We start from the raw sequence: 67,941 nt of genomic DNA, 5'->3' as shown, positions 1-67,941 counted from the left end.
AACCCGGCAGAAATGAAAGCTCCTGGTCACTGGAAGTCTTGTGATAGTGGGACCATCCCCTGAGAGGTTCTCCAACTACAGATTTGGTGACAGCTCTCCTCTGCCTGCCTCCTTGCTCTTTTCTTTCCAGAATCTTACCTTGTCTGGATAATACGCTAATGAGCTGATTGAGAAGATCTGACTTATGGGCAGCGCTTCTCAAGGAAACCCACCTGCTCAGTAGAAAAGCTGCCACTGGCTAGTAGACCTGAGTGGCAGGACCATGCGTGGATGCCAAGTGGCATTGGGATAATTTTTAGTTCAAGGGGTTGTCCTGCTGCTGGGCCCACCTCCACATGCAGGACTAATTATAGTGCCAAAGTGTGTGGGTATGGCTTTCAAGGTGGTTAGAAGAAGTAGCATGCAAGGTAGGGAGGACGTTGTGGCTGCTGTCTCCATGGTGGGGACGAGGGACTGACTGCCCTCGGGCCACAGAAGGGGCAGCCCCTATCCGGGATTAAGAACAGGTGGGCTGAGTGCCAGCTCACAAACCCAGGGAAATGAGCGATGTCCTTACGGCGAGACCACTGTCAGACATCCAAGAGCTGTTTACTCTTTTCTTATTCAGCTGTAAATCAAGAGCTCCCCCCAAAGAGCAGGGATGAAGATTTGTACTTTAAGATCGCTCACATTGTCTGAAGCCAAGACAGGGACAGAAGGAGACAAAGTCACAGATACACAAAGGTCCTCATGGACTTCTGTTCTATGAGGCTCATACCTTTTTCCCTTTGTCCTGATTACAGAATAATCCCTGCCTTCAAAACCAGTTCAAACATTTCAGAAATGTATAATATGGAAGGTGAAAATATCATTTACTAAAGTGGGATTATGTGACACCAGTGACATTTTTGCCTCAAAAAAGTGAACCCGGACAGTGTTAGTTCCCATTATCAGCCTCAGCAGTTTCCTCTGTGTATCCGAAAAACCTGAGTCAAACGGTCGAGTGCTGGAGAATATTTGAATGTTTGCAACACTCCTGCTTTTCCAAGCCGTGAGCCAATGAATGTGCCAATTTTCACAGCCGCTGAATGTTTTAGAATAGACCCTTGGTGCTCATAGCGGTCTCAGAAACAAGGATTGCTCCTAAGGCTTGAACACTTTGCACCGTCGAGGTATGTCATCCTCACGACCCTCTCAGGCCTGTGTGATGGGCGACCCCACTCTACAGATGGGCAAAGGGAGGCTTGTGGTCACAGGGTTAGTCTGTGGAGGGGCTAGGATGAAACCCAGGCACCGGAAGGGGAAGGCCCGGCCAGTGAGCGCAGCAGCCACACTCGGGAGAGCGCAGAGTCCTGGGAGGGGTGGGGAGGGGTAGACAGAGCCCAAAGGGAGGTCAAGGACCCACTCAGGTCATTGGGAAGAGCACATGTGGGAAGAAAGGAGGAAAAGCACTCTGCTGGAAAAATCGATCTGTCCCTGCCAGTCAGGAAGGCACCCAGCAGCCGGTCCAGCGGGTGCACCAAGGGGACTCCGTGGCGGTGAGGATGCTAGTGGGCTTCTTGCTCCCTCCCCTACTGGGGTGGGTCGGAGGCTGTGGGTAGGTCTCCGGCCTCCACATCTGGGCGGCTGGGGCCAAAGTCCCAGCTTCCCTCCAACAAGGCAGCACCCTGCAAACACTTAGCCCTCCCTCAGTCTCCTCCTCTGCTCAGGGGGCGAATTCAAGAGCATGAATTAATCTGTGCTTCCCTAAGCCCAGTGTCCGGGGACCAATGAATGACGAGGTCATGCCATTGTGACTCTGTCTTCTACCCCCACTCCCAGGCCCCAACCCCAGACACATTGGATGCTCAGCTGCCATGCCTGGCCGTCGGGCCCCCACACCCGGGTCCTACGGGGCCTCTCAGATGTCAGGAGGTTGCCACTGCCCACTAACTCGCTATGTGACCTCTGCAAGTGTCTTGGCCTCCTCTAAGCCTCAGTTTCCATGTATGGAAAATGGGGGTCATGATAGACCTCCCTCTCCCGTGGGACTGAGGTGTGGCTATAATGAGCTCATGGGCAAAGAGCACTCTGCACAGTGCCCAGCCCCGGGAACATCCTTCATCAACAACTTCTCATACTCCTACTGATCAACTTGACTAAATGTTACTGAGGGCCTCTGGTATGCCAGGCAGTGTCCTGAGGCCCACAGTTTAGCAGCAAACAAAACCAGACAAACCCCAACTTCCTGGGGTTTAGATTTTTGGGGTGAAGAAGGCAGATCATGTAGCAACAGGTCAGGTAGAGAGTGGTGTGGCAGAGCACTACAGTGGAAGGTGGGGAGGAGGCACAGTCACGGGGAGTTTCAGGAAAGGGGTAGCCCTGGGCTATGCAGCCCCATGTCATGGTCCTCCTTTCGGACCCTTGTGACTTGCTTTGGCCAATGAAACGTGATAGGTGCCAGATCTGAGTGCAACCGCAGAATCACTGTGTGTCTTGCCATGGTCCCTTCCCACTGCCACTGGGACCGAGAAAATCCAAGGAGAGGAGCCTGGGTCAGCCTGGGCCTCTGAGAAGCCATGAGAACACCCCAGACCATGACACTGGCAATGCAGTGAGTGTGAGAGATGAACGTTCCTGGTGCCGAGACACGGAGTGTTTAGGGTTGCTGATTGCAGCATCACTAAGCCTGATCCAAAGTCCCGTGTCTTAAGGGGGCAGAAGCTTAAAGAGAGGGAGGCAGGAAGCCACAGGGCACTATGTGGGAAGAGTGTTGTTGGTGGGGGGCGGGGCAGCAGGTGCAAGGGCCCTGAGGTAAAAGATTGCACCGGCGCATTCCAGGTACAGCAAGGAGGCCTTGAGGCTGGAGTAGCTCCAGCAGTAGGACGGAGCTAGAGGGGCAGAGGGGAACCCATTGCATCCTTGTGGGCCACTGTAAGGCCAAGCACAAGGCTTAATGGTGTCTGGGGAGAGGAGGGTCACCAAACCAACTAGCACACCTGTCCTCCTGAGCTGTTTCCAAAACCACATTTAAAAAGTAACAGAAAATGCCGCTGTTGGTGCCCCCCAACACACACACACACAACCACACACGCACACACATGCACACACAGGCGGTGGGCTGGGGCATCCCGCTGGGCCGGCCCCACCCCAGGGCTCCCCTCCAGCTGGGACCTTCCAGCCGGCCTCACACTTGGCTGCAGGCCCTCATTCGTTTGGGGCTGGCACAGACTTCCCAAGCTGCTCTCGGCCTCTGTCTATGATGATGACTGTTGCAGAGCCTCCCAGGGTTGCTCCAGGGGTCCAAGCATCTGTTCTGCTAAATTTCTTTCTCTATTTATTTCTCCAGTAAACAACCGGGGCAAAGGCAGGGTTGTGTGGTGTTTCCACAGCTCCAGCTGCCTGTGCCAAGCTCTAATAGGATGCAGAGATAACGAGGGGAGGAATGAAGGCCCCACGATCGGGGTTGAACAGGGGGTAAGGCTCTGGGATCTCCATGCAGAAGCTGTATCTCCCATGGCGCCCCTGGCTCTCACGGCACCCACAGCACCCACAGCACCCAGAGACGTGGGCAGAGCTGGCTCCTAGTGGGTCTGCTGACTTTGCCCCTCACAGCATTGCTTCTCTCCTCTGCTGTTCATAGCCTCCCAGTGACCTCCTTCAGGACCCCAAGGGACCAACCCTCCCCTTTATCAGTCTAGGAGGTTTCAAGGTAGGCCTGAAGCCCCCTTGCTCCCATCCCCTGAGCCCCACATCTAGGAACAGGTCCATGGTTGAGGCCTCCCCCTAGGATTTCTCCTTCCCCGACCCTTTGTGACTGGTTCTGTAGTAGTCACGTGACCCAAGCTGGGTCATCCCAGGTCATCCCAGGATTTTTAGGGGAGCCATGTAGAAAGGTGAGGGGTCTCTCTGATTGGGTTGTGAAGATGACAGGATATGACTCACAACTTCTGGTGAATGTCTCAACCGCCACGTGGGGGAGAGCCTGCCTGAGAATGAGAGCAAGGCAGAAGAAAGCAAAGTGGAAGGATGGAAAGACACAGATTTCTGAAAGTAACACTTGAGCTCCTGGATCCAGCTACTCCTGTAGCCCCTGGGTTTGAGGGCTAAGTAATTTGTGTGGTTTCCTGTCACTCACAGTCAACAGGGTCCCAGCCAATTCACAAACACACTCAGTAGACAGAAGCAGGGTGTGGGGATGGGACAAACGCAGGACAGGATGGGAAGTGAGAAAAGCCAGGACGGTGAGGAGGTCTGAGAGTTACTCAGCTGTGGTCGTTTCCTGTGTCCTTGGCACAAAGGCATAGCCTGGCAGAATCTGGCCTGTTACTCTTGAACTTCACCGTCTCTGTCTCCCATTTGCATCCCCTGTCTAGCTACGCCACCCCACATCCGTCTTCTATGCTGTGTCATGAATGACCCCAATTTAGCGCTTGAAACAACAGCTTTTTATGAGCTCACGGTTGTGTAGGTTGGAAGGACATCACAGCATCGCTGGTTCTCCGCTCAGGCTGCAGTCAAGGTGTTAGCCAGCTGTGCTCTCTCCAGGACCTGAAGGTTCTCGTCCAAGCTCATTCCTGTAATTGGCAGGATTCCATTCCTCATGATTACAGAACTGTAGCCCCATTTCCTTGGTGGCTTTTGGCCCAGGACAGCTCTTAGGTCCCAGAGGGCCACCACGTCCTGTGGTTCCTGACCAGCAATGGCACAGCAGATCCTCTTGGCTTCCAGTCCCTCTGACCTTTCCTGTGCCACATAGGACTCACTTTCCACTCCCCAAGGGCTCCGCTGATGAAGTTCGATGCCCCTGGCTTACCTCTGCATCTTGAGGTCAACGGATTCGGGGCTCTAATCACAATTATAAAGTCCCTGCCCAGCAGCACATAGCTTTAAGTCTGGATGAATAAGCAGAGGATGGGAATCTTGGGGGAGCCAACTTGAGGCTCCTCCAGCTTCTTTGTTCCTCAAACATCCCATCTGTGCTCTCCGTCGAAGCCTGTATGTGCCGTCTGTGCCTCCAAAGAGCTCATCTGGAAAGTGCCCACGGGGCTCACCACTCACCTCCTCGTGATTGGGATGGTGATGGTGATGGCACCTCCTTGGGAAGACGCCCCCGCCCTCCCTGCAGAAACATCACCCCTCTCACTCCCCAGCCCCTTAACTCTGCTTTGTTCCTCTTCATGAAGTTTACAGGGTATCACAGATGTATTCGCTCGCCCTGCCCCCCTGGACGGCAAGCCCTGGGACAGGGACATTTACTGTGTTTGCAGAACCTGGCACAGAGTAATTGCTCAATAAGTATATGTTGACTGGAAGGATGGACATGTTTCTTGGATTTTCTTAATGGTCTTAAATAGTCACCGTGAGGTCTCTCTTGTGTTTAGCCGCCAGCCCTGGGCTCAGTGGGAGGCACAGTAAAGCCGAGGCAGAGAGCCCAGGGATCGGAGCCAGACGGCCTGTGTTCCAAACATATGGGCCAGCCCTGCACCTCGAAGAGCAGGGTTCTTCCTCTGCGACGCTAGCACCTACCTCAACATGTGTCTGTAGAAGCAAAATACCCCAGGTGAAGCGGCAGGCACCCAAAACCAAACCGTAAAAGGACACCATTTCCCACCCTTGGAAAAGCGGGGTTGTCCCAGATCGACAAGGATGGGTGTGATGGGCCCTTGCGGGGGAATACCTCTCGAGGCGGCCACTTCAGAGATTTATTTCACAATCGCTAGCCGAGGTGAGGATGTGCACATCCTGTGTCCTGCCCAGAGACAAGCCCAGGAATCTGTCCACACCATCTGCCAAGATACACTGCTTGTGTCAGTGAGATCTCACAAGACACATCCAGAGATGCTACCAGCTTCCGCTGAAGGACCGGCAGACACCGGAACAAATGCTTTCCACAAACAACCTCCCTGCATCTTATTCCCACTTTACTGATTGGAAAATCGAGGCTCGGGGAGGCGCACAGTGCTTGCTCAAGATCACGCAGCTGGGAAGTGGCAGAGTTCTGGCCTGCACCCTGGATGGTGGAGAGGGAAAGGGGTTGGGGGGCAGGGGAGGAAAATGGCAGAGTGGACACAATGGCAGCATCAATGTGTCTCAGAGAGCGCCCTCTTCTGCAAAATGCTGGCCCAGCTGTTTCATTCTGAGGTCTGGACCCAAGAGCAATGAAAACACACGTCCACACAAAAATCTGTACGAGAACGTTCATTGTTCATAAAAGTGGGAGCATTATTCATAATAATAATAAGCATCATTATTCATAAAAGTGGGAACAACCCAAGCACCCATCAGCTAATGAATGGGTAAACAAAACTGTGTTCTTTCCACCCAGTGGGAGACTGACTTGGCCATACAAAGGAATGAAGCACAGATACACACAGATAAACCTGGAGAATATGCTGATTCAATGAACCAGTCAAAAAGGCCTCATACTGTGAGACTGCGTTTATATGGATTTCCAGAACAGGCAAATGTATGAAGACAGAAGGTTGCCAGGGGGCTGCAGGAAGGCAGAATGAGAAAGGACTAAGAGGTACTGGGGGCGTTTTCCAGGGGCAGGGAGAGGGAAGAACACAAAAATCTTCTGAAAGTGGATTGCGATGGCGGTTGCAGAGTTCTGCGAATTCACTTGGAAGTAGGACTCTAAAAGAGTGAATTTTGTGATCAGTGAATTATATCTCAGTGTAGCTGTTTTTAAAGTGTGTTCTAAGGACTTCCAGTTTTCTGAGTGTCAATGAGGAAAAGTCACGAAAAAGTAAGTCTGGTAAATGAGGGTTAAACAGGTTCATGAGGTTTTTACACAGAGCCTTCAGTTTGTAGACACGCCTGCTGACGCCCCACGTGGGCCTTGCTCTAATAAAGGGCGATGCTTGCCGAGTGCCCGCCACGTGCCAGGCATATACGAGCTCATGCACACGTATTAGCAAGTTAACTCTCCGCACTGAGCCTGTGAGGTGGGTGCTCTTGTTGTCCTTACTTTAGAAATGAAGAAACTGAGGCACAGAGAGATTGCGAGTCTTACCCAAGATCACACAGTCGGTAAGCGGCAAAGCCAAGGTTTGAACCCATCGAGTCTTGCTCTGGGATTCATGCTAGACTGCTGTCTTGACGGAGTATCCAGCATTTCCAAAACATGCGTGACCCTCTCTGACTTTGATACCACGCATCCCCACCCCTGTGCCTTTTCTCCTTCCTGGAGGACAGCACCTGGTCCGGGAGCACCACTCACCTGCACGGGGGGCGGGGGAGGGGGCAGTTCTCCTCCCCAGGCTTGCTGCCTTCACCCTCCCTCCCCGTGCTCCATTCTCTTCTTATTTCAGCTTGTACCAATCTCTCGCTCTGAACCCTCTGATGACCTCCCCTGCCTTGGGACCAGGCTCTCTCAGCCTTGGCACTATTAACATTTGGGATGGACACATTCTCTTCTGAGAGGACGGCCCCGGGCACTTGGGAATGCTTAACTCGGGAATGTTTAACAGCATCCCCGACCTTGTGCTACTATATGCCAGAGCATCCACCCCCTCCCCACAACCTCCTGCAAGTTGTGGCAGCCCAAAATATGTCCCAATACCACCAGATGTCCTGTGGCGGCAAAATTGCCCCAGTTAAAATCATTGCCTTCTAGCAAAGTCCCAATTCCTCCCGCTGGCTGATAGGCCCCTGATGGTCTGACCATTGCCCACCCTCTTGCCACCACCTTCCCATCCTTCACACCATCCATTAACACTGGCTGGCTCTCCAATCCCATCTCTCCTCAGGCCCTTTGCATGTGCCATTCCTTCTAGCCTGTGGCAGGCCCTTCTTCATGATCCCGTTTTTTCTGGTCGCTTCTTTACTCTTTCCTGTCCTCACACCAGGATGTGTGTTCCCAGCAACACAACCTTATTGTATTTATGTTGTAGATTTCTTTGTTGTCTTTATAATCTGTCTTCTCCACCAAAGTACCAGTCATGTGGGTATGGCACTTGGCGATCTTGTTCTTTGTTGAGTCTTGGTGCCAAGGAGAGCCCTGGGTGCCAGGCAAGCACTTGTCTCTGCCAGATGATTCATGTCATGATGGAAACCGGGGAGGCCTTCTGGTGTGGACCTGTGCACAGGAGAGAAGGAGAAGTGAAGAGGGAATCACCTGAGGAGCGTGTTATCTCCTTGGGTTTAGCCACTAAAGATGCCTTCTGGTCTTTCGTAAAAGGTCTCTTCCTGTCCAAGCCTGTTGCCAGGAAGTCTTTAGACTGGAAGACAAACAAAAAAAGACGACAAAGAAGTGGCAGAGAAGGAGGATGAGAACTACTTAAAAGTTTTAAAGCCTCCTTAAATCAAAGCAAGTCGCTGTTTAGTGTCAACTGACTTTTCAAATAAAGCCGAGACTGGCCGTTGGAGCAGGGCTGGAAAACTGGGGTGGTAGGGTGTCTCTAAGGCCTGGATTCTGACACACGGGGTGGGTGGAGGGGAGCGATGAGCAGCCCAGCTGGGGTGTGAGGAAGAAATAAAAAGCAGAGGGGATGAGTCAGGTTGGTCCGTGGCAAGAAGACTCTGCCTGCTAGCCAGCCAAGAGGCAGCCAGGTGGAGAAAGCTTCCCTGCAAATCCACAGGCCGGCATCTGCGGCTGAGGGAAGCGGCGGCTCGAAGAGCTCTCCCTGGATTTCCTCCTCTGGGTTGGTCTTCCGTGAAGGGATTCAGGATTTCGCTGAGCATGACTTCGCCTCCGGGGGTGAGCTTCTCCTTCTGTTCATGAGAGGCTCAGGCTGGCTCTGAGCTTCTCTACCTGGAAAACCCAGCCACAGAGGTCCTGGAAGGTTCCAGTAGAGATCCTACCCAGTTCAAACCTAGGATATATTTTTTGCCAAAGGAAGGAAGGAAGGGAGGGAGGGTGGATGATCAAAGCAGGACCAGTCAAGCCCCTAGATCTAACCTCCAATTTACAGGAAATACCAGGGACAGAAAAACATGTCAAGTGATACCACAGGGGTGCAGTCCACAAGCTATTAATTGCAGGAAACTCTCTGGGGTAAATGACTCAGTGCCTTCAACAAATAAGGGCAAGGAAGGAAAAGAGGGGAACCTATGGAACTAAGGACATTTAGGAGACCTATCAACCAACAGCCATGAATGGATGGACCTTATCTGCACCTCGACAAGAACAACCTATAAAAACATTTCATGGGATAATGGGGGACATTAAGCAGTGATGGAGTATTGGGGGATATTCAAGGATGATTGTGAATGGAAGTTCTGCTATGAAAATGGAATTGTGTTGTTGTGTTTTTTAAAGAGTCCTAGTTTTTTAGAGATACCTGTTTAAATACTTAAGGTGAAATAATATGATGCCTGGAATTTGCTTCCAAATAGTCTGGAAGGAGGGTTGGGAAGGGGGTGGATGTAGGTGAAAAAGTTTGGCTGGGGTGGACAGTCATGGAAGCTGGTGTTGTGTCTATGTGACTCTCTCTGTCTCTCTTAAAACAAACAACCATGCGTGCCTGGGTGGCTCAGTAAGTTAAGCATCTGCCTTTGGCTCAGGTTATGATCCCAGGGTCCTTGCTCAGTGGGGAGTCTGCTTCTTCCTTGTCTGCTCTGCCTGCCACTCCCCGTGCTTATGCACGCTTGTTCTCTCTCTCTCTGACAAATAAATAAATAAAATCTTAAGGGGAAAAAAAAACCACCATGCCCGCATCAGTAAGATGACCCACATGCTCCCAAATGTTTTGCTGATCTTATTAAAATTTGATTTATCTTCCTTTCACTGATCTACTCCATACCACACATCCTGTTGTATAATCGCTGGTTATGAAAAATGGGCAAATTAATTCATCAGTACTAAATTGCCTTGACTTTAAGGCAACCTGGTATAGCAGCTGACAGCCGAGATGCTGTTCCTGTCAGAGTTTCTCATATGCCTCTCTAAGAAACCCAGAAGGTTTATTTATACTTCTTCAAGGCTCAACTTTCTCCCTCACACAGTGGGAAGGAGTAAATGAGATTTTGTGTGTGGAGCATTTGGCTCAGTGTCTGACCGTCAGCAAACTGCGGTTATGATTATGACCAGTGGCAGCAATCCCAGAAGAATGTTGAGTAGCGTCTTATTCATATAAAAAGTGATGCTTATTTGGGCATGCACAGAGAGATGTCGGAGCTGAAATACTTTAAGTAGATAATGGACATAATCCTACAAGGGGTCATTCGTTCATTCAACAAACACGACTGAGTGCCTTCTATGTGCCAGACACAGTGCAACTGTGGGGTACTGAGAGCTCGCCCCGTGGGGGTGACAGGGTAGAGAAGTGCAGGTATATTGAGACGGAGGAAGACAGGGGTCAAGACTTGGGAGTGGTCCAGGGAGATGTTCAGCTGAGATCTGAAGGATACAGGAGAATCAGCAAAGCTGGATTTGGGGGGAGGGAGGGCAAGGAGTAGGAGAGAAAAAGGACAAAACATCCCAAACTGTTAAAGGATGAGCAAGTGCAAAGGCCCTGGGGCAAGAAGGAGCAATTCCAGGGTTCAGAGGATGACAGAGCCCCAGGAGGACAAATGAAGGTGGTGGGTGAGTGGCTGCAAGGGGAGAGGGTTTCTTTCACTCTCACGCTGTACCTTCTAAATTATGTAAATATTTTATGAAAAGCATATATCATTCTTACATTCTTTAAAGACCTAAAAAACCCCACAGATACAGAAGAAAAACAACTGCTAAAGCCCCCAGACACAAATTTTTGTAGCATTTACTTTTTTTTTTCTCAAGAATCTATAATACGTTAAAATCCATCCACATTTGCTAAAGACACCACCTTGCTTAAAGGTAACAAGCGTGGCATCATCTCCTATCTGGTTCGCTAGAAGGGTCTCCCCATCCTTCCCTATGATAATCATGCCTAATTTAAATAATGTTCCTTGCCAACCTGCAGGGGGGCTCTGATTCCCAGACAAATTTCCGGATGTCAGGTTGGGTTTGGATGAAAGGCCCAGCCCACTAGTGGGGTTTGGGGAAAATCTTTCCATTTTCCGAAGAGCAGCTCGAGCACAGCTTTGAGACCCTTCTCTGTCCCTGTGCCGAGCGTCACGGGCCAGCAGGAGGAAAGGACCCACTAGGGAGACTACACTGCAGAGTGGCTTCCCGGTTTCATCTGCAAGTTGTGGCTGGAGGCGCGGAATCTGTTTTTCTGGTTTCGGGGCCTGGGGCTGGGATGGCGGACTTTGATGTGAAGGTGGCAGCTTACCTGAATGCGGCTAATGCCTCCTGCTTTGGTCTCCTGCGGCCAGAACACGGCGACGCCTTTCAAGTCAGCCCCTTGTGGGGTCTCCCTGCAAGGATGTCACATTGATTAGGGGTTGTTCCCTTCTCCATGTCGATCTCCTCCCTGGGCCCCTGCCCCGCTCAGGACTTTTCATTTCATGTTGAAGATCCCGAGAGGCCACTGGCTCCCTGCTGAGTGTAGCACTACGTGAGACGGAACAGCCTGTCCTCAAGAGCGGCAGAGACAACGAGACAGATGGTTCTAGTCCTTGGAGAGAGGCACCTCCCAGCAGACCAGCCCAGTTGGTGTCACTGACTCGCTCTCTCCCTTCAAAGGCCTGTTGTTTGTTCCACATGAGGATGATAAATGAGAGCCCACCTGTGGTACCGCCCTCATCTCATCATGAGGGAAACTGAGACCAGAGGGGATAATTCCACCACCAGAGAAGCCTCTGCAATATTCCTGCCCCTTCCCAAGCCAGCCCCGCCGTGGGGCCTCCTATCCCCGTGGTAGCAGCTTGAAGGTAGAGGCAAGATTTACATCTCAGCTCTATCACATACCAACGTGCAATCTTGCACAAATTGCTTAACTTCTCCAAGCCTCAGTTTCTTCATCTGTGAAATGGGGATAATAATTTTTACCTCTTAGGGTTGTCAATTTAAATGTGCTTCTCGCCCTGCCAGCTTCAAGTTTTAAGTGTTCACTTATTTACCCTCTTCTTAGATAGCGAGCAACCAAAGGGCAAGGACTCTGTCTGCCATATTCACAGCAGTGTCCTCAGTAACCACTGCTTCCTAACTCAGAGTAGGCAGAGACGAAGTATTTGTGATAATAATAACCAAGACCCTTAGCTCAGTGCCTGGCACAGGCAGCCATCATTATGAACGGGGGTGGGGGGGCTCGTTGTTACTTCTGATGGCAAAGCAGTTTTCATTTCAAAACTATCAAATAACCAGGCAGTGAGAGAACAAAATAGTTCTCTGGACAGGGCCTGTTGTCAGGTGGCTCTTCTGGGGCAAAGCCCTTGGCCTCCCATTCCTGTAGGACCAAGCCCCCCACAGGCCAGGGACCTTACCCTGCTTTATAATCTCTCCCCATTTTTCCTCTCTCTCAAGGACGTCATTCCCCAGAGGCAAGAGTCCTTCCCTGAGGCTTCAGAATTCCTAGCTTCTGCTCAAGGGGGTTGGGGGGGGGGGTGGGACACGGACATGGACATGGACACAGACAGCTCACCAAGTCTGCCAGGCAAGGATGTGGTCCAATGTCAGGATTGCTAGATGAAAACTGGATGTCCAGTTCAATTCTAATTTCAGATAAACAACAAAACGTTATCCAGTAACAGTATGTCTCAAAGGTTGCATGGGACCTAGTCATCCTTAAACAAAAACAAAAACAAGTATCTGTTGGTTATCTGAAACTGAAATTTAACTGAGTGTCCTGTATTTGCTAAATCTGGCGATCCTTCAAAGTGATCAAACTGGGAGGCTGTTACCCCAGCCTGAATCCGCTGTGGACCTCACTTTCTTCCTCTCCTGCGAAATCACCAGGACCACATCAGCAACCTCCTGGGATGGTTTTGAGAATTAAGAGAGCGGCTACTATAAAAATATCAGTAAGGCAGGAATTTTGTTTGCCTTGACCACCTTGACCACCGCCTAGGGCTGCGTCAAGCACACGGGGCGGGGGGTAGGGAGTGGGGAATCACCATAACTATTTCTTTTCATGAAAAAATCGCTGGTACTATTTTTGCCTCAATACGGCCTCTTATCCCCTTAAAAACAAACAAGGAAACAAATAGAACCACCATAAATCCATTTCAAGGAACACTGGATCCAATATCCCAAACACGTCATTCTGGTACCCCCTGCGCCCATCGCTTTGACCCTCAGGGGGGAGAGAACCTGATTGAACTGTGCGCACCTGTGCACTCCACTCAACGTTATGCGCATGCGGGGACGGGGGAGGGGCAACGTGTGCGCATGCCCAGATAGAAAGTTAGAAAGCGCTGGGAAAAGAGCCCACCATCGCCGGAGAGGCTGTCAGGGAGGGTTCGTTGCCGCACCCGGCAGGGCCGTCGTGGTCGCCTGTGGGTTCCTGCCCTTGGAGCTTTCCGTTGCTGTCCGCCCTCATGGCCTTTGCGCCCATGGGGCCTGAGGCCTCGTTCTTCGAGGTTTTGGACCAGCACAGGGCTTCCCTGCTGGCCGCCCTGAGGAGAAGCGGTGGGGAGCCTGCGGGCGGGGGGACGCGCCTGGCCTCCAGGTAGAAGGGGTCTCTCTGGGACACAACGCTCGGGAGTTAGAGGGGAGCTGGGTCCCCAGCCGGGAGGGGGTGGGGGCTTGAGGCGCTCTGAAGGGACATGGCTGGCGGCCCTTGCCTTCTCCCCAGTCTCGGGGTGAGGCGGCCCCAGGAGGGACCCCCGTGGCTTCGCTGGCGGCCCGGAAACTCTGAGAAAGCCGTTCCTCGGGGCTCCCTCTCTCGGCGCTGAGCTCTCCTTTTGAACTCAAAAAGCCGGGGGCAGACCCCGCCCTTCCTGTCTTCTAGAATGTTCCCCTTCTAGAATGTTCCAGGAGCATCCCCACAGCGAGGCTCGCAGGTCTCCTGAGAGTCACAGAGGTCACGGAGTTGAGGGCACAGCCTGGCTTTGCGTTTGTTTGAAAACAGTTCCTTTTTGGGTTCCATTTTAGCTTAAAAAGCTTTGAGAACTCTGTGAGCGTGAAGAGGAAGAGGGAAGCCGAGCGTTGGGCGTTCTCTCTCCATCCGGGTTTTATCAAAATGAACGTGGAAGCGGTTGATAATGAGACAACGATTTACACACGTTTTAAGTGATTTATTTAAAATCGGTTAAAGCAGTTGACGGCTGGCGAGGTTGGTTAGAGCCCCGTGCTGAGGAGCCCGGTTACTGCGATTCTCCAGCTGCCCCGCTCGGAATTAGCTACAGAGAATGTATTTATGTTCTTGACCATTTTTACTTAAGATGCTGTCCCCCCGCCCCGGATCTGCTATTCTGGTTTATCAGCAAAGTTTTTTCAGCCTAAACAAATTACTGTCTTATCTTGAAGAAGACTAAGCCAACTACCAAAACAAAACACACACAAAGTGGGAAACATATAAGCAAACCGATTTTTATGAAAATCTTAGGAGAAGAACTTGCAAGGGTGAGGAAAGGAGGCACTGGAAGTCCCCTGTTTGAATTTCAGATGCAAATTAACCTAATTATATTTTCAAGGTTGTCACAGTGTTACCTTGCAACTTTTTTTTTTCTCCAAACTGGAAAAATGAGATCTTTCCTTGAGTCCGTTTTTATCTCTCCCTGTTAGAAAATACTGATTGTTTTAAGATTTGCTTTCTGATAATGTGCATTTTCTCTTCCTTCCTTCCTTTCTTTTTGATGAACGTGCGTTTTCAAAGCAAGCTCTGAAGTTTCTGGGGGAATTAGAACATTTTACATTTGCGCATTTTCTAGATTTAATTTGATTTCCCTTCTTAGGCAATACACTAATGGTATTTATAACCAAACAACATTTTTTGAAGCTGATGGCTTGTGAAATTAAAAGTCAGCTCATAGAAAACTGGGCTAGGTCTTCTTATTTTGCTGTTAAGTGGGGTAATGGTTGCCAAGTCTTTCCATGGTAGTGATTAAAGTTTTTTCTCTTTGTATCACTAAAATTCAAAGGGCAGATTTAAGGCATGAGATCAATCAGGGTGATGTGTTACAATAAGAAGTTATTTCTTTTGGAATATTTTTTGCATTGCATTTTTGGGAAAGAAATTCAAAGCCAATATTACATCATTTTTAATTGAAACATTTATCAGGAGTATTTCAAGCCAACAAGTTTGAATTTAGGTTAATACAAAGAGATTAAAATATATTTATATATCATTGTCTAGTTATTGATACTGTCAAAAAGGGAGAGATTACTTCAATTGGTAATTGTTTGAGAAGTAAAATGACAAGCAAATGAGATTTCTCTGCAAGTAACCACCATACAGACGGTTTAGTGCAATGCCGATGTCAAAATTTAATAGGAGAGATTTGCATGGAGGTGAATTACCGAGTCTTAAAAAACTTAACCAATGAAACACAAACCTACTTTTATGTTGATCTGGGGAAATGTTACATATTGTAAAGGTCTAATTTAAAATTAAGATTCAATCATAGTCTGTTTATTTTTTCAGTTCTGAGGTTCTTGGATCTATAGAAAGTGTTATACAGGACGTCATCACAAGCGTGGCAAGGAATGAGGCACCTGCATTCACCATAGACAACAGATCAAGCTGGGAAAATATAAAGTGGGCATTTTGCATTTTTAATTTTTAAATACAATACCTATGTCATTATTTGAATTTATTTGAGTTTGAGTTCTAATCCGATTTCTTTCTTTTTACTGCTTTTACCCTGCCTAGAAGGATTTAAGGAAGTTTACAAAATACATACCTCATAGTCAGGTCATATAAACTACAAGTGGGTGTGAAAGATAAGGCAAAGGGAAAACAATGCTAGGAACAACAAATGAAGCACCCAAAGAGGTTAGAATTCAAAATGCATATGATAAACTCTTACAATTCTGCTAAAAACAGGCTTCAAACTGGGATCTAAGCTTTCTAGCACTCAAAGTGGGGCAATATGACCAGTGGAATTCTGCAGAAATACTGCAAAAGCAAAGCACTTGCTCTGGGGAGCTACAAGCAATCCTGATACTGGGAGGAAAATAAATGTGTCCGGAACACAGGCTCTTTCTCCTGGTAGATTCCCCTGCTAAGTCATGTGTCCCAAGAAGGTAAAATCAGCAAACAGCTTTGTCAAAGCCTTCCAACCTGCTCAGATCTTTTGTGTTTTTCAGATGCTCAGCCTGCAGAGTCTCAATAATGAAAACACTACAATAGTCCTCAGTAAGAGTTACAGACAAAATAAAATTTCAGTCCTAATTCTTAAAATAATCTTGAGTTTCTTTAGTCACTAAGTATTCTTTTATGGTCAGTATAATTAATACAAACTAAACTTTTGAATCCTACTTTGCATCATTTCGTTCAGCCGATTTGCCTGGTGCCTTCTGCCACCTTTAGGACAGGCTTGGCAGTTCAATTTAACAACCTAATAACAAATTGCTATTTCATTTAATGTCATTTAGGAAGTAAATCAGAAATATAGTTCAAAACTTGTTAAATTGAGCAAAATTAATGAGTAAATATTAAAATGAGCAAAATGCTAATAAACTTGTGAAAATAGTTCACGTACACTAAATGTCACAGATTATACACTAAATACACGCGCGCGCACATTACACTCAAAGGTATTTAATTCACTTATTTTAAACTCTTTATCTTAGTGCTTCTGTATGTCACCAAGCTAATTACCTTATTACTACTTGGAATTACCTAAGATTGTAAATGAAGTTGTCCTAAAGCTTAGGTCCCTCTGTTGAGAGGAAATATGGGTTTAGATGATGTGCAGAAGAGTGTATTAAGTGTATATTGTTTGGTGTTCAGAAGGTAATCCTTTTTTTATCTTATCGCCTTTCAACAAAATGACAGGTTTGAAGATTCTGTGGGTCTTCAGATGGCATCTCATTGTACCACGAGAAAAATCAAAAGCGATTCACTAAAATCAGTTAAAAAATTTGGTAAATTAATCTTTCTTAGCTTTTAGTAATAAGTAAGTTTGGCTACTTCCTGGGTTTAGCTGTTCCTAGTTGAATAATTTTAGTTGTTCTTTAATAGACCACCCTTATGCCTGAAATAAAGTTACAGAATTTTTCATTGTCAGTAACCATGGAAACAGATTATAATTCCAAAATAAATTTTTAAGGTACATGATTCAGTAGAAAAGTTTTCTCTCAATTTTGTTGTTTAGAGAGCAATTAATTTTATTTGATCCTTCAGGAAATTATAATCCTGTACTCAGTACTTCTATTTTGGAAAGATAATTTTTTTTAATGTTATGGAAAGTAACTGAGGGTAGTCGAAATCCTTGATAGTGGTGTGTTTTGAATTAATGAGAGAAATGATGAGTAACTTATTCATTGTATCTTATTTTCCAGCCCTAATTCTTAAAATATTGTCCATGATTTATAAATTAGTACAGAGCAACACTTATGCAACCAAAAGGTAAATACTTGTTTTGGTAAATCATTCCTTTAAGACAGTTTGGGTAACTCCCATTATGTTTTGAAATGGTACATAAGACTAGATTATGGGTAATAAATTACTTTCCTTGTACGTTGTGTTCCGTCCAGTTAAAGCCTCCTACAAATAATACTCCAATAACTTGTCACAGTTGAAGAGAATATGGCTAATTAAAAATATATATTTAACTTTCATAGAGACATATATTATACTGACAGCCAGCTCTTCGGTAACCAGACTGTCGTGGACAATATTATCAATGACATTTCTTGTATGTTAAAAATGCCAAGGATAAGTCTACATATAGTAAGTAGCATTTAATACAAAACATCTTATTTTAAGATGAAAGATTTGTGTGAAATCATAATAGAAAAACAAATGTAATCTGTGCCTTTTGTAGTATTTGATACTACATGTCTTTCATTATGAATTTAAGTAATCTCCTCTCAGTATATTCCCTTGGATGAGTGGACTACAACAAGTGAATTACTAGGTATTCTTTAATTCCTTAATATCCTTACATATTTTCTCCTTTGCTTCTTAAATTCCGATCTGAGCTAAAATACATGTAGTGTGGCAGGTGAACATGAGGCCTTTCTCAGCCGTGTAGAATGTTAGTGAGGGGCGCCTGGCTGGCTCAGTCAGTGGAGCGTGTGATTCTTGCTCTTGGGGTCATGAGTTTGAGCCCCACATTGGGTGTAGAGATTGCTTAAATAAATAAACTTAAATAAATCAACTTTAAAAAATATGTCAGTGAAACAGTGTTCAAAAACGGCTATTATTTTTTCAGTTATCTACATCAAAAGGTTTAATCGCTGGCAACTTAAGGTATCTGGAGGAAGACGGCACCAGAGTGCACTGTACCTGTGGCTCCACAGTAAGCATATTCATGCACCTGCTTTAACTCCCTTTCAGATCCTTTGTTTTCGAAATGTATTTTATTTCCTGCTTTCTTATGTAGTTTGGAGCTTAAGATGTTCAAATAAAACTGAAGGGTGAGTAAGCGTATGCTTTAGGGGGTCGTCCGTTATGCAGTTTTAAAATACCCCAGTTGTCAAATGTCATATTAAAATAAAGATAATGCCTTCCTTACAAAAATGTACTATTGTCTTCAGGTAGAATGGAGCTTGGCTATGTTAGCATGGTTATTTATGTAATCTTGATACAGTTTCCTGGTTTGGAAATTGATCTATTTAATTCTGGGCTATTTGCTGGGCTTTGGCACTTGGAAAGGCCACAGCATTAACCTGCACAGCAGTCTGGAAATGAGCAGGAGACACCTGTGCCCTCTAGGATAAGGAGGGCTTTAACTCACCACTTTCTGCTGCTTAAGCCACGTAGCCACAAAGTTTCCGAGAGGCTCTCACCTGCCAGGAAGTAGTTTGGGTGGCACGTCTGTCTTCTTAGTGAGGAGTAAATCTGAGGAGTAAATCTCTGATAATTGGTATATTCAGAGAAAAATGAAATAGGGTTTGGGGATACACTTTAAATGTGGTTAAACTTGCTTTTTATTTAAAATAAAAACTCTCTTGTTTTGTTAACTTAGGCTGTTGCTGTGCCATCTAATATTCAAGGAATTCGAAGTATCCTTTGAGTGGGAAAACTATTTAAGCTCGTAGAATGTGCGTTCATCTGTTATTTTGATAAACCAAGCCTTCATAGTGTGTAACCGTCATGCTAGACCCTATAGTGGTCAAGACAAACACACACAGTTTCTGCTTTAGGGGCTCTCTGTCTAGTAGGTGAGACAGGTATGGAAATATGTGAATAGATGTTTATATATTTGAAGGTAAAAAGGAATATACTATGCAGCTGTTTGAAAATTGATTTCTACGGCATCACTATTTAGCTGGCGATTAAATGGAAATATTCTTGGCTTCGAATTATCAGCCTTAACGTCACAGATTTAATTACAGATGCAAAATTTCTATTAATTGTAGAAAAAGATGCGACATTTCAGCGACTCCTGGATGACAGCTTTTGCAACAGAATGTCCCCGTGCATCATGGTTACGGTATTATATTGTCGCCCTTTACTACAATGCCAAGACTAACATACTACGTTGGTAATTGGCAAGAGGGGTTTATAACATTATGTCTGCGGCTCACACAACATTCTGTTATCCACATGGCACATCCTTTGGGGTGATAGAGTAAGAATTTCCAAGGGGGTTATTTAAACATCCTCAAATCTGATTAAAATCAAAGTGGTGGTCCCAATTCTTTTTTTTTTTTTTTTTTTTTTTTTTTTTTTAAGATTTTACTAGGGAGAGAGAGGGGCGCCTGGGTGGTTCAGTGGGTTGGGCCTCTGCCTTTGGCTCGGGTCATGATCTCGGGTCCTGGGATCGAGCCCCATATCGGGCTCTCTGCTTGACAGGAGCCTGCTTCTCCCTCTCTCCGCCTGCCTCTCTGTCTACTTGTGATCTCTGTCTCTGTCAAATAAATAAAATCTTTAAAAAAAAAAAACCAAGATTTTATTAGAAAGAGACGGGGCAGGACCCAGGTGGAGGGGCAAAGGGAGAAGGAGAAGCAGACTCCCCACTGAGCAGAGAGCCCAACCAGTTTGGGGCTCAATCCCAGGACCCAGAGATCATGATATATGCCGAAGGCAGATGCTTAAGCGACTGAGCCACACGGGTGCCCCTGGTTGTTCCAATTCTTAAACAGCAGTGATTTTCTAATACCACAGTGAGTTTGCACAGGCTCTCAGAGTCACCTACAGGCCATTCCACCACGGCGGCTTGTCTCAACTGTAATGTGGGAACACTGGAGCTGCTCTGTGTTCCGCCTCCCACAGGTTTGTACGTCAGGTAATTACATGAATTCCATCAAAGAGAGTCTGCTTTTCTATACATACATACATACATACATACACACATATATACATATACAGAAACAGATACATACATATGCGCCAAGAACGGCAGAGAACCCAGAAGCATACACTAAGATGCCGCACGGGCAGCCACAGACATCAGTGAGCAAAGGGTAGTAAGCTTCCTGCACCTCGTCGTGTGGGAGGAGTCGATAACACTGGAGTAATCAGGGACACCTGCTGGACTAGGGCCGGATGACAAATGACGTGTGATGCTGCCTCTCCATGTCCCTGTTGGTAGATAGGACCGATTTTTATTATTTCTGTTTGTGCCGAAGTGTTTCCTTGGGATCATTTCCCAGGACTGGGGTAGTTGGGTCACAGTGACAAACGGAGGCAGGCGTCTTCACTCTGTTGTGTAGACTGTACATTTTTCACAGTCCCCACTAGTCTTCCACCTGAAATTTGAGGTGATCTAACTTTTCTAACTTTTAAATTGTTGATAAGATAAGGAAAAGATTTTGTCAGTTTCATTCTGCTGGAATTAAAATGCATAATTTCAATTTTGCTTTTAGGGAAAGGGGGTACCTGACCTGAACACAAGACTTTTGGTCAAGAAGCTGTGGGATACATTTCATATTCCTGTTTTTGCTCTTGTCGACGCCGATCCACATGGTGATTTGTCGTTGGACTATTTGAAGTAGTTGTCCTAACTAAATCCTCTCTGTCACACTCATAGATGTACTCTTCTGCTCTTAGAACATTTTCATAAGTTATTTTAAAAGAAAATGGTTATTAGATTAAAATTACTGACTGTAATCATCTGAGGCAATTTATTGTTATTTTGCCCCATTGAACTGAACAGTAAGGTTTTTTATTGGTGGTGTCTATGAGAAGAAAAGTTGCGGGTGTTAGATGAAATGTGAGCATACACACGATCCAGCCTGTTACATGCAATGAGACGGACCGTAAAGGTGACTTTCTTTTTACAGGCATAGAAATAATGTGCATCTACAAGTATGGATCTATGGTAAGTACAGAAGAGTATTTTCCCTTTTCCAATGTTGAGGTAGTTCATTTTCATCAGGGTGATTGCTGCATTCATTTACCAACCCTTAGTTAGCTGAGGACCCCCAAAGTGTGCCGGGGAGCTCCTCTCCTAGTCTACGGCCAATCTGTGCTAGTGGCTGTGATTCCAGCTTCCATCATGACCAGTGTGACCACAGATGACAGAGTGGGATTAGCTGTGGGCAAGAGGCAATATAATGCTCCACTCTCCCAGCCTGCTGAATTAACTGTGGGACCTCAGGGTAACAGCAAGGTCTGATTGCCAAATAAACTCTGAAAATTATATATAACCTTGAATTCTGACATTGCCGATTCCCTTTACACCCAAATGAAAACATCACCAAATTTCACCACTAGTGAAATGGTAATTGTCGACAACCTCATTTGCTATATGAATCAATTTTACTGTAGATTTAAAATTTTAATTTCATTTAAAAAATCTCATTTTAAGATTACTTAACATTTGGGAACCTAACTTTTGGCAAGTTTAGCATATATGTTCATTACAGAAAAAAAATATCGTTATGTAACAAGATAAAAATCACCTACTGATGAACACCTTCACCCATGCAAATGAACTACCATACATCAGTTGTTCTCAGAGTATGGTCCTAGACAAGCAGTGCTGGCATTACCGGAGAACTTGCTAGAAATGCACAGCTCCGTCCCCATCCAGGCCTCCTGAACTGGAATCTCTAGACTTGGACCCCAAGTGACTCAGATGCATGATCAAGTTTGGGCACCACTGGTTTACACCTTGGGCGTCCCCGACAGATACATTTATATGACATGTATATTTAGATGTAAGGGATGGTGAAGTAAGATGTTAAAACACAGAATCATGAACAACAATAAATGAAGGTCAGAGAGGTTCATTTTTCGTTTTAACTTCTATAAAAGAAATACAGAAATCTTAGAGCAGTTTTAAAACCTTCACTGAAAGCCAGGGTTAGCAAAAGTCTTGGTGATTTTTAGTTCTGTGGGTTCAGGGAGTATGTAGTCTTTCGTATTTATCCTTCTTATTGTGAAACATGGGGCTGCAGAAACAGGTCTGCCAGTTTTCTGCAGATTAGCCTCACCTAATGTGCATTTGCTCTTTATTTTAGGCGATGTCTTTTGAGGCCCATAATCTCACAGTTCCAGCTATTAGATGGCTTGGTCTCCTCCCTTCTGATATTAAACGGTGAGATTAATTTTAGTCTTAGTAAAACTAAGATATTTAAAATGATGACTAATCATAATATGTAACAATAAGCTGAAAAACTGACTGCACAGGAAAGCTGTTAATGTGTTTCGTTTATGTTGTCACAATGACACAGGATTATAGAATTATGAATTAAATGCATGGATGTTTGTTTCAATTGCAAAAATCCTTGAATGAATTTGGTTAACTGAACTTTCAGCTAGAAAATATTTTTTGTTTTACCTTATGGTTAAAAGATTTTGTAATATTTAATTTTATTTTTTAATTTTTTTAAAGACTTTGTAATATTTTTATAGTCCTAAAGTATAAGACATTGGCTCTAGTGAAATGGTAATTGTCGACAACCTCATTTGCTATATGAATCAATTTTACTGTAGATTTAAAATTTTAATTTCATTTAAAAAATCTCATTTTAAGATTACTTAACATTTGGGAACCTAACTTTTGGCAAGTTTAGCATATATGTTCATTACAGAAAAAAATATCGTTATGTAACAAGATAAAAATCACCTACTGATGAACACCTTCACCCATGCAAATTATTATTACTCTCCGCCTGTAGCCGTAACTTGTTCACAAAAATGGAATCATGCTCGGTTACTTTGCAGTCTGCGCCTCTCACACAACACAAGGAAATCACTTTTCCGTACCCACGACCTCATTCTAGTGTCTTCTGTTCCTGAGTTCCAGTTCTGGATGTACCAGTGTTTACTCCACCAGTGCCCCGTAGTCAGACATTTGGGTGGTTTCCAGACCTCCGATAAATAGTGCTTTGCTGGGCCCCTCCTGTAACTAAATCTGGGCCTGCATCTTTAAGTAGCCCCTTAGTCCCGAAGGCTGAATTCCCAGAATTGTTGGGTCAAAGGGTAGGCACATTTTTAAGATTTTGACTGCCCTCCAGATAGGTTAATTATTTTTTTTTCTCCTGGAGAGTGAGAGCCCACCTGTCCCTCAGCACAGGATATGATCCCTTTTATTCGTCTCTGCTAATGTGGTACTTTAAAATATTTCATTGTTTTAATTGGCCAGTATGAATGAACTTAAACGTGTTTATTGGATTTCTTTAAGCAATGAGCAAACCTTGCTACCTGGTCCTTGTTTCCTAACTTTGGAACGTGAACAGGTTTTGGGTGATTGCCACTTCTTACAAAATGAGGGCATAAGAGAAAACATCTAGTTTTTGGTTTTTGAATATTTGCACTCTTTTGGATTGAAGTTTTGTTCCATTTGGTTTATGTGTCCTGGTCAAAATCCCTAGGGGGTGATCTGTTTGTATGAAAAGCTTTCCTAACACAAAGTCAGGACAAATGATCTGATAATTATTAAGGTGGAGGGCTTGGAGAAACTCGAGCTGCATCTCATGAATTCTACCAGTGCCCTCGAAGCCGCTCCAAGTAAATGGACAATGAAATTTTTACAGAGTGTGATGCCTACACAAACATAGCTTCATGGGAAATCCTCTGGGCCCCTACCCCCAATTTTAATCAAATCGTCACACTATCTGGTAGCTGCCACTGGCAAATTACCATAATTGTGGGGACACATTGAAAAAGACTATTTGAAACTAGAGTTCTCCTGGGAAATCCAGGATTTGTGACTTCAAAAAGTATTCTATACCATAAATCCTGGACCTTTGCTGTTCTATTTTTTTTTTAAGATTTTATTTATTTATTTGACAGAGATCACAAGCAGGCAGAGAGGCAGGCAGAGAGAGAGGAGGAAGCAGACTCCCCACCGAGCAGAGAGCCTGATGCTGGACTCGATCCCAGGACCCTGGGATCATGACCTGAGCTGAAGGCAGAGGCTCAACCCACTGAGCCACCCAGGCGCCCGCTGTTCTATTTTTAAAACACACACCAAGAAAAAATTACAATCCACCTTTTTTTTTAAAAACGTAAAACTAGATAGGGGTGTATGTATTTGTGTGTGTACACACATGCACTTAAGTGAAATAAATTAGTAATAGACTAACTTCCTTGACCCAGAAAGTTCTCATAAATTACAAAGAATGAAATGCTCCATGGAGCCTGAGATCCCACCGTGACTCTCACTGCTGGCCACGCATTTTCTCTAGGCCACTGCTTTGAGGCTGTAGCACTCTGAGAACGCAGGGTGTCCACACACTTGATGGTAGTGCCATTGGCTTTGTGTTTATCACCAGTGTCTGTGTTCTTCTTGTCATTGTCCTGTGCATCTGGAAGGAAAACAACAATTTACAACAGACGTCCACTATGAATTTGAATCCTTGCTGGTCTAGGACATGTCAGATCCCCCAAATTCTGGCTTTTTTTTTTTTTAAAGATTTTATTTATTTATTTGACAGAGATCAGAAGTAGGCAGAGAAGCAGTCAGAGAGAGAGAGGAGAAAGCAGGCTCCCTGCTAAGCAGAGAGCCCGATGTGGGGCTCGATCCCAGGACCCTGGGATCATGACCTGAGCTGAAGGCAGAGGCTTTAACCCACTGAGCCACCCAGGCGCCCCCAAATTCTGGCTTTTAAAGGAAGGACCTGTAATAATTTGCTTATCTGTTATGTCTGAGTTTCTTGAAATAGTATAATAAATTAAAATACATATATGACCTTTAAGTTATAAGAGCACTCTGTTTTTGCTGATTTTTTTTTCATTTATTTTTTCTAGGTTAAATATACCTAGAGATACCTTAATTCCGCTGACAAAACAGGACCAGATGAAACTTGACAGTGTCCTGAAAAGACCTTATGTTACTTGCCAACCATTTTGGAGAAAAGAAGTATGTCTCTTTCTAAAATTCAAGTGTCATATGTTTTATTGCCTTTAACTTTCATAGTGGTTATTCACATAGTATTTTGCAAGTATCCTCTCTGAAATTTTATATAACCAACAACTAATGTGAGTGGTGTTTGGCAGTAAATGGTTGTTGAAAGACTGAAATGCCAACCCTAACAGATAAGATCAGATAGATGGAGCTGACCTGTTTTTATCCTCATCATAGTTCTATACCCATCATCTATGGCTGTATCATAGTTTATGAGGGGAGGAAAGAAAAGAGAGAAATCACATAAAGACACCGGAGCATTCCTAGTTATCAAGACATCCATACTAGGTATTCTTCTGACATTTTTTTCTAGAACACCTCTGGAATGTTCTGGCCAAGCTAAAACCTATTGCCCATGGCTTTGGGAATGGGACAAGTCTAGATTTCCTAGTTTGAGTCGACGGAGCTGCAGTGCAGGACTTGGTCACAGCTGTGCTTTACTTCTATTGACAGATGGAGATAATGGCAGACTCTAAACTGAAGGCAGAAATTCAAGCTTTGACCTTCCTATCATCAGATTATCTTTCCAGAGTGTACCTACCCAACAAATTAAAATTTGGAGGATGGATATAAAAATATATCAGAATATATCTTTGATTGTAAGAGGTTTTTCATTAGTTTTATTTTTGGTAGTAGATACCATCTTGGAAAGAACATATATTCTTAATCCTGTAGAGGTAAAATAATTTTCCACTAGTTATATTTTTTGTCAAAACAATTTTATTTGGAAGACTTTATCCTTTTCTGTAGAGCCTGAGTTCTATCCTGTACTCTAAAGTAACTTATAAAAGAGTACATATTATTTTGACTTCTAAATTTTATTTGAAAAAATACTGTACAAATACTATCACGGTCTACAGAAATATTTAATTCCTGCAATATAACTAATGTTAAGGCATGAAGCATCTTTTTAGTACCAAAACTAATAATAGCCTAAATTTGAGAAGTTGAAAATGAATTAGAGTGTCTAACATTTCTTTTTTTGCCTTCATGCTGTAGGGGTCACCCCCCCATTCGTCCACTCATGAAAGTAGTAAATTTTATCATGAATAAATATTTGGGTTGATGCAGTCTGAAGCACTAAATTTTGTTTCTGAGTATACTTTTTATTTTTAATAATTTATCTGAAAATTTCCTCAGGGTTTTATCCATTCTCACCCCAAATCAAGTCCCTTGACTTCCCCTCTAGTCCATGTTTATAAAACATGTTCAAGATTGACAGAAGCCTCAACTTTTAATAAGGTCCTTCTGTAATAGTAAAGAATTGATCAACTCCCCTCATAACCCTATCTGAATGTTTCCAGAGTTAAAAATAAAGTTTAATGACTTTATTCTGTACTTTCAGCAAATGTTTAACTGCATTGAGGTTACTGTAAATTGTAAGCAAGGATATGTATTTAGAGAAGAACAGAATTGTTGGTGAGTTATTTTAACAAGATAGATGCTAGTAATAGTGGGTCCCATTTCTAAGAACTTACCTGTGCCAGTCACGGCTTACACACTATCTTGACTTTCACAAGGGCCCTGGAAGGTCTGTAACTACATCTGTAGTTTACAGGTGAGAACACAGACGACGTTGCATGTCCAAAGCCACGTAGCAGGAACAGGGCAGAGTGTGGACAGTAACGGAGCAGGACCAGCTACTGAATATGTGGGGCCAAGACAAAATGTAAGTGTAGGGTCCTCCTTCAAAAGTTAAGAATTTCAAGACATCAGCAGAGAATTAAAGCACACACTGGGGGCTCTTCTTAGCATGGGGCCTGGCATGACTACATCCACAAAGCTGGCCCTACTCCAGAGGTTCTGGGAAACATTAAATAAGGTCATATAATAAGAAAAGAAAATACTTGTAGGGCACATATTATGTGCCAGTTATTTTTCTGGGTGCTTTTGATTATCAATTAGTTTCATCTTCACAGAAACTCTGTGAGCTAGGGACCTTTCTTATCATCCCCACTTCACAGATACAACAACAAAGGTACAGAGCTGCTCAGAAACTTTACCCAAGGTCACATAAGTACTAAGCAGTGGAGCTGGGACTCACCTCCAGAGCCTGGCTCCACGCCTTGTGCTTTAGCCATGACACTGGTACTTGAGAAGTGTGTTACATGTGGCCAAGGCGGCACACTGCTCCAGAAAGGTCTACAGATCTTACTGTTGGCTAGTGGTCAAATCAGGTCCTCCCCATGCCAAGCCTGCAACGTCAACGGTGCTGTTACTTCCCCTGGTCACGTCAGAACCAAGTATTTCATTTTGAGAATATTCCATGAGACTCTCAACTTGACTTGTGAGACTATCCCAAATTGTAAAGACATTTTTATAAATCACAAGTGTTTCTTTAAATTTATACCTTCCTTCCTTAACATCTAATATCACTGAACTTTGACAAGTGAAGGAGAGTATCACTAACCTAGAAATACATGGCCAAGCTGCAAGGTGTCTGGATGAGGACATCCTGTCAAAATGGAAAGCAATGAAAAGTCTACAGTAGTCATTAAATTTTGAAAATAAATAAAAAATTGAAAGAAAATTTGAAAGGGGCTTGCAGATACATTCAGTTTAGATAATATTCATTTCAAGTTTAAGATGGAAACTTAAAATCGTTTTCATTTATGTGGGAAAAGGAAATTGGAGAGCAAAATGCACTGTATTTTGTCTTTGCTGCCTATCTTTGATGCAGATGAAAACCTAACATTAGTAGCTATTGGGAACCATCTAGAATTCTAATTCTCAAGAGTTACTTCTAAAAAGGATTACTGTAAAATAGATGGCCATTTAAGATGGTAACTGACAAGATATCCCCTCGGCCATCATCTACTGTTTATTTTTCATACTTTCATAATTTCAATTAAGCAAGAACATTGGTATTGGAATTTGGAATTTTATAATGAAAGTGAATAAAAACTAGTATAACAAAAAGATGTTCAGAGAATCTTAATTTTTCCTTAAGAGCTCGTTATCACCCTCATAAAAGAAAAGCTCTTGTAGTAGCCCCCAGGTTTCTGTCATCACTGATGGTGCTGAGTGACTTGAGACATCATGATTTCATGGGGGAAAAAAAAACATTGCATTTTCTACAAAATAGGCAAAAACATCCCAGGTTCGCCATCTATGACTTCTTTAACTGGAGCATCTTGGTTGAACTGTTTGACGGAGGTACCTGTTTATTGATACTCAAAAGAACGGATGCTAAGATAGACGCTGTCAAAGCTAAACCACACGCACATGTGCACGAAAAAATACTGGCAGCAGAGTGTTTTCGTAGCAAAGTGTTGAGAAACATTACTTCTGTTTGGACTTGGGTTTACCCTTAAAAAAGTCTATAACCCAAGGAAACAATCTTGTAAACACGAGCTAAAGGCGCCCTCTGCTGGCAAAAGCTCTATTGGGCTCCCAAATCCTCCCACTATTGGGCGGGATTTCTCTCTCTCTCTCCCCCCCCCCTTAAGATTGATTGATTGATTGATTTACATACATACATATTTATAGGGCAGGGGTAGAGGCAGAAGGAGAGAGGAGCCCTGAAGCAGACTCCCTGCTGAGCATGGAGCTGGACATGAGGCTTGACTTGGGGCTTGATCCTATAGAGCCCCCAGGTCATGACCTGAGCAGAAATCAAGAGTCGGACACTTAACTGATTGAACCACCAAGGTCCCTGGGTGGATATTTCTTTAAAATATTTTCAAGTCATTGCTTTTAGGAATGGGGTAGAAGAGTCTGAGACACAGCAAAAGTAGTTGGGTAAAACCATGAGGATTCCTGTGTGGGACTGAGTATTACCTCGGGACAAAAATCCATTCTGTATCATCAGCTTTGGATTCACCCAAGCCCTCGTAAAGCTGCACTTCGTGTGTGCTTCTTGGCAACCAAGCTCTTTACAAAACCTTAACATATTAGGACTTTTTAATTAAAATTTCAAAATTAAAAATCACTTTAAATGAAAAGGATGTATACTAAGCTTACAAGCGTATTTAGTTTCTATTCACCTAGAAATGGAATATAAATATTGCAGAAGTGTTTGCCAATGCGAATGATAGACATATCCGAATTTTAATTATTTTTTATTTTATATTTTTTAAGATTTTATTTATTTGAGAGAGAGCACAAGCAAGAGACCAGAAGCAGAAGCAGCAGCAGCAGGAGAGGGAGAAGCAGGCCCCCCCCTTAAGCAGGGAGCTGGATGCAGGGATCGATCCCAGGACCCTGGGATCCTGACCCGGGCTGAAGGCGGTGGCTTGACAGACTGAGCCACCCAGGCGCCCCTAATTATTTTTTATTTTTGATAATTTTTTGCCTATACTGTATGGCTCAATAATTCTACCCATGCATACAGATGATTTTGATTCCCCCTTCTTGTTTCTAGAGGGAAGAAGTGGGGTGACTTGCTGCAGCCTGCCATCTGTGGGTGTGGAGTCAGATTGCGGGGGGTGGGCTACGTGCATCCAGTTCCCCTCTACTCACTGACTCTGTGACTGGGACAAGTTACAACCTGGCCTTGGTTTTGTACACTGTAAGATGGAAATAACAATAATAATGCCCCCATAGTGTCATTGTGAGGATTAGATGAGATAATCCATGGAAAGTGTTTGAGTAACACTGTTCAGGAAAAGTCAAGGAGTGTTCGTTTTTGTTATATTTGGCTGCCCATGCTGCTGCTCTCCTTCCCCTGATGGTATATGCAAAAGGAGCTTGTCTGTTACATGTCCCTCGACGGCGGAAAGATTCTTCTAAAGTATGCTGGATAACCAGTATTATATGAGAATCTGTATCATAATAGAGGTTTCTGGAATATTCCTCAGGCATGGAAAATATAATTCAACAAATACTGATCTAACAGCATATATGTGTAAGAGACACTGTGCTTGGTGCTGCAAAGGGTATGCATAGGAGTAAGGCATAGTGTCCAGGAAGCTAGACAAGGCAAATACTTGCACTGTTTTATGAGACGGAATATGATAAGCACTGAGGGGGCTTTGAGAGGTTAAAGAAGAGATCATATGAGATCGTCCATCTGGGACAGAATGAGGAAAGGTGTCCATGAGGAGGGAGTACTTGTTGGAGAGGATTCCAAGATTATGCTGGTGGAGATGGGCACCAGATGGACCTCTCTGGCTCTGCGATTTAACAATTAACAGCTAAATCTGCGGTATGTTATCTCTCTCCACTATGTTTTCCTTCCTATAAAATGGAGATGACAGGGGCACCTGAGTGGCTCAGTGGATTAAGCCTCTGCCTTCAGCTCAGGTCATGATCTCGGGGTCCTGGGATCGAGTCCCACATCGGGCTCTCTGCTGGGTGGGGAGCCTGCTTTCTCCTCTCTCTCTCTCTCTCTCTCTCTGCCTGCCTCTCTGCCTACTTGTGATCTCTCTCTGTCAAATAAAGAATTGGCCAGCTTCATAAAATAATTTAAAAAAAAATGGAGATGACAGTACCTACTTGATAGGGCTGCCCTGGCAATTACAGGAGATGGAACATCTAGTGCTCAAGAGAGCTAATATGGGGTACCTGGGTGGCTTAGTGGGTTAAAGCCTCTGCCTTCCGCTCAGGTCATGATCCCAGCGTCCTGGGATCCAGCCCCAAGTGGAGTTCTCTGCTCAGCGGGGAGCCTGCCTCCCCCTCTCTGCCTGCCTCTCTGCCTACTTGTGATCTCTGTCAAATAAATAAATAAATAAAATCTTAAAAAAAAAAAAAAAAAGGAGAGGGAGCCATTATTACTATCACGACCTGGACTAGAGGTTCTCAGTCTCGCCTACATCTTAGGAGCACTTGGGGGAGCTTATCAAAAACGACTCATTCCCTCTGTTCCTCCGCAAGACTGACCAGATCAGAAATCTCCCGGATACCAGGCAGCAGGGCTTTACGGAAGTTCCCCCAAATGGTTCCAAATACCTCTAGATTGTTGGGTGCATGGCGATGCAAGCTCAGCTGGGAATCTGCTAGAAATGTGGATTCTCGGCCCCTCCCCGACCTTCTGAATCTGCATTTTTTTTTTAATTTTAAAGATTTTATTTATTTGACAGAGATCACAAGTAGAGAGGGGTGGGGGTGGGGGGGGGAAGAGCAGGATCTCCATCTGAGGACCCTGGGATCATGACCTGAGCCACCCACGTGCCCCTGAATCTGCCTTTTATAACAAGGTCCTGCGGGTCTGAAAGCTCCCTGCGGATGCCAAGACTCCTGGTTCGCAGACAACACCGACTAGCCAAGAAGATTCAGCGGACCCCTGCCTCTTTTTTCCTTCAGAAATCCAGCCACCAGCTGAAATATTTGGAGCTGGCACGTGTGTCTGTGTCTGAACAGCCCCTTCAGTCTTACGAAACCTTGGACTTCGCAAAAAGTCTTTCGCGTATGTGGCTTCACTTGAACCTAAGAAGTCCCCTCGAAGTCAGGCACCGTTATGCCAATTGCACGGAGGGAAACTGAGGCCCAGGGAGCCCCGGATGGCTTAGGACGCCTCAATCTGCAAACACGAGGTCGGGGTGGGGGCCGGGACCCAGGCTGGCCGACTTCGCCGCCGACCGAGGCAGCGTTCCGTCGGCTTCTCCGAGGATGGCTTTGGACTTAGGTTGGCGGGAATCAGAAATACGCTAGACTTTTCATTCTCAAGGGAAAATACTAACGACCCTCCCTCAGCGGGCTGCGAATTTATCAAAACTGTTGCTTGGCAACAAGCAAGCGGCCACACCAACTTTCGACCAATCGGCAAATTGCTGGCTCGGGGACTCCTTCTCGGCGTCACTGGCGCTTCTGCGCATGTGCCTTCGCCTTGTGGGCGGGGGAAGCCGTGTTCTTACCTGCCTTCCGGGCGACACAGGAAGTGGTTCCGAGGCGCCTGCGCGGTGCTTGCGCGGTAATTGGGGGAGTTTCCTCCACCGGCGTGAGGGTATTTCGGCCCTTGGGGTTTCGGTGCCCAGCACCTCACCTTCTCCTCCTCCGTTCCCGAGCGGGTTCGCAGGCTCCCGAGTCCTCCGCGCTGCCCGCCACCGGCTCTCCGCCGCGGCGTGACTCTCAGGTAGGCCCCGCGCCGCCTTCCTCGCTCCCCGCCGCCATGGCGCTTCCAACGCCGCCCGCCCCCCTTCGGGGGAGTGGGCCCCGCGGCGGGGCACCTGGGCGCGAGCCGGCCGGTTAGCGAGCTTCCTTACTGGCCCCTGGGAGGGGCTCTGGGGTCACCCCGGGTCTAACCCCCTCGTCCTTCTGTTGGGGAAACTGAGGCACCGGGAGGGTCACAGTTGATGGCAGCGTCTGTCGTCTCCACTCTTCCCCGTTAACACGTCTGTCTTATCAGACACGTGCTCCCACCTCCTCGGAGAAGCCTCCCTTGACCCTTCTTGCAGAAAGGCGTCGGTCCCCTTCGGTCTCCCGCGCTAATCTTCGTTGCACTTTCCTCTGAAACCGGTCTGTTGCTTTGTTTCTGCCCTCCTCCGCCAAGTACTGGCTGTAAACGCAGAGACCCGCCGCCCCCGTCAGGTGCCTGTTAAATACCAGCCGCCTTGGCCCAGGCGCCCTGCCGAGGGCCGGGCGTATCTTAGAAAGGAGTCCAGACCGCCCTCTGTTCCTGGAGCTGACATTTTCCCGGGGAAGAGGTTGATTGCACACAATTCCAGGTCGTGACGAAGAAAACAGGGTGGTGGTATCGCAGGTTGGGTATGTTAAATCAGGAAGGCAGGGGAGCCTCTGAGCAGGTGACCTTTTTGAAAAAGGTGGGTCTAACAGCTTTATTCAAGTACAGCTTACCTGCTGTCACCCACTTAAAACTGGGCGTTTTGATGCGTTGGGGAAGTTGAATACAGTTATGTGAACATCACCCCCAGAGTTTGAGAACATCTCCATCCCCCCCCATCCCCCCAGCGTTCTCAGGAGACAACTTTTGAATTGGGATCTGAAGATTCAGACGGAGGCAGCTGGAGGTTTGGGGGAGGGCGAATCATCCCAGGTCGTAGGAACAGATAGGAGTGCTGCAGGGTGGGGCTGAGTTTGCTGTGGTCACAGGCGGAAAGGGCTGGAATGCAGCAAGCGGGGCAGGCGAGGAGATTGCTTGGAGATGTCTGAACTTCTTGAGGGTTCCCCATGCCCTGTATAGTGTGTGGTCCACGTAATACTTGAATGACCCTTGCTCTTTCCCTAAATTCATCCCCAAAAGGGACAGAAGAAAGAATTTTCAGGCACCGGGTGTGCGACTGATCTCACTTGGTTTTCATGATTCCTCGAACCGGATGTCAGTGACTCTTTGTGGATGAGAAAATCAAGGCTAAATAACCTTCCCAAAGCCACGTAGCTACTTCCTAGACTCTGACTGCCCAAGCCCTGTTACTCCTCTGCTCACTCGTGTAGTTAACCGGTGCTTCAAGTGCAAGTTCACATTTGAGGCGCAGGTCGCTGGCACATACCACTTCCTCTCACAGAGTTGCTTTCCAAGATACTAACATGCTCAGAGCTGTTGCTTTGGCCAGGATATCTGCACTCATTTTGCTCATGAAGTTGGGAATCCCAAGTGCATTTCCAAAATCCCTAGCAATTTCCCCATTCTGTGTTGTCCAGAACACAATACCAGACCTTTTGGTACCCAGTCACACCAGAGTGGACTACTTCTTAAAACTCCTCCTACGGAGAAATCGCTGAATCTTTGCCAGGACCGATTGCTTTTCTTAGTAACATCCTGCAGAGATAGTGACCTAAGCCAGAGTATAGAAATTATTAAGAAGAAAGTGAACTCTCACTGAGCGGAGACCTGGAGGAGTGGGGCCTTCTGCTGGTTTATTGTTACATTCCTGGTGCAAAGCTAAGTGTCTCAAATTATGTAAGAAAGGGGTGAATTTATCTTCTAGCTGGTGTTTGAAAAGTACTTTGCTGTAATGTATTGGTTTACTAATGGTGACAAATGTAAAAAGGAAATAAGGAAACGATAATGGGGGTGTATGGGAACTCTATCTGTACAATTTTCTATATGTCAAAAACTATTCTAAAATAGTACATATTTAAAAAGCACTTTTCACATTTTTTTTAAATATTTTATTTATTTATTTATTTATTTATTTATTTATTTGACATAGAGAGAGACGGCATAAGTAGACAGAGCTGCAGGGAGAGGGAGAAGCAAGCTCCCCACTGAGCAGAGCGCCTCACGTAGGATTCGCTCCCAGGGTCCTAACCTGAGCTGAAGGCGGATGTTTAACCGACTGAGCCACCCAGGCGCTCTGGTGATCATTATTTAGATCACTTTGGAAGAGAAAAACCTGACATCAAGTCATTTAGAGTCTTTTTTTCCCTTCTGTGACCTAATTGGCTTTATATTAGCTCTCAGTGATATTGATGACTGAAGAAAAGACCTATCCTTAACATTTTCTATTATTTTTTAGGGCCAAAATGAGTCTATTTGGGACAACCTCGGGTTTTGGAACTAGTGGGACCAGCATGTTTGGCAGCACAAGCACAGATAACCACAACCCTATGAAGGTACCGCATGAAGCTTCATGGGACTTGTATGAAATTACAAGCCAGGGTTTCCCACAGTGAGATCCAGATAGCTTGGGAGCCTCCTTTGGGACGAAAGCTCTGAATCTTTGTCTAGCCCGCTTTCTCAAACTTGGAGCACAGAGACAGTGTCTCTTGTGCTAGTGTCCTGACCCCCCGACTTTCTTCACCACTTAAGTTAGCAGGGTGCTTATTAAAATTGTGGATTCCCAGGGCCCAGCCCACAACTGTTGAATGAGAATTTCCTCTGGGACGGGCTCAGGCCATGACTCTGATTGAGCACTTTAGGGCTAGAGTGAACCAGTGGGCCAGCACGTGGAAATCATCCTGGCCATTCATTGAGAGAGCGGCTTCCGGTCCCAGCAGGGCCAGCCCTTCCACTAGCTTCTTTATTACTCCTATTTTGGATCAGAGCAAGAGAGGTCTAACTCACTTAGTTCTTAGCACAAGGAAAATCCGCCATGAGTGTTCAGTGAGAAAACAATTTTGAATGAAATCGATGATGCATACATTGTAACGTTGACTTTCCCCCCCCAGGATATTGAAGTAACATCCTCTCCTGATGACAGCATTGGTTGTCTGTCTTTTAGCCCACCAACCTTGCCTGGGAACTTCCTTATCGCAGGATCATGGGCTAACGATGTAAGTCTTCCTTACACGCATGTTCTAGAAGTCTTATTTCTTTGTATGGGCGAGGTTAGCTTTCCATTTGGCTCCATTCTTTCCCAAGTGAATGAAGCAAAGGTAAAGCTTATTCACGGCCATTCTAAAGAAATCAGTTAGCGGGAGTGGCCCTTCTGAGCAGGCGACGTTGCCTGTCACACTGACGTCTGTTATGAAAGCATGGTCATATGGTCATAGGCCTCACTCAGAACTCCTGCCCTAGTTCAGTGACTCGGCATGGATTTCCAAGTCGCATGTAGTGGCATTGAGAATGACTGTTACCCATGGTGCTATACATAAACCTCAAGGTATCCCGAAAATATTCTTAAGGCAAATATTAAACTTTTTCAACTTTGGATATGGCACAAATCCTGCAGAGACGTTACACTTAACCTATTGTGTGCAAAAAAGGACAAGAAATCACAGTGCACAAAAGGAAAGATAAAAACTCTGGTGGAAGAATCCGCAGACATGGAGGCTCTTTGTAGGAGTGCAGGTGGCCTGTTCGTGTGAACTTGAACATTCAGCCGCACTCATAAGCAGGAAAACTCAGACTTCCCTGATGGACTCTACCAGGTTAACAAAATGAAAAGTTAAAAAGAATAACACTTGGTCCCAGCAAAGAAAAGCTGAGATCTTCCATGTACCGCTGGTGGGTATGGAAATTGGCACAGCTCTTCTGAAGGTCAGTTGGCAGTATCGATCAGAAATCCTTAAGTGCTTCCCCTCTGAGGCAGTATTGTACCCCTCTGGGGTAAAGTATTGTACTTCACGTGCGTAAGTGAATTAATCTCTTGACAGCGAAAGCACTGTGATCCTGTTGTCCTCTCTTCTGATGCGGAATGTGGAGCTTAGGATTGTAGAGTAGCTGGCCCAGCTCCCTCATCTGAGGGACTGGCCGTCAGGCTGCTGACCTGGCAGTGTGGGCAGGATCTGTATTCCTAGCTACGTCTGCCACTGCTTCATTGTATTGCATTGTCTTTTTATTTTATTTAAAAGATTTTATTTATCTGTCAGCGCACACAAGCAAGGGCAGCGGCAGGCAAAGGGAGAAGCAGGCTTCCTGCCCCACTGAGCAAGGAGCCCAATGTGGGACTTGATTCCAAGACTCGGGTCATGACCTGAGCTGAAGGCTGATGCTTTACTGACTGAGCCACCTGGGAGTCCCAACCTCATTTTAAAAAGTCTTCATGCTAGTGGAAGTTTTGAAAATTATGATATCAAATAATGTATTTTATGGTATGTTTGTGTGCTGGACTAGCATTTTAAAAGTTTTGGGAAAGATTTTTCTGCAACAGAGGGGCAGTGAGGGGATTGAGGAGAGAACAGCAGGAGGAGGAAGGTAGTCATGGTTGAGCAGGTTTGGTTTCTACATGTAGTTTCTGGAAAGACTTCACGTGATTTATTGCTGAAAAACATGAATTGTTTAATGGCAATTCATAATGCAAGGGAGGAAAGTTTCAGTTAAAAGAGTGAAGGTACTCTGTAATCTAGGTTTTTGAAGAAAATATGTGTGCATAGAAACATTGAAAGCACAACAAACTATTAACTATAGTCTGGTGAGTTTAAGGTGATTTTTTTATTTTCTTGTCATATTTATCTCAAGTAAAATGTGTTATGTTTATAATCAGGAAAAACTAAAAAAAACAGTATTCAGAGAAGAAAGGTAAGTTTCCCCTTTGGTCTTGATTCTCTGAATGGTAACGGATGACATTCTGCTTTAGAAGACAAATACATCTCATAAATGTGACGAATTTATCTGCAGTTTTAGGTGTAAGCAAAAGAAGTTGCATATTTTGATGGCTTGGAAATACAGGAAAATAGCCACTTGAATAGACTTTTCAGTTGCTTCATTTTTTTTTTTTTAAGTTTATTTACTTTAGAGAGAGAGCATGAGCAGGAGGGGCAGAGGGAGGGAGTCTCAAGCAGACTCCGAGATGACCGCGGAGCCCAGCGCAGGGCTGGGTCCCACGATCCTGAGATCATAACCTGAGCTGAAACCGTGAGGCGGACGCTTGACTGACTGTGCCACCCAGGTGGCCCTCAATGGCTTTATTCTTCAAGTTAGATAATTAGGTTGATACAAGAAGTTGTGTATATTTAAGTCGCACACATTAGTTATTAGGTGTTATGTGCATGTAAGATGTCATGAGGTGCTGTGTTTGCATTAAATTTTCATGTCACTCTAGGTTCGCTGCTGGGAAGTTCAAGATAGTGGACAGACTATTCCAAAAGCCCAGCAGATGCACACAGGGCCTGTCTTAGATGTCTGCTGGAGTGATGTAAGTGTCATCCCATTTTTCATATTTTCTACAACATAAAATCACATGTTATCTGGAGTATGTATATATTTCTACTTTAATATAACCTGAACCACGAATTTTGTGTATTTATTATACACATTGTTGGGATTCTAAGTTTCTGATTGTCAGTATAATAATGTATTGATATTCGTGATACAGTCAACGTTAGCATTAGTTTATTTGAAAGTTTTTCTTGCATAAAAAGTTCATTTTATTGACACATTATCTTAAGCAAATAATTGAATAATTTCTGGAAGCCATTCCTACCTTTCTGCTGTGAATTTATGTCACTTTAAAATGAAAAGTTTAGTATCCCCAAAAATAAATCCCAGAGGAAAAAAGAATCACTTTCTGTTAATAGCATTTGAAGTCTTTTGGGTTTTTGGGATTCTCTTTTTCCTCCCAAATCCTGAGCATCAGTAATACAAGCAAATGTGTTCAAGTTTATCTGGCTCTGAGCTTTTGTTGTTGACTGGGGAGACTGTAATGAAGGGACCATTCACAAGGGGGCCGCAGCAGGGAAGGTAAGTGGGGAGCCACGGCAGGAGGCTGTAAAGGGGCCCATCGCCTTCCTAAAGGAAGAGCCAGCATGGTGACAGCCCAGCCTTCCTCCCTCCTGCCACTGCTGCCCAATGGCTGAACCCAGCAGAGGCAAGAAAACGGGCAGACAGATGTACGTCCGTGCTGAGGAAGCTAAGCCTCCAGGCCCCTGTCAGGCCTTCTGTGTAATATTAGTCAGGTTCATTAGATAAGAATTGCAGACAATAAAATTGAACCTTTTTAGTGCATAATTCTGTCAGTTTGAAGAAATGCGGAGAGTTGTCACAATACAGAACACCAGCCGCGGATTCCTTCCTGCCCTTCTGTCACATGCTCCTCAGTTCTAGCCGCTGGAAACCACCAGTGTGGTTTCTGTCCCTGTGGTTCTGCCTGTCCCAGAGTGTCACGTGAACAGTCCTGTACCGCGTCACCTTGGCGTCTGGCTTCTTTCGCTCTGCACAGCACGCCTGGGACCCACGCAGGTCGTTCTGTCAGTCAGTAGTTTGTCCTTCGTGCTGCGCGGTGGCCCGTTGTGTGGCTGTGTCGCCATTCGTTTGCCCAGCCACCGGGGGAAGGACATTTGGACTGATTCCCATTTTGGTCATTACGAATAACGCCGTTATAAACCGTTGTGTGCTGGGTTTTCTGTGAACAAAAGTTTTCATTTCTCTTGGGTGAATATCTCCTAGAGGGATTGCTGTGTCCTATGTCGATTATATGTATAACTCTGTGCGAAATTGCCAGACTCCTCTTAGTTTATGTTGTCATTTTCAAATGACACCATTCATTTATGTGATCTTATTTAATTTATAATTAAGAAATGATTTTCCTATTTATGTTTTGAGGTGGTTTAGGAGCCAGAATTGGCTCCCGTTTTTTTGTTTTGTTTAGAATTTATTTGACAGACAGAGATCACAAGTTGGCAGAGAGAGGGGGAAGCAGGCTTCCTGCTGAGCAGAGAGCCCAAAGTGGGGCTTGATCCCAGGACCATGAGATCACAACCCGAGCTGAAGGCAGACGCTTAACCCACTGAGCCACCCAGGTGCCCCTAGAATTGGCTCCTGTTTTCATCATTAGCTGAATAGGCTTCTCCGAGCATTTTTGTCATCTGAAAAATGTTTGCTTGACCTATTGGATTGGGTTATTATGAGACTAATAATAGATCTGTGAAAACAATTTGAAAAGTGATGCATTTATTGCAGATACAACTTGTTTTTAATTTACATGTGGAAAAGTAGCAACTTGAGTAGGTTGAGAATCTTTCTGATTTTGCTGGTCTTTTTTTAACGACTGGATAACGGACCAGAATGTAGTTTCTTACAAAGTATAGGATAAGAAGTACAATTAACTGTGATAGGAATGCTGTTGCCCCCATGTTACTGAGTGGCTGTTGGCATTTATAAAAACAAAGCCTATTTCCTTTCTCCAAGTTGTGCGTCATCTGATGGAGGAATCCAACTTGGTGATGAGTTCTAACGCAGTGTGCAGAGCTCCGAGACGGGCAGGATGTCCTGGTGCTGGCTTGTAGGGAACACAAAGCAACTGTGAATTTTGGGAGGGGTGCCGTGAAGGCCTCACTGAGGAGACGAGTTGAACTGAATCTTAGAAGAGAAGCGAGCGGATGCCTGGGGGTGGCTCAGTGGGTTAAGCCTCTGCCTTTGGCTCTGGTCATGATCCCAGGGTCTTGGGATCGAGGCCTGCCTCGGGCTCCCTGCTCAGTGGGGAGCCTGCTTCCCTACCTCTCTCTGCCTACCTCTCTGCCTACTTGGGATCTCTGTCCGTCAAATAAATAAATAAAAATCTTAAAAAAAAAAAAAAGGCAGAGAGCCGTGTGCCTGTAACTCTTTGGGCTTTGTGTCATCCAGCCCAGGCCCAAGTTCAGATTGGGGCTCCAGCTTCCTGGCATTTTGACTTTGTCAGTTTACTTAATCTCCCTGTATTTGTTTCCTCCTTTGTAAAATGAAGGTAATAATAATTACAGCAGATGGTATTTAATTACGGAAGTAATTATCAGGCTCTCCTAGGGCGCCAAAGCCCTGGGGGTATAGTGAAAAGGGAAGTAGGCAAGGTGGGCAAATACCACATTCATGGAACTCCTGGTCTGTCAGGACAGACAGACAGAACTGCAGATGGTAGAACTCTGTGGCAGCGAGACCGCATCTACATAAAATGACTAGCACAGGCTTAGTTGGCGGACTTGTCGGAGGCAGCGTGGTGACTAGCTGAGTCTAGGCCCGGACTCAGACCTCCCCGGCTGCAGAGCCCTGGTGCCGGGCCGCCTCCCTCAGAGGCTTCCAGGAGAGGGAGTGGGCCGGAGAGGGAGTGGGCCAGCGCGGGAGGTGGGAAGAGTGGTTGGGAGAGGAAGCTACACACGTGACAATAGCACAGAAGCACAGGAGAGCCAGATAACCTTTGAGGCATAAAACCCAAACTTGGTGGAGATGATTTCTTGGGCGCTGTAGGGACATGGCTTGCCGTGTAGCCCTAGCAAGGGGGCGGGGAGCCGCTGGCTGGAGAGCGCTTGAAAATTCCGTTTCTCTGCCCTGGCCTTCTGACAGATGAGCCTCCGTGTCTGCACGGCCGCGGATCAGGCACGCTGCTGCTCCGTAGTGCCGACTGCAGCTGGTAGGATGGGCATTTCATAACGACATCGGGAGCCAGTGTGTCGCTCAGTCTCAGGGTAGCCCACGACGCACACGGGTATCCTTCTAAGGTTTTATGGAGTTACCCTTACAACTCCCCTGATCAAAAAGCAGATTTTATCTTTTCTTTCAGTTGGAGAACTGGTGAGATTTTTGTTTTTTTGTTTTTTTGTAGTGCTCAAGTCACATTCTACTTTATTTTTTTTATTTTATTTTATTTTTTATAAACATATATTTTTATCCCCAGGGGTACAGGTCTGTGAATCGCCAGGTTTACACACTTCACAGCACTCACCATAGCACATAACCTCCCCAATGTCCATAACCCCAACCCCCCTCCACCCATCAACCCTCAGTTTGTTTTGTGAGATTAAGAGTCACTTATGGTTTGTCGAACTGGTGAGTTTTATGGGAAGACATTTTTGCTAAGGAAGGATGGCAGTAAATCTTTGAACTTTGAAACTAGAGATGAGATAATTTAGGTCACTGGTCAGCGGACTATGGCCCATGGGCCAGATATGGCCCATTGTCTATTTTTGTAAATAAAATTTTATTGGCACACAGCCACGCTCATTCATGTAGGTAACGTGTGTGGCTGCTTTCAGGCTATTATAATAGTTACAGAGTTGCAGCCGAGACCTGTAAAGACTAAAAATACTCAATAGATGGCCCTTTCCGAAGAAATTTCTAACCACTGGCCTAGACTTCCTTTTAGTTTTTTCTCTTTCTAAAAATTACCTTGTGCTGCTTCATGTATGACCAGTTTATGAGTTTTATATTTAAATATTTTTAAGACCACTACACAATGATTGCTAATTTGTTAAGCTGTTCTATAGTTTCCATAGGACCAGTGACTATTGGAAATTAGTGTAGTTTTATGGTGTGCACTTTAGAATGCTATTAGAGACGTAGCCGAACAAACACGTGCTGGTAGCAGATGCACATGCGTGTGCAGAGAGTGATGCCCTGACTATGGCAGCGTTCACCACTGGGGATTCTGGCTGCAGGCTTTATAGCTGGTCATTGTTTCATTCTTGCAACTTATGGTCAAAAAAAGGCTTGAAATTGGGGTGCCTGGGTGGCTCAGTTGGTTGAGCAGCTGCCTTCAGCTTGGGTCGTGATCCCGGCGTCCTGGAATTGAGTCCCATATTGGGCTCCTTGCTCAGCAGGGAGCCTGCTTCTCCCTCTGCCTCTGCCTGCCACTCTTGTCTACCTGTGCTCACTCTCTCTGACAAATAAGTAAATAAAATCTTTAAAAAAAAAAAAAAAGGGCTTGGAATTAACCAGAACAAGAAAAAATTGTGTAGGTGGCCCCTGATACTATATGTGATGCAGGATTTGCAAAAACTACTCTTGGAAGGAAGTCTGGCCCCTGAGAAAGGAGTAGGTCCGGGGCAGGAGTCTTCATTTTCCCTATATAACTTCCCATGCTGTTTGATTTTTTTTCTTTATCCTGTTAATTTGGTATCTCTTAGAAAAATTAATCAGTAATAAAGAAATAGAGCGAAAAATGTGTTTCGTATATGACAGTGGAGTTTATAATACACCGGCCCCCAAATAACTAGAAAAATAAAAATTGCAAAAGAAAGCCTGCCTCAAGATGATCAACCTAAAATACAGATAGAAATTATATATTTTTTTTTCTAGAATGACAGATTTTCTTGATTTTTCTTTTAGGATGGGAGCAAAGTATTTACAGCATCATGTGATAAAACTGCCAAAATGTGGGACCTCAACAGCAATCAAGCAATACAGATTGCACAGGTAATAAACACTGAGTCCAGAAAGGCTGGTGCCTGGGGTGGTGATGAATTTTAAATTCTAATTCTCTAGGATAGAAAACTGCAGTTGACTCTACCAAATCAGTTAGACTTAAGCTTTCCAGAAACCTCTTTAGCATCAGAGTAATATGAAGGTAATAACCATCCTTACTTCTACTGGCATTTCACAGGCGGTCTGTCGTGGATCTTCCGTATGTGTGTAGGAGAGGGGGGCGTCCTAAGGAGTTAGTGCCATCAGAGCCTGTAAAAGACAGATGTTACAGATGGGCCTCAACATTCCTGTGTTTGACGTTCTGATAGCCATGTGTGGCTTGCCTTTTACCAGCTGCATTTGGACACTGGTCCACTGGATGAGTATTGAACACCTGCTCCGTGCCAGGCGCTGCCAGTAGGGCTACATACCCCCGGAGCTTTTAGTCTACCAGGAGCAGCAGGCGTGAAGGGCAGAAGTAATGAAGCTCAGAGAAGCAAGACACAGAGGGTCCGACCTGGTTGGGAAGGGCCTCTTGACCCAAAACCATTTTCAGAAAGACCTTGCTTACTCTGGGCTCCCAGTATGTGTGACTGTGTTCCAGAAGCATCTCTTTGATCTCTTCATTCACGCCACCTGAGTCAATAGATAAAACTGTACTAGTTATTTCTGAATATTTCCCTGGGGAGGGACTTCCTTTGACTCTCAATATAGGTAAAATAAAATTAACGTTTGTCAGGATGGAAAGTAGCTATACGTTCTTTTTTTTTTTTTTTTTTTTTTATAAAGATTTTATTTATTTATTTGACAGACAGAGATCACAAGCAGGCAGAGAGGCAGGCAGAGAGACAGGAGGAAGCAGGCTCCCTGCTGAGCAGAGAGCCCGATGCGGGGCTCAATCCCAGGACTCCGAGATCATGACCTGAGCCGAAGGCAGCAGCTTAACCCACTGAGCCACCCAGGCGCCCCGTAGCTATACGTTCTTAGGTGAAATTGAGTGTCAGTGGTCTTTAGGAAGGGCTTGGATGTCCTTTGGTGTTTTGTAGGACCTCAGTATTTCAGTTTGTGCCTTCTCTTTGAGTTTCTAGAACTAAAGGTGCTTAGCACGTAGTTATGTTTATCTTGACCTGTTTTGATTTTGTCTTCTTACAAGCACGATGCCCCTGTGAAGACCGTACACTGGATCAAAGCGCCCAACTACAGCTGTGTGATGACCGGCAGTTGGGATAAGACTCTGAAGGTTTGATACACCAGTGAGGGGGGCTGCGTGGCCTGGCCAGGAGTGACGTGAATTCTTACACTGTTGGGATGATAGCTCTGAAATGGTCACTTACTGGGTGTTTTGGTTTTTTTTTTCTAAATTTTAGTTTTGGGATACACGATCATCAAATCCTATGATGGTTTTGCAGCTCCCTGAAAGATGTTACTGTGCCGATGTGGTAAGGAATTTCTAATTTCATATCTATCCTTTTAAGAGAAATATAGGTTTCTTACCTTGTGACATCTTGCAGTTAGAGGGTGATCTAAAAATCCCTCTCACTTGAATAATGAATACACAGAGGATGTAGTTCCGATTTGTGCAGTTACCTTAAATCAGGAGACTTTTGTGCTGCATTTGCCCCCAAATACTAAATACTGATTGTCAAGTTTTTTTTGTCATTTGTTATTTAAAGATGTTTGGGAGCCGCGTACTATGCGTATATAACAGTTACCGTTACGTAGGAAAGTGGGCACTGACTGTGTGGTGTGGTGTTGGATCTTTGAGGACTGACTGGAAGAGAAACTGAAGAACTTTCCCTCTCCATTTGATTATAAGTCTTTTTTTTTTTTAAGATTTTATCCATTCATTTGACAGGGAGAGAGATAGAGAGGGAACACAACAGGAGGAGCAGCAGTCGGAGAGGGAGAAGCAGGCTCCCCACTGAGCAGGGAGCCCATTGCGGGCCTCGATCCCAGAACCCTGGGATCACGACCGTAGCTGAAGGCAGACCCCTAACCATCTGAGCCACCTGGGTGCCCCAGTTTGGTTTTAAGTCTTAGTTTTGTGCTAACAGCCAGTAATTCCACTTTTAGGAATTTATCATGAGAAAAATAAAGATGCAGATGGTCTTTGTTCTGTATAATGTAATGAAAGCTTGGATGTGGCCTGATGAGCCCACAAGTGCGGTTAAATGAGCTCATTTGAGGGGATATTGGACAGCAGCTGCTGGTATTCTTGGACACCACGCCTCGCATGAGGGTATAAAGTACGTAGGAGCGGACATGCACACATATGCGTGCGTGATGCTCACACGCGCCCCAGAGGAGAACGCAGCGTGTTAATGGCAGTCAGCCTTTAGAAGGGTGGTGTAGGTGCTCTTCATTTCTTCTCTATTCCTCTGTATTTTTTTTTAAGATTTTATTTTTATTTATTTGACAGAGATCACAAGTAGGCAGAGAGTCAGGCAGAGAGAGAGGGGGAACCAGGTTCCCTGCTGAGCAGAGAGCCCGATCCCAGGACTCTGGGATCATGACCTGAGCTGAAGGCAGAGGCTTTAACCCACTGAGCCACTCAGGCGCCCCATATTCCTCCGTGTTTTTTAAAAATAATCCTGTGTTTTATAGTTTTAAAAAATTAGGCTTTTAAAAATGCACGTTCTACTTTGAAATAATTATTGCCCTGGGTTTTCCTGAAGAGTATTGTGGTATCTTTGGATTTTTAAACTTAAGAAAATTCAGACTTATTTTTCTGAGTCTAAAAACACGGATCTGGTATTTTGGTATTAAAAGAAAATAACTCTTCCCTTCATCGTAAGCATGTCTTTGCTTTCCTCTGTTCCCTAGATCTACCCTATGGCCGTGGTGGCCACTGCAGAGAGGGGACTGATTGTCTACCAGTTAGAGAACCAACCGTCCGAGTTCCGGAGGATAGAGTCTCCGCTGAAGCATCAGGCGAGTCACCGTCTGCCCAGGAAGCACGTGCTCGCCGGGCGCCGTACGCGGTTCAGGGCCTGTGTGGGCGGTACCCATGCGCTTTCCGACACCGAGAAGTGTTTTCGAAGGGGTCAGTTTAAGGAGACAAGTGCACGTATTTTGTGAGCAGATACTGTCCAGCCCCGGAGGAGCCTGACTTCTCTGTCGTCTCGCTGCTGTCTCGCTGCTGTATGCCGCTGTGGGCTCCACGATGGGCTCCGTCGGGTCCTAGCGCCCACCTTAGCTCTGCCTCTGCGGGGCCTGCACACCACCAGGCTTCTCCCTGCAGTCTCCCCGCTGCCACAGACTCTTAGATTTTCTTCACTCTCTTCTCACTCCTAGGCTTTCCCTCCTCTAGCCTTTGTCTCAGCAGATCAGCTCAGCTCCTACTCGGAGAACATCGTGGTGGGGAACTGCTTGTCTTCTTCCTGGGGAATCTAGGAGTCTGCCTGCACCTGTGTCTTTCCCTGCCTTACTCCTGCCGGTTAGGTGAGGTCTGTGCTCTGTGAAGGCCCGTGTTGTGGTGGGGCTCTGTGGTTGACCTCCCCCCGCCACCCCCACCCCCCGGTGTCTGGACACTTGCCGCACCCCCTCCCCCCCAGCACTACTAGCAGGGACTCGTGCTCCAGTCTCATTCGTTCTCGAAAACACTCTTGCCCTACACCCTCCGATGCCACCTGGACCCTTTTCCTTTGCAGTGAAGCATCTCACGTGAGCTTTCTTAGTTTCCTTACCTCCCACTCATTTCTCACCCGATTCCGTTGAGGCTTCTGCCCCCATGACTCCAGTGACACTGTTTTTGCCTTGGCCACTGATGGCTTCCTCATCCGTAATTCCGGTGGACGCTGAGCAGCCCTCATCTTAGCTTAGCAGAGCAGCTTTCACGACTGTTCTTATCTGTTCTTAAACACCCTGTCCCTGGCCTCTGTACTGCCCACCTCTTACCCCCTGCCTCTCCATGGCTGCTTTGTCTTCCTTGCCGGTTCTCGCTGCACGTTGGGGTTCCCCAGGCCTCTGCCCTTGCCTGCCGCCTTCTCTACTGAAGCAGAATCTCATCCCTGTCCTCGCTGTCATGTAGGCATACCTTATGGGCGGGGGACCCAGATCCCCAAAAGATCTCGCTTCTGGGATCCCTAGAGGGACACCCAGGGTCTCACAGCTCCTTTGCATGTCTCCCAGCATCTCAGCCCAGCAGTATCTCACACCAAACCTGGGACCACTTCCTGCAGGTCTTGAGATGTTACCTCTCGTCAGGCTTCTTGCTGGCTGATTTCCCCAAGACTGTGTGTGTCTTAACAGAGCTACGCATACATGTTTTACATGTCCTGCCTTGTGTTGGCACTGGAATGTCAATCAGGGGAGGCAGGGATTTCTGTTTGTTGCCTCCTCGTCCCCAGCTCCTGGGACCAGGTCTGGTGCATGGAAGTTTTCTGCAAATGTTTGCTGAGTGAACAGACAGCCTTAACCTGCTCCTGCCTGCCACCCTCAGCCGCCTCTTCCCCATGTGCTCTGCATCTCAGGAGACGGGACCCCCACCTGCTCTTGTCTGAGTTGGAAATCTGGAAGTCATCCTTGATCTGCTCCGCTCCTTTTCTCCTGTCTCACTGGTCTCCAGGTTCCCTTCTGCTCTGCAGGTGTTTTGGAATCTGTTAATTTCCCTCCTGCCTCATCTAATCCGAGTCCCTTGCGTGACTAAGAGCTTAGATCTTGGCCCTCCTTTGGTCCGCTCCTCATGCGTGGGTCAGGGAGCTCTTACAGTGGCACATCTGACTTTCTCACACCTGTGCTTAAAAACCGAGCACCGACTCCTCATTTCCCTTTGGGTAAATCCCAGATTCCTTGACAAAACCTAGTGTGACTGCCTTCACCACCGGCTGCCTGCGCCAGGCATCCTGTCCTTTGATTTGCTGAGGCAGGACCTCAGCATTTGCGTAGGGCCACTTTGAGGTTGTGTTGTTGTAAACGGTGCCCCCAGGGGAGTGTAGTTTTCTGGTCTCTGTGCTGAGCATGGGAGGCACAGTCATGGTTCCTGGTGACTTACAGGCTTTTGCCTCTTTTCATTAATGTTTTTTCCACTCATAAAAGTAATGGGCTTGTTGTTCAAAAAAAGGCAAATGGTATAGAAATAGAGCTAGCATGTATTTTTCCATTTACTTAGGAAATTTGTGAGCTTTAGCAAGCGTCGCAATAACAGAAACTGCTCTCTATCTCCATCTTCTGTGGCTTCGTCCCCAGGCTCTGACCTTGCCCCCATGCTTCCTGAACTCCTCACAGAAGATAAGACCTCAGTTTGGGTAGGGTGGGTGGGCCTCTGGAGGAGGCCAGGTCGTCACACTGGAAGGTGGGAGTGAGCACCCAGGCCCTGCCCTCCGCCCCTGGCAGCTGGGTCTCGGGCTCTTTTGTGGGACCCTCTGTAGAGTTCAGGAGAACCCTCGTTTGGGTCCCGAGACTCAGTGTTAGGTCTGGTGCAGCCTGTTGCTTCTGCATAGTGTGGTCCCAGTTTAGAAAATCCTGGCCACGTCCACTGTCCTATGTGACCTTTGTTTCCCTGTGATCACCGGGCAGATGCTGTTTCCTTTCTCCGTGAGGGGAAGCCGAGGCCCAGACACACCGGGCGAGTTGCTGCAGGGTGTCCCTCTGGTTAGTGGTAGGCTGTGAATCGGGCCAGCGCCAGAATAGGACCTGGCGGGGTTCCGGGGGGCATGTGCATTGCTGGGGGGACGGCAGGGCCCTTGCGAGGACAAAGGCCAAGAAGGGGCAGACACAGCGTGTGCTCTGGATTTTGTTCGTAAAGTCGCAGGGCTGAGTACAGGTAGTTTCTCAAAAGGTAGAAAATATTGCTTGGTAGGGAACTAGAAATAACATGTCGCGTTTATATAATGTGTTTCTGGTTCTTCTGAAACCCAGAAATGAGGTGGACGTTACGTACCTCCGCTTGGTTATGAAGTCTTGTATCTTACTTTGTGGTAACATACTGTGTTGTTTTTTTTTCTTTTAAATCATAGCATCGATGTGTGGCTATTTTTAAAGACAAACAGAACAAGCCGACTGGTTTTGCCCTGGGAAGCATTGAGGGGAGGGTTGCTATTCACTACATCAACCCCCCAAATCCGTAAGTGGGCTCGGTTCACTTGGCGAATTTTCACTTGAGACTTTTTCAGAATGGAAAACTCATTTGAGCCTTTGCTTTTCAGCGCCAAAGACAACTTTACCTTCAAATGTCACCGCTCGAACGGAACCAATACCTCAGCTCCTCAGGACATCTATGCGGTATGTTTTTAGAAACTTCAACTTTGAGATTTAGAAACTAGACTTGGAGGTGGGTGGCTGAGTCATTACGGGCCAGGAAAGCTCCCTCTGTCATCGTGCCTGTTCACGGGCAGAGACCGATGGCTTACGTTGTAGATGCTGGTTTTCTGTTTTTGTGACACATTGGCCATCTTTGCCGTCTGTGTGCTGCTGCTGAGTGCAAGCGGACGGACCCCTCAGGAGGGCCTTCCCTCTCCTCCTGAACACTGCCGGGCCGCTCCGACGCTCTGCTGAAACTGAGAAAGAAAAGGCGCTTTCCTGAGGTCCCCTGCTTGGCGTCCTGGCTGGCTGCACACTTGTTAACTTCTGCGGCCTTGTGTTTGTAACAAGGGATGCGATTCGGTTCTGGGCTCCCAGTGGATCGGGAGCCCAGCTAGTTCCCCCGTGCTCCGCGAGCGGCCGGCGCGTTCTGTTTCCGGAGTGCAGCACGAGGCGTGTCGCTACAAACCTGATTTCTCCTCCCTCCTCCCCCGCTCATCGTGCGCATGTGAATCCTTGCAGGTAAACGGGATCGCGTTCCATCCCGTCCACGGCACGCTTGCCACGGTGGGGTCGGATGGCAGATTCAGCTTTTGGGACAAAGATGCCAGAACAAAACTAAAAACTTCGGAACAGCTCGACCAGCCGATAGCGGCTTGCTGCTTCAATCACAACGGAAACATATTCGCCTACGCCTCCAGCTACGACTGGTCAAAGGTGAGCATCTGAGGCAGCGGCACCGGCTCTGCCCAGGCCTGGGCTTGTCACAACTCTTCTCTGGACCTGCCAAGGTCACCGTCCCGTCCCTGCAAAGGGACATAGCCGGCCTTCCTCACAAGGTGTGGGGACTCAGTCATGCCTGTGGAGCCTTTTTCCTGGGAACCTGCCCCTGGGAAGGGTCTGGTCATGGCGAGGCCAGGAGCAGAGAGACTCCAGGAGGCTCCGAGTCCGTCAGGGAGGCCCAGGGCGGCGGTCAGAGAGTGAGGGGGCGTTGTGGGGCCAGGTTATGAGGCTTTCGCTGGAGAAATTGCTTCTTTTTCTATTATCTGGGAGAGGGGGTTAGGGGCCGACAGGCTTGTGGCTGCATTTTTGGGGCCTCCCAGTGCGGTGGTAAGGGGAGCAGACTCGGGACTGGGGCTCCAGGCCGCTGGCTGACAGCCCCAGTGTTAGCTTCTCAGCAGCTGGGTCTCGTGGATCATTTGTTCACTTTTCTCGTGCCACCCCCAGCCCCCTCTCCGCAGCAGCCTTCCAGACTTTTCCCTGCTCTGCCCTTGCTGCCCAGGTTCCTGACTGGTGAGGTCGCTGGCCTCACCCAGAAAGGCTTTGCCCTTCTCAGTGTCTTTCCCTTTCATCAGCACGCGTGCCCGTCTGCCCTGCCATCTCCTTCCGCCCGCCTCCTGCTCCAGACTCCCTGGCGCCCCTCCGTTCTCTCCCGCGAGCACCTTCTCTGCCTGTCCACCGGCTCCTCGTCCGTCTGTAAGACACACCGACGCCTGCGGCCGTGCCAGGGCTGTAGCTGAGAACCCTTGTTCTCCCCGACCGACCACGGCAGCGGGCTTGGCACCTGCTAGCTTCCGTTCCTTTGGCTGCCTCCTGGGGGCCGCCCTTCCCCGTCAGCTCTGAGCTGACTGGGTCGTCTTGGGGTTCTCCTAGCGCAAACCAGTGACCCTTTGGTCTCTGACTTGGTTTCTGAGCTCGCCCTCCTCTTCCTCCCAGAATCCCCGCCCCGGCTGTGTGAACACGCGGCCCTCCCGGAGCACCTTCCCTTAGGAGGTGGAAGGCCGGTGACTCCGCCCGCGCGTGCTCTAGCCTCCAGGCTCGCTGCCTCTCCTGGGTCGCCCTTTGAGTCCGTCACTGTCCACTCACTGGGGGTCTCGGCGTCACCTTTGGTTTTCTGTCTCTCAGAAGCGCGGGGCAGCGGCCCTGTCTGGTGGCTTTAGCGGCAGTACCCCTGCCTGCCCGGCCTCCGCACCCGAGCCCCCTCCCGCCGGGGCTGAGCTGATGCAGGCTGGGCAGCGGAGCAGTGTTTCTGGAAGCTGCTTTGCCGAGGTGCCCCGGGGGAGCAGTGCGCGTGCATGGTGGGCGTGTTCGGTGTCTGTCTGTACCCAGCAAACCATCGCCACAGCCCAAATGACCTTGTTGTTTAAGATCACCGTTTTAGCTCCCCCAGAAGTTTCCATGCGTGTTGCCGCCATCCTGCCCCGACACACACACGACCCTCAACCTTCCTGTCATTGTACATGAGCTTGGTCTTCCAGAACTCTGTGTCAGAGGAGTCCTGCACTACGTGCTCTCTCTGGCGTGGCTGCTTTCACCCTGTGTAAGGATTGTGGCGTCCGCCCCGGCGCTGAGTGGCCCCACTGCCAGGCGGTCCGAGGGGCCGGTGCGCCACGTGTGTGTCCGCCCGCCTGTGGCAGCCACATCCACATGTGCAGTTTTTGCAAAGGATGCCTGGTCCAGTCCTGCCGAGCTGGGGCTGGAGCAGGCTGTGGCCGGGACCTTGGCTCTCCACACGGGGCCTGCCCTAGTCCACGTGCCCAGGCCCCGGCTGCCTGGGGCTGCACCCCCCACCCCCCCTCCCTGCCTCCCGTCCGGTGCCGCTCGGGGCGCTGCGTGGTGTGGGCAGTGGCGAACTGGAGTGGGCTGGACGAAGGGAGAAGGCGCATCGCTGTGAGCGCCACCGAACGGTTAACGTCCGCTTACACTTGGAGGTCCTTGGAGTTACTTACGTCGTAATGTTTTTCACTTAAAAAGAGTTGCTTTGCGAATTTCACACTGTTCCTGGTTTAAGGACAGTTCTCTTGGGCATAAAATTGCGATCACAGGGGATGAAAGGTATGAGGTTGCTGCGACGGTCCTCCGACACCTGAGGTGCCCGCTGCTCTGCCGAGCCAACCCACCCTCCGCTGTCCTGTCCCTGTGGATGCCAAGAGCTGCCGAGGCCGCTGTTGCTCTTCCCTGGACGATGATGCTTGAAGGCCTCAGTTTGCCCTTCATGGTCCTTCTTTGTCCATCCTGGTCCCGATTTCCAGGCTCCCCGAGACTCGCACGGCTCCCCTCCCGCCTCCCCACGGAGGGCAGACCCACTGACCACCACATGTACTTGCACTTGTCCCTGGGTCCGTGTGGGCCGGCTTGCTCCTGCAGTCACGTTGGCATTGAAGTGGTGAGGGGTTAACGAGGCTCAGCTCTGAAAAATACGTAAAAGCTCATGCCTCTGAGTGGGTCACGAAGACAGATTTCCACCGAGTCCTTAACCTTTCCTCTGAAACCGAAGTTTAAATTTGTTTAACGTTTTGGCTTTTCTGTCCCTCCATAAACCTGTTTTGTTCTCCCAGATACGTTATTTTGTGTACGTAGCACAGGACTTGGCATATACAAAGTGCCCATAAAATGCTGATTTTTACTCTTTAATGATAAGATTGTTGTGTGTGTTTTTCTCCCCCCTTAGGGACACGAATTTTATAATCCCCAAAAGAAAAATTACATTTTCCTGCGTAATGCAGCCGAAGAGCTAAAACCCAGGAATAAGAAGTAGTGGCCCGAGACTTCTGGGTTGTCCAGAGTTGTTTCCTCTCCACTCTGCCTCGTCTTTGTACGGATTCGGGTCCCAGTGTTTGGTAGGTTGTCAGCCCTGGATGTGGACTCAAGCCCTGGAGAAAATGTCCTCGATCAGCAGTCAGGAGCCCCGCCGGCCACGATGACTGTCTGTCCATTCCACTGCCTGTTACAGATTTCTTCTGTGACTCCACGGGGACTGAAATGATTCTAGAAGTTAGACTCCTGTGGCCGACTACCACATATTTTACCGTGCTTCATTCAGCCGCGTGTGTGTTTGAGAACATTGGGAAACATCCTGTGAGCGCTGTACTGTATTTTGTAATAAAATATTTTGAAGATTCCCTGCTAAGCTCCCTTTGTGTGTCTCTCCCCCTGCCTGCCCCCTAAGCTCTGAAGTGGCCATCCTGTCCCACAGCGTCCTGGGTTTTGATTTGTGATTGGAGCCGCCCTTGGGGACATGGAGTAGCCTTGCCCCTTCGAGAGGGCATCCTGAGCTGTGCCCGCTGCGTGGAGCGCCTAGTGGTAGCGGCGAGCAGAGGCCGGCAGAGGCTGGATGTGTGTTTCTCTTGCTTCCTTCGTGCCATGTTTAACCTCCCCAGTGGTGTTTGGCTCTGCTGGGCAGAGGTCCCGTGGCCGGAGTGGGACCTGCCCTGTGTGCTGAGGTGAGGCCTTTGTGCACAAGCCCAAGCGGGTAATGTTTGTGTGGCCTTCAGGTAGGACCTGAGCCCCCTGTGCCCGGTGCTGTTCAGTCGTGCCCCAGTACTGGTAGCTGTTTTTATTCCGTGTCATTGAGAATTTTTGATTGGTAAGTATCCGAAATGAAATTCAGCTTAACATTTGACTTTTGAGTCTGTTGTGTTTTTAACCCCATGATCCCAAATGCTGCTTAACGCTTTACTGTTCGGGGCTGGTATGTAAACTTAACTTGCTGAGTTTGGAAATCTGCCTTTGACAATGTTGTAAGTTGTGTTTGCCTTCTCATGAAAAGCAACGAAAATAAAATTTTCTACTGGAAGAGATTGCCTGCACTGAATGGTTTAAATTCTTTGGTAGTCCGATCACAAGTAAAATCAGACTCATTAACTATTCCGTTCTATCTTTTCGGATGAAAATGTATTTTTTGAGAGAGAAGGGCGGGTGCACTGGTGGAAAAAAAAAAGCCTGAATTTTCAAGTTACTTATTTACACTTCACTCCATGAATCAGCCCTGTGCTTGTGGGGAAGGGAGAGCAAGCAGGACCACTGTTCTGTGAGTCAGTGCAGGTACCCCGGTAGCCGGCTTTGCTGGCACGGAGGCAGGTCTGTGAGCACTGGTTTAGCTGTGGTTTCGTAATGCTCTTTACAAGCTAGTGAGTGACTGGTAATGCTCGAAAGGAGACCTCGAAATCATGAGTCTAAACCAGGAGCTTTGCAGTGTTCTTTTCCAAGACTGGGCCTCACCACATCACCAAGGGGATAGGTAGTTTGTGCCATTGGCTAATTTAAAACATTGGCCAGAGTCCATTTACCAAAGTACCTGTGTTGGGGTACCGGAAACCAGGAGTGAGGGAGCTCCTTGGTGCTCACAGGGATGTGAACCCTGATAGATGGGGCCAAGGCTCATTTCTCCAGCTGTCCAGAACCTAGAGCATAAAAGCCTGCTATGGGTTTACTCGCAATGAACCAGGAAATATTTGTTGAAATTGCTGAACTTCTTAAGATAATTATTTCCATGTTTTCTAAAACGATGTGGAGTCTGAGGAGCTCTCCATCTTAAAGATCACCCCTGCAGGAACCCATACTACACGCTGCTTGTGAATTTGCCAGCATCTTCTGGTTCAGAAAGATACAAGTGTAATCTTGATGGCCTTAATAAAAGATAAGTCACTGTGCCATTAAAGATGGCTATCCATGGAGTGCCTGCATGGCTCAGTCGGTTAAGGGTCTGCCTTGGGTTCAGGTCATGATGTCAGGGTCCTAGGACCTAGTACCGTATTGGCTTCTCTGCTCACGGGAAGTCTGCTTCTCCCTTTCATTCTCCCTCTATGCCCGTGCTCCCTCGCTCGCTCACTCTCTCAGATAAAAGCTTAAAAAAGATTTACACCCGTTAAAACCAGAGGTCCCACTCTCCTGGAAAGAAGGGTGCGTAAGCTTCGTGGAGAAGACAGGCTGTCTTGTTCACTTAGATTTTCCAACATTTTACCAAGAAAATTACCGAACGTGTCGGGAGTGTCTCCAGCTTCACAGTGAACACATACCCACCAGCCAGATTCTGAAGTTAACGGGTTGCTTTCGCGTGATGTCTCCACTTGGTTTTCCTAGGCCTTTGCTCTGCTCGGCTCACGATGCCACACCTGGCAGTAACCGTGGACACAGCCTGGCAGTGAGAACTCACAGGGAAGGAGGCAGAGCTCAGAGGCGGGGCCGAGCAGGTGGGAGTCGTGGGCAGCAAGGCCCACCTCTGTTCCTGCCATGTTTGGTCTCTGGGAGACAGACCCCAAAGTGGCCTGGAAACGCGGTGTTTCGTGTGCGGGTCTGCGAGCTTCTCCAGAGTCCACTGCCATCATCAGAGGGGCCTCCCGAACCCTGCCTTGCCGACCCATGTGAGGGGTGGCTTGGACTATCCTGGGCCTGGACGCGAAGGCTGCCACGGGCGGGACCTGGTAGAACGGTGAGCGGCCAGCTTGTGTCCTCGCCCTTCCTCCCGAGAAGCAGGATTCTGTCGCGTGAGGAGCTGCTCAGGCGCCTGCTGGGGTGTTTCAGGGCCAGTTCCTGGGCAGCTACCCAAGCATTCATCCAGTCACTATTTTCACCGTGATTTTCTCATTTTTCTTTAAGTCGATCCACTTCTTTTTTTTTTTTTTTAAGATTTTATTTATTTACTTGACAGAGATCACAAGTAGAGAGGCAAACAGAGAAAGGAAGGGAAGCAGGCTCCCTGCCAAGCAGAGAGTCCGATGCTGGGCTCGATCCCAGGACTCTGGGATCATGACCTGAGCCGAGGGCGGAGGCTTTAACCCACTGAGCCACCCAGGCGCCCCAAGTCAATCCACTTTTTTTTTTTTTTCTTTTTCATTCAACCGAAATGTGATTTTCCTTTGAAGGAGGGGCTCTATGAGAAATTACCAAACACATTAGGAACACAGAAGTCAGCATTTTCCGGACTAATTCATGATCACGGTTGTGAAATGACTGTAGTTGTTGCTACTAGCGTTTTTTTAACGGAGCTCCAAGACTGCATTAAAATATACACGTTTCCCCACCTCACACAGTGATGGTAGGCATCACTGTTTGCTCAACGGGCTACCATTCTGTGTGTCTGTATGGGTCTACACGTGTATGTGTTACAGACCTCAATCATGTCGTGGACTGGGGCTTTCCCCCATCACGTCTTACGTGGCTGAGGACAGGTAACACTGCCACGTGTAAGGGTCATGACTGCTTCCTTGCACCTCCCCCCAGATGGGAGAAGGACTGTCTATGGACTGTAATAGGACCTTTGAAATACCCGTATAGCATTGTACGGAGTTAAGGACGTGGACTGCCTGCCTCGCAGTCCTGCCCTGGGACTGTGAGCATGTGATTTCTACTTCTCTGAGCCCCAGGGACCTCATCTGTAGAATGGGAGACATTAAATACATTCGCAAAAGATTGGTGAGAGTGTCCAGGGTTCAAACCTGCAAAGTGCTTCTGTAACTGGTCCATAGTAAGTGCTCAAATTCTAGCTGCTACTGCTGTCACTTCCAGGTGGGGTGACGTCCACGGAAGTTCCTCTCCCAAAGGACCAAATTATCCCAAAATGTCCACAATGTCCTCCGGGAGGAGGCCTCGGGCAGCCCCAGGCCCTGTTTCCAGGCCGCCAGCAGGTGGCGACCACGACCCCAGGGCCGGGCTGCAGGGAGCGGCTGCGTATCGTCCTGCTCAGACTTGGGCTTGTTGGAAGAAGTGAGCGCGGGCTCCCCACGTGGTGGTGTTACCAAGCTTGTAAGATAGTTGGGAAGTGGGGTTGAGGGATTATTTATCCTGTTAGAAAAATATCCTTTAAAATTATACACTTTTACCTTTACAAGGATTGATGGCCTCCTTAGAAAATACTAAATTCGGTAATTTTTCAGAGGTCAGATTCCTGATTTTCCTACTTAAGATTTAATGCCCCCCCCCACCCCACCACTGCCTGGTTTCCTTGTGGAACACTGAAGTTCTGTTGCCTGTGGTGTTGACGACTCTGGAGTCCGCACTCAACCGCCCTGGTTTGGGACAGAAAGAGAAGGAAATGCCAGCCTCATCCCGGATGGGTGCTGGTGGCCAACAGGGCCATTTTGAGGCAAATTTTAGTAACTCTGAACACTCTAGACGTACATGTGCTGGTCGGGGGACGTCCGTCCTGGCTGTAGGAGCATCCCATTCTTGTGACGGGAGCTGGGCTGGCGCCCGCAGACAACCAGCATTTCCCAGCTCAGCGGTGGGATTGCCTGCGAAGTGCGGTGCCCTGATTTCAGAGCTCCAGCTGCACGAGGCGGGAGAACCACGTGGCTGCCGCGCTAAGAGCTGTGTGTGTGTGTGTGTGTGTGTGTGTGTGTGTGTGTGTGTGTCACAACAGCAGACGAAACCGTCGGCTAGCCGGGCTAGCCGGCTGTGAGTCTGTTGTGAATTTGCATCGATACACGGAGAAATACGGAGATGAGGGCTGTTGCCAAACCAAACAAAAGCCTGTTGCAAACTTGCTGAAAACGTGAGGCAGGCCCTAGAGAGACCCAGCGGGCGAGCTCATCCTTGGAGTCTCCTCCTGAGCAGGGGCGGGCAGGGATGGGGTGGACGAAAGTGCTAGAAGCAGCTCAACTGCCAGCACCCGGGGTGCCCTAGCCCACGCTGGCCCTGGGTCGCCCGGGCACCGGCCATGCTGCCTCCTGCTCCTGATTCTTCTCCACGAGGGGGACGGCTCGGAAGCATGGGGCCCTTCCTCTGCTTTGGAGCCGTGACACTGGTAGCACAAAGGGCAGTGTCACCGTGACTCCAGGGACTTGGAGGGGCTGCCTTTGACTCTCTGTGCTCCGGGGCCTTCCTCAGCAGGCTGAGCGCCCCCTCCTGACCTTGGGCCTGAGGCACCACATCAATCTGCATTTCTACTCCGCATCTTTCTGACTCTGGGCTTGACCTTTATTTATTTTTGTAAGATTTTACTTGAGAGAGAGAGAAGCAGACTCCCTGCTGAGCAGGGAGCCGGACGTGGGACTGGATCACAGGAGTCTGTGAATCGGCCTGAACCGCCCAAGGCAGACGCTTAACCAACGGAGTCACCCAGGAGTCCTGGGCTTGACCTTTAAAGCAAAAAGTGCAACGGAGGCTGAGTTTTGCTGAGGGAATTCTTTAAGGCATGGGGTTTCCCACTGTCTTTACGTGTGTGGCATGTCCCCTGGTGCCGGGGGCCACTTCCTCTCTTGGGACCTCCTGTAACATGACCCCAGTCCTTGGCCGCCTCACTGGGACTTTGCAGGAGGGGCCTCGTGGTGACCCACATGGGAGGCCCCAAGAGCAATTCTGTGATTTGTCTGCCAAAGCAGAGTAAGTAGATGTTATGGAATAAATCGTGTCCCCGCCAAATCCCTGTGGTTAGTCCCAACCCCCAGTGCGCCAGAATGTGACAACATTGAGAGACAGGGTCTTTACAGACGTGATTAAATTACACGAGGTCATCAGAATGGGCCCTAATCCAGCGTGGCTGGTGTCCTTCTAGGAAGAGATTAGGACACAGACACACAGGAGAGACCATGTGAGGACACGGGGAGGAGACAGTCGGCTGCAAGCCAAGGACAGGGGCTTCACAAAAAAACCAACCCTGCCAACACCTCGATCGTGGTCTTCTGCCTCCAAAACTGTGCGGAAATAAACTTCTGTCTTTTAAGCACCCTCTGCCCCCCGAGTCTGTGGTCTTTTGCCATAGCAGCCTGAGCTTCCTAGGACAGCGTTCCCAGTAGCTTTTCCCCTTTCAACCGTGTGCCATGGTGCCCCCTGCCCCCACCGTGGGGCCAGATCAGAACCATGTCCACGAGGTACCTGCAGGCACCGTCACCAACACACTCCCGGGCTCCCAGGGGAAGTGTCTCTTGCACCTGCTGGGGCAGGCCCCCAGATCGGCAGTCCCCAGAAGCAGTCCAGCTCCCTCATTCCCACTGCGGCGACAGGCTCAGCCTCTCTCCAGCCTCGGCCCTCACAGAGTTCTCAAAGCTCAGGGATGAGCCACACACCACACCCGCTAACCTGTAGAGTGGCAGAAGGTGTGAAGCCTTCAGAGTGGGAACTGTCGTGCTTATAATTCATGTTTTCAAATCAGCACTGGCCACTTTCCTAAGGGTGACCGAGGCAGTGGCCCATGCTGTCTGCTGATGAAACACCCCCACTAGCCCCGAGATGGCCCCTGCTTTCCATGCTACCTCATGTGGCAAACGGACTTTGCGGATGTGACTGAGGCTCTGGACCTTGAGACGGGGAGATGATCCGTATTACGGGGAGATCATCTTTCACGTAGCGGTGGGAACCAGAGGCAGAGGGAGAGAGCATCCCCTTCCTGCGGTGTGGGATAGACCACCGAGCAGCAGCGGGCTCTGAGGATGGGGGCAAGGGCTGCAGGCCAAGGAACCCAGTAGCTGAGAAAGGGCAAGGGGACGGATTGCCCCCCAGAGTCTCCAGAGGGAACGAGCCCTGCCTATATCTTGACTTTTGTCCAGGGAGACCCCTGCGGGGCTCTGACCTCCAGAAGAAGGAGGACGAGAGAGGAGATCTGTGTTGCTTTAAGCCGTAAAGGGTGGGTCGCTTGAGCAGTAATGCAAAGGAGTTCTTAGCAGGGCCGCAGACCCACCCAGCCCAGGGGCGGAATGCAGGGTTGTGAACTTGATGGGGAAAGAGTCTTCTTCACAGAGGCAGGCACAGGCAACCAGCGCTATCTCCACAGCCCCTGTGACCCTGAACCCTGGGGCTCCGTGGCATGCAGGGCACGGTGCTCCCGGACATTTTGCTCATCGCTCCTTTACAACCACAGCACCATTAAAACCACCACTCGCTCTTGTGACTTAACGCGTCAGCAAAAGGGCACACACATGCCTGTATCACATGCTTATTTTTAAAAAATGTTTTAACAGCTGTATTTTAAGGTGATTCTTCTCCTTTGCACGGCTAACCATCTTACTGTTTGAAACCATCCGTCTGAGGAGGGGAGTAAGGTCTTGGCAGACTGCCGGGGATCCTAGGCCCACAAAGAGTTGGGGGCCCCCGAGAGGGGACATTGCTGGGGCAGGCTGGGCCTTTCCACACCACCTGGGAGTCGGGAAGGCCTCTCCAACAGAGGGGTTTGGGACTCTGTCCCACAAGCCATGGGAACCCCTGAAGGAGCCTGTGTGGGAGGGATGGTGACGTCCCCACCCCCCCACCGGGCCACAGGTGGCTGTGTAGGCTGCAGACAGAGGCGTGTTGGTAAAACAAAACCCGAAAATCGCAGGAGTTGGCATTTACCAAGCTCCCAGCACGAGGATGACCTCAGCACTTCCTGTGTTTTCCTCCTGCAGCTCACAAGGGCGTCTATGAGGAAGCCGCTACCATGATGCCCATTTCAGAGCTGAGGAAACTGAGGCCCAGGGGGCTTGTCGCTGGCGGATGTGTGATGCATGCAGGACACGAGCATGGGGCTGTCTGGGCTCGGCCTGCCCTCTGCTCCCCCCCCCCCACCGGTGCCCGCAAAGAAAGCTGAGTGGCTTTCACCACCCGCGGAGGGGGAGCAGGGAGGGGCCCCGCCAAGCCGTGTGCGGGCCAGCCGGGCTCAGCCAGCCCAAGAAAGTCTGCAAGCCTGAAGTCTCCTGTGCTTCCTCCTTTGCTTGTCGCCTGATGTTTTATTTCAAGGTTCCCTGAGCCTCCAGTTTGGGGGGGAGTTGGGTGCAGGGGGTCTGCACGCTGCCCCCCCAACCCCCAGCCTGGCTTTGAGGTGAATCCAGCCCGAAGCCACAGAAACCTTGAGTTCTTCGGGTCTCCACGAAGATCCCTGCACACTCCCACTCCCAGTCTTCTGGAATGGGCTCCTTTGGGTACTTGTTCCCTCACTCAGCACACACTGACCGAGTGCTTTCCCTGTGCCGGGCCCTGGGGTCACAGCAGCCTGTCCTCTTGGAGCTGGCCTCTGGCGGGGAGATGGCCAGTCCCTAGAGAAGCAAACGGAGGTGGCGGGGGGGGGGGGGGGGGGAGGGGGCCAGCCCCTAGGGAAGGAAAGGGGGGGGGGGGGGGGGGGGGTGCTGGACAGGGACACTAGCTTTTGAGGGATGTTAGAGACCAGACAGTGCCTCTGAGATGCAGGTGGGGATGGTGGGGTCCTAGCCTGGTTGCTCGCTGAGGGGAAGAGCCCAGGATCTGGGGACCGCCGGGAGGGGCGCAGGGAAGGCAGGTGCTGGTTATGTTCCCAGTGGGGCTTGGGTGGGGAGGAGGAGGATGGTGTAAGTGGAAGAACCCTTACTTGGATCCCCCCTATCCCGGCTGAGGAGCTGAAGCCCAGAGCGGTACAGGACTGCCACCCATGCCTGGGTCCGGGAATGACACCCAGGAGTCCCAGGACCCTTGGCGGGGACTGAAGGCTGTTCTCAGACCCAAGAGGGACAGGCTGTGGGATTTCATCCGCTCAGAGCTCTGTCCTCCTCAGGACCTCCAACTGCGTGAGTCTCCTAGGGCTGCCGCAGCCGATGACCAGAGTGGGTGGCTTAAAATGACAGAAATGTATTCGCACATGGTTCTGGAGGCCCGAAGTCCACAGTCAAGGTGTCAGGAGGGCTGCACTCCCTCTGAATGCGTGAAGAAGGGAGAGTCTGTTCCATGTGTGCCTTTCTCTCAGCTTCCAGTGCCACCAGCAAGCATGGTTGGCTTGTAGATGTCTCTCTTCAGCCTCTGCTCTGTTGTCACCTCTGTGCCCATCTTCTCATGGGCTTCTTGTAAGGACCACAGTTATTGTATTAGGCCCCATATTAATCCAATATGACCTTCTTTTAAATTGATTATATTATAAAAAAAAAAACCGCTACCTCCAAATAAGGTCACATTCACGTGTCCTAGGGGTTAGGACCTGAACATATTTGGGGGGAGATGCAATTCAACCTACATGTGGCCACATCCGGGTCTCACGCAAGGACCCATGTTTCAGACTAGGGTCGTGAGTCTGGGCTTTCCCCCCAAGACTTCTGCTTCACTTAACCTCTCTGTGGTCCCACCCTCAACGTGGGCCCAGCCCTCAAAGTGGGGAGACAAGTCTTCCTTAAAAGCTATGGGGAGGGGGCGCCTGGGTGGCTCAGTGGGTTAGGCCGCTGCCTTTGGCTCAGGTCATGATCTCAGGGTCTTGGGATCGAGTCCCGCATCGGGCTCTCTGCTCAGCAGGGAGCCTGCTTCCCTCTCTCTCTCTCTCTGCCTTCCTCTCCATCTACTTGTGATCTCTGTCTGTCAAATAAATAAATAAAATCTTTAAAAAAAAAAAAAGTTCTCTTATTTAAAAAAAAAAAAAAAGCTATGGGGAGGGGTGCCTGGGTGGCTCAGTCCTTAAGTGTCTGCCTTTGGCTCAGGTCATGATCCCCAGGGCCTGGGATCAGTCCTGCATGGGGCTCCCTGCTCTGTGGGAAGCCTGTTGTCCCTCTCCCCGTCCCCCTGCTTGTGTTCCCTCCCTCGATGTGTTTCTTTCTGTCAAATAAATAAAAATCTTAAAAAAAAAAAAAAAGGTATGGAGAGAATAAATGAGACCATGGATTGGCCATCATTTACAGCCCTCCGTGGCCTTGGGGAAGGCACCTGGAGCCTAGGTGGCCTCCTCTGAAAACTGGGCTAATAGTACCTACTGATAACAAAGGCTGTTTTGAGTTAGATCATCTAATGTACGTTAAGTCACCTACTCAAGGAGCTGGCCCCAAACAAATAATGAACTTTATCAGTATTAGCGGTGTGCGAGGATTGACCACGTAAAAGTGCCCAGCACTCAGAAAATGTTGGACCGACGTTGGCGGCCCTGAGCCTTTGCATTCTGCTCTCGCTGCTGTTCCGTCCTTCAGTGTGGCTCTGGCCCGGCTCCCACAGGCCTTCCGACTCTATAAAGAACACCTACTGCTGTCTGCTCCCTTCTCACCGCCCTAGACACCTAAACCAACAGTCGCATTCATTCATGTCTCTCCACTCCTGAAATGTAAGCTCTCGGGGTGGTGGCAGCGGTGCAGGCTTGTTTCCTACCTGCAGTGTCCCGGGGCCTGACCCCCGATGGACCATTCATAAGGATCTGATGGGGGAAGAGCGGATTCCCAAGCGGAGATGGGGCACGTGGGGAAGTGGCGCCACCCGACGGGAGAGGTCAGGAATGCAGAAACTCAGGGGGCACAGTGAACGACTGCAGGAACCCCTACCCAAGCATTCGCGCGTGAGGGCACACACGGCCCCCCGCCGGGGGGAGGAGGAGGGGTCCCCTTCCCCGGGCCAAGGAGCGCGAGGTGCACGCAGCCAGCCCGCCGTGGACAAACGCCCCGCCCGAGCCCCGCACTTTCCGCTTTTCCGAGCCTGTGTCCCCGCCCTGGGCGGCCGCCCCTGACTGGGAAACCCCAGGCCCCCGCGGCGCCAGCACGTGCTCCGCAAACGCCCGCCGCCCGCGTGCAGCCGCGCTCCACGCCGGCGCTCCTCCCGCGCCAGGTTTTCGCCGGGAGGGGCTCGGGGCGCGGGGCGGGCGGGGCCGCCGCGGGGTGGGCGGGGCCGGGCGCAGGGGGCTCTGGGACTTGTAGGCGGAGAGCCTCAGCAGCCGGCGCCCGCCGCAAAAGCACCGCCCACCCCGCCCAAGTGCGTCCTGGCCATGGCTGGGGCAGCCTCCGAGAGGCCCTGTCTGCGACGGAAGGGGAAATTGAGGCCCGGCCGAAGGGACTCAGCTTACCCAAGATCGCGCGGTCGAGTGATGGCCGCCTTCCCTGGCCTCTAGGAAACACGTTTAGGCACACTTTAATCAAAGTTTCCAAAGGGCGCTCTGAGGGCCCCTTGTCTGCGGGAGAGCTCTCCTCACCTCCGTTTCATCGCGCATTCACTCAGCAAACACTTGCCGAAGGCCCTCTGCTTGCCCGGCCTTCAGCTTGAGCCAGACGTCCGAGATCTCACCTAGCAGAAGAGGGAGAGCCGCACACGCACAGGTGGGCGGGGTCTGAAAACCCAAGGACTTCGAAGGAAATAAAAGGCAGGACAAAGGAGCAGGAGTGTGGCTGGGGTGTTGGAGGGACATGAGCGATAGGACTGAGGGAGGAATGAGGTGGGACAGAGAACTGTGTCCTAGGAGGACTGCTAAAGATTGGGGGCTCCCCTCCCCGCGTCGGGGGCGGCGGAGGCTCAGGCACAGGTTTGAGGGAAGGAAGGAGAGCAGGGCCAGGGGACCTCGGACTTGAGACAGTCTTGGTCTGGAGTCGAACACAGCCTAGACAGAGAAGGTGCGGGATGAACACCTGAAACACTAGGGCACAAGGCAGGCCGTGCCACTCCCAGTCCAGCAGACCCCGGCCTGTGTCCCACTGTCCCCGAGGCGACAGGCTCCGCCCAAAGTGACCTCACTTAGAGCAGCAGTTCTCAGCGGCGCTAGTGTGTGCACAGCTGCCCCTGGCCGTGCGGGGGTTTGGAGGCCCGGAGCAGCGCCCTGCTCTGCCCGAAGTTGTGACCCGCCAGCGGGGAGCGCTGATGCCCGGGCCAGCTTCAACGCCCCGAACTCAGAAAGGTCCCACGCAGAGTTTAATGCTCTGCTGTTTGATGTGAAATTGCTAATGAGTTTGAACGAGTTCTGTAGCCAGTCCTGCCTGGTGTGGAGCTCACAGAGGCCCTGGCATGGCCTGTTTCTGGGGCTGGGACAGGGATGGAGGGTCCGGACCACCCTGAGCTTGCGTTTCCTCCAGGGTCGCGCATATAGAGGGAGGAATCCGTGATATCAGCTGCGGATGGACTTTTGACGAGGCCAGAACAACTTCCCCTGCCTAGACACCCTCCGGAGGTCTCTGTGATCACTCTGGACCCTCCTGGATGGTAGACGCCAGGTTTCTGTCCCTCCCGGTGGTACACTGTATTTTTGACGTTGACCTGCCTTATTCATAGAACTCCGTGGAGCTAGAGTGTATGTTCCATGCACCCATACGGCCCCATCCTGGGGTTCCTGTTGCATGAGGGGCCCTGAAAAGGATTCGTCGAATGAATCATATTTGCATACAAAACACAAATCATTTCACCTTCTAATACATGTTGCCGTATCTTACCTCGCCCTGAGATAAATGTTGGCTCAATAAACATGTTGCTCATCATCGCTCCCCTCTAGTTCACTGCACGAGGGCAGTGGCGGGAATCCGGCCGGTATGCGGACCGCCCCTCTCGGGGAGAGGACAGTGGAGTTGGCCGGCCGCGACCCCGCCCCCTCCCCCGCCCCGCTCCGCCCCGCCCCAGGGTTTCCCGGGCCCACAGGGCGAGGCGGGGAGGGGCCGGGACTACGCTTCCCGGCGGCCCCTGCGCGCCCGTGGCAGGGCGGGGCCGCGGCTGGGGGGCGGGGCCGCGGCCGGCTGGGGGCGGGGCCGCTTACAAAGCCCGGGGGCGGGCGCCCGGGCGCAGATTGCCCGCAGCGCCGGCCAGAGCGCAGCGCAGCGCAGGGAGGTGTGCACGGCGCGAGCGGCCCGCGAGTGAACGGGCCCCGCGGCTGGATCGGCGCCGGTGCTACCCTGCTCGCTCCCCGCCGCCGCCCATGAGCCCAGCGCCGCGCGGCCCGGGTCTGTAGGCGGCGGGGCGCCCCCCCCCCCCTCCATGCTGCTGCAGCCCGCGCCGTGCGCTCCGAGCGCGGGCTTCCCGCGGCCCCCGGCCGCCCCCGGCGCCATGCACGGCTCGCAGAAGGACACCACGTTCACCAAGATCTTCGTGGGCGGCCTGCCCTACCACACCACCGACGCCTCGCTCAGGAAGTACTTCGAGGGCTTCGGGGACATCGAGGAGGCCGTGGTCATCACCGACCGTCAGACGGGCAAGTCCCGCGGCTACGGCTTCGTAAGTGGCCCCGCGGCCGGGCGCGCACCCCGTCCCGCACTTATCGCGTCGGGGGCGATGAGTCAACCGGCGGGCGTACGCCCAGCCGCCCCGGCACCTGCCGCCCCCTCCTGGGCTCGGGGGCGGAGGTTCACGCTCCTGCAGGTCGCACCGCCGCTACCTGGCCCCGGCTCCCTCCTCCACCCCGCTCCCGGTTTTGGCCCCGGCTCCCTCCTCCACCCCGCTCCCGGTTTAAAAGGCAGAGCAGTTGTGTTCAGTTAGCACTTCTGAGTTTGCGGAGAGGTTTTGGGGACAGTTGGCTGCTGCCAGGACCTCCTGGAGCAACAAGCAAGCAGAAGCCGAGGCTTCGCCTCAGGGCGCTTTGGAGGCCTTTAGTACCCCCTCCCCAGTATTTTATAAAAGCTCCCTTAACCGCCCCAAAGAAACATCAGTTTAAGTAAAAAACGGCCTGAAGAATTGTCTCCTCCTTCCCTTCTAAGTAGCATCCCCCAACCTCTCCCATGGGGACACTCGCACCCCCCACGGAAAGGCAGGCAGAAAGGGCTGAGGCCGCTGCCTTCCCTGGGGCGGGGGAGGGTGCCTTGTTTCCCCTCGGCATCCTTTCTGTCCTTGAAGGCTGGGTTTCCCAGCACATGAACTTGGAGGGAGGAGCTGGAATCCAGGGGCGCCTCTGTGGGAGGGCCCCAGGGTGGGAGGCCAGTGGGGATGGGGCCAGAGGTTCTGGGTCACTGCCCCCCCCTTGCACAGAGGGAAGTGAGGGCCCCTTGCGGGAGCAGAGCTCTCTGCTCCTCCCACCCAGTAAGGGAAGCCCCTGAAACGTCTGTGCTCCTCCAGGTGACCATGGCCGACCGGGCAGCAGCTGAGAGAGCTTGCAAAGACCCTAATCCCAACATTGACGGCCGCAAGGCCAACGTGAACCTGGCCTATCTGGGTGCCAAGCCGAGGAGCCTCCAGACGGGTGAGAGAGCCCGTGTTTTCCTTCCCTGGCTCGTCTTGATTGCTATATTCAGTGTTGGTATCTGTGGGGTGGAAACGGCCCCCCTCCCCGGCCCTGCCCCAGGAGTGGCTGTCTGCTATCATGTGCTTGCAGAACCGTCACGAGGCCGTCCTCCCCCAGCTTGGGAGCTGGACACCTTGGTCTAGGGCCATGGGAGGCTCCCTACGCGTGGGGCAGGGTGAGGAGGGCACATCACCCAGTCCTCAGCTGTCTTGGAGGAAGGGAGGAAGTTGGTTCCCGGGGCTGGAGAGTGGGAGGACGGACCGCCAGAGGCTGCTGCCACCCTGTCTGGCTTGGGCAGGGCGCTTTGGGCTTGGTGGGATGGTGGCCTGGGAGTGTAGAGGAAGCCCATCATGGGTCCCTTTTGTTGGGGCTGGTGGGGGTACAGCTGTGTGCTCCTGCTCCCTGGGCTGAGGCCGAGCCCCTGACTGCTGTCTCATTTTAGGCTTTGCCATTGGTGTGCAGCAGCTTCACCCCACCTTGATCCAGCGGACTTATGGGTGAGTGGATGTGGCTGCTGGGGGCAGGGCTGGGGGTGGGGTGGCAGACCACCCGGAGCAGGCCACGGGCGCCCCTCGGTCCAAGGGAGTGTTTCTCCCCAGGGCTGCTGGCCCCACAGCGTTGATTGTGCTGTTCGCCTCCACACTTTCTCTGATTCCCAGAAACGGGATTGTGTTCTGAGGGCGGGCAGGGCGTGGTAGGCTGGGAGAACTAAGAGAAGGCAGAGAGTGCTTCCCCACTCCCCGACAGAGGCCACAGTGCGTGGGCACAGGAGCCTGCCAGCCTAGTCTCCAGTCCTGGCTCCCCCCTTGCTAGGTGTGTGGCCTCCAGTGGCTTACACGGCCATCTGTGCCTCAGTTTCCTCCCTGGGAAACAGGGACGGTAGCAGCATCTCTGAGTCCTGTGGGTGGAGAGCTTCCGGCTGGGCCCGGCGGGGGCACAGGAGCACTCTGGAAACATGGCCCAGGTTCTGTGGGACTGGCGGCTGGGCTCTCCTCAGGGGGCCTGCTGACCTGCTCTGGTGCCTGACAGATGGTGGCAGCAGGTCTCTGCCTCCCAGGGTCTGGTGCCTAGGAGAGCCGCAGCAGGTGAGACAGGCCCCAGGCCAGATGTCCAGCCCAAAGGGGCCCGGCCTGTGGACCTTTTTGTCCGCCGTGCTTTGGTGTGGCCCATCCCACTCTCTCCTCACTTTTTTTTTTTTTTGAACTTCTAATGAGTCCTGGCAGCTGGTTGCGGAAGGGCACACACGCTTCAGGGCCACAAAGGAGCCTGCCCTGCGATGTGCCTTCCCAGCCCCGTGATTGATGTCGGCCGTGTGCCCCAGGGCCGGGAGCAGGTTGATGGGGGTGGCGAGGGCCGTTACCAGACAGGTGGCCCCTTGTAGGATGTCAGCACTTCCTAAGCTCTCAGACACCAGATCCCGGCCTTGGGTTTTGCGCTTCACATTGTGTGAGCGTGTGTCTGCGTCTGCCCTAGGAAGGCCAAGCTCAGGGGCGGCCCGGCTCCCGGGCAAGGGTGGGAGCTGGGCTCGGGTGGACTGCGCGGGTCAGACAGATGGCCGAGGACT

The 67,941-nt window shown here is 49.1% G+C and overlaps 3 protein-coding genes across 7 annotated transcripts in view; all 3 read left to right on the top strand.

The window, feature by feature from the left end:
• Positions 1–13,249: 13,249 nt before the first annotated feature.
• On the top strand, positions 13,250–25,753 carry SPO11 (SPO11 initiator of meiotic double stranded breaks). Its single transcript, XM_032878699.1, has 13 exons — positions 13,250–13,436; positions 15,354–15,467; positions 16,710–16,798; positions 17,216–17,282; positions 17,498–17,606; positions 18,091–18,177; positions 18,847–18,883; positions 19,205–19,314; positions 20,690–20,789; positions 21,107–21,144; positions 22,289–22,365; positions 25,023–25,134; positions 25,633–25,753. The coding sequence occupies exons 1-13, from the start codon at positions 13,306–13,308 to the stop codon at positions 25,750–25,752; spliced, it is 1,191 nt and encodes a 396-aa protein (XP_032734590.1). The 5' UTR covers positions 13,250–13,305; the 3' UTR covers position 25,753.
• Positions 25,754–32,002: 6,249 nt separating this feature from the next.
• RAE1 (ribonucleic acid export 1) lies at positions 32,003–52,692 on the top strand. 4 transcript variants are annotated; one of them, XM_032878915.1, is made up of 12 exons: positions 32,003–32,191; positions 34,536–34,632; positions 35,188–35,292; positions 37,503–37,595; positions 42,476–42,562; positions 43,704–43,790; positions 43,918–43,989; positions 45,374–45,481; positions 48,508–48,614; positions 48,697–48,772; positions 49,313–49,507; positions 52,242–52,692. In XM_032878915.1, exons 2-12 carry the CDS (start codon positions 34,543–34,545, stop codon positions 52,326–52,328), a joined length of 1,107 nt encoding a protein of 368 aa, XP_032734806.1. In that variant the 5' UTR covers positions 32,003–32,191; positions 34,536–34,542; the 3' UTR covers positions 52,329–52,692. The 4 variants fall into 4 exon arrangements, with proteins under 4 accessions (XP_032734806.1, XP_032734807.1, XP_032734808.1 ...); XM_032878916.1 differs by lacking the exon at positions 32,003–32,191 and adding an exon at positions 32,702–32,783; XM_032878917.1 differs by lacking the exon at positions 32,003–32,191 and adding an exon at positions 32,795–32,819.
• Positions 52,693–65,019: 12,327 nt separating this feature from the next.
• Positions 65,020–67,941, top strand: part of RBM38 (RNA binding motif protein 38) — a 22,556-nt gene continuing 19,634 nt past the window's right edge. Inside the window, exons 1-3 of one of the 2 annotated variants that reach the window (XM_032878913.1) lie at positions 65,020–65,377; positions 66,212–66,335; positions 66,820–66,874. In XM_032878913.1, the coding sequence (XP_032734804.1) occupies positions 65,141–65,377; positions 66,212–66,335; positions 66,820–66,874 (416 nt within the window). In that variant the 5' untranslated portion in view covers positions 65,020–65,140. The remainder of the gene's footprint in view (positions 65,378–66,211; positions 66,336–66,819; positions 66,875–67,941) is intronic. The other variant, XM_032878912.1, reaches the window with a different exon arrangement.

Source organism: Lontra canadensis, unplaced genomic scaffold (genome assembly GCF_010015895.1).
Source record: "Lontra canadensis isolate GAN:19392208 unplaced genomic scaffold, GSC_riverotter_1.0 scaffold65, whole genome shotgun sequence".
Classification (NCBI taxonomy): domain Eukaryota; kingdom Metazoa; phylum Chordata; class Mammalia; order Carnivora; family Mustelidae; genus Lontra; species Lontra canadensis.
This window is presented reverse-complemented; position numbering and strand designations above follow the sequence as displayed.

Coding starts and splice junctions, on each gene's coding strand:
- RAE1 (XM_032878914.1), top strand. CDS start 32,826: ATGTTAAATCAGGAAGGCAGGGGAGCCTCTGAGCAGGTGACCTTTTTG. Junction 32,877..34,533: donor AGCAGGTGACCTTTTTGAAA/AAGGTGGGTCTA, acceptor CTATTATTTTTT/AGGGCCAAAATGAGTCTATT. Junction 48,615..48,696: donor TACATCAACCCCCCAAATCC/GTAAGTGGGCTC, acceptor TTTGCTTTTCAG/CGCCAAAGACAACTTTACCT.
- SPO11 (XM_032878699.1), top strand. CDS start 13,306: ATGGCCTTTGCGCCCATGGGGCCTGAGGCCTCGTTCTTCGAGGTTTTG. Junction 16,799..17,215: donor AAAATCAGTTAAAAAATTTG/GTAAATTAATCT, acceptor CTTATTTTCCAG/CCCTAATTCTTAAAATATTG. Junction 20,790..21,106: donor TGTCGACGCCGATCCACATG/GTGATTTGTCGT, acceptor TTCTTTTTACAG/GCATAGAAATAATGTGCATC.